Source organism: Tyto alba, unplaced genomic scaffold (assembly GCF_018691265.1).
Source record: "Tyto alba isolate M040663 unplaced genomic scaffold, T.alba_DEE_v4.0 Super-Scaffold_23, whole genome shotgun sequence".
In the NCBI taxonomy this organism is placed as follows: domain Eukaryota; kingdom Metazoa; phylum Chordata; class Aves; order Strigiformes; family Tytonidae; genus Tyto; species Tyto alba.
Genome location: NW_024881297.1, coordinates 29,673,673 through 29,725,962, shown reverse-complemented (window position 1 = coordinate 29,725,962; position 52,290 = coordinate 29,673,673). Strand labels below are relative to the sequence as shown.

General features: G+C 64.8%; 3 protein-coding genes across 10 annotated transcripts; 2 read left to right on the top strand and 1 right to left on the bottom strand.

Annotated features, from left to right (window-relative positions):
* Positions 1-753: 753 nt before the first annotated feature.
* PCBP2 (poly(rC) binding protein 2) lies at positions 754-18,052 on the top strand. 8 transcript variants are annotated; one of them, XM_042796769.1, is made up of 16 exons: positions 754-885; positions 3,672-3,807; positions 4,236-4,259; positions 4,360-4,392; positions 4,827-4,943; positions 6,397-6,528; positions 7,158-7,286; positions 7,818-7,892; positions 9,764-9,850; positions 10,024-10,089; positions 10,891-10,932; positions 12,212-12,284; positions 12,827-12,865; positions 14,051-14,103; positions 14,512-14,681; positions 17,638-18,052. In XM_042796769.1, the coding sequence occupies exons 2-16, from the start codon at positions 3,739-3,741 to the stop codon at positions 17,672-17,674; spliced, it is 1,146 nt and encodes a 381-aa protein (XP_042652703.1). In that variant the 5' UTR covers positions 754-885; positions 3,672-3,738; the 3' UTR covers positions 17,675-18,052. The 8 variants fall into 8 exon arrangements, with proteins under 8 accessions (XP_042652703.1, XP_042652697.1, XP_042652698.1 ...); XM_042796763.1 differs by lacking the exon at positions 12,827-12,865 and having other exon boundaries at positions 770-885; XM_042796764.1 differs by lacking the exon at positions 10,024-10,089 and having other exon boundaries at positions 770-885; positions 17,638-18,051.
* A 758-nt stretch (positions 18,053-18,810) lies between these two features.
* MAP3K12 (mitogen-activated protein kinase kinase kinase 12) lies at positions 18,811-38,983 on the bottom strand. The gene is given in 15 exon segments (XM_042797025.1): positions 18,811-18,933; positions 20,715-20,976; positions 22,236-22,306; positions 22,658-23,105; positions 23,827-23,964; positions 25,410-25,526; positions 26,038-26,147; positions 27,947-28,055; positions 29,063-29,221; positions 29,609-29,767; positions 31,272-31,463; positions 33,615-33,798; positions 35,166-35,262; positions 35,264-35,562; positions 38,852-38,983. Coding segments are annotated over 14 exon segments (2,388 nt in total). The 5' UTR covers positions 35,513-35,562; positions 38,852-38,983; the 3' UTR covers positions 18,811-18,840.
* Positions 38,984-42,001: 3,018 nt separating this feature from the next.
* TARBP2 (TARBP2 subunit of RISC loading complex) lies at positions 42,002-51,507 on the top strand. Its single transcript, XM_042797147.1, is given in 10 exon segments — positions 42,002-42,054; positions 43,721-43,902; positions 45,041-45,146; positions 45,851-45,899; positions 45,901-45,935; positions 46,128-46,200; positions 47,630-47,747; positions 47,847-47,974; positions 50,690-50,879; positions 51,042-51,507. Coding segments are annotated over 10 exon segments (1,092 nt in total). The 3' UTR covers positions 51,200-51,507.
* The last annotated feature ends 783 nt before the right edge of the window (positions 51,508-52,290 follow it).

The following is a 52,290-nucleotide window of genomic DNA, read 5'->3' as shown; positions in this document are numbered from 1 at the left end:
TCCATTGCCCCCAATTGCCCTATTGCCCCCCCTTATTACCCCCTTGCCCCCTCCCCTATTTCCCCTCATGCCCCCATTGCCCCCTACTCCCTCCCATTGCCCCCAATTGCCCTATTGCCCCCCCTTATTACCCCCCTGCCCCTCCCCTATTCCCTCATGCCCCCATTGCCCCCCTACTCCCCCCCATTGCCCCCAATTGCCCTATGGCCCCCCCATTACCCCCCTTGCCCCTCCCCTATTTCCCCTCATGCCCCCATTGCCCCTACTCCCTCCCATTGCCCCCAATTGCCCTATTGCCCCCCTTATTACCCCTTGCCCCCTCCCCTATTTCCCCTCATGCCCCATTGCCCCCCTACTCCCTCCCATTGCCCCCCCACTGCCCCCAACTGCCCCCTGGCCCCGCCCCTTATTTCCCCCCATTCCCCCCCCAAACACCCCCCCCGCCTCCCCTCCAAGTCCTCCGAGCCGCGGGGGGCGCTGCGCTGCCGCGTCACCGCTCTACCCTCCCCGCTCGCCTCCCCCTCCCGCATTGGGGCGGGGCGGGGCGCGGGGCGCGCGAGGAGGGAGGGGAGGGGAGGGGGGGGGGGGTGTGGGGGTGTGGGTGGCCGCTCTATCCCCGCCCCGCCGCGCCTCGCTGGTGCGCGCCGTCCGTTTCCGGGTCGGGGCGGGGTGTAAATCGGGCCGCTCCCGCCGCCCCCTCCCAGACCCGCCGCGGCCGCCGCAGCAGGAGCAGCCGCCGCCGCCGCCTCCCGCCGCCATCCCGCCCGCCCGCCCCGGCGCGCTCCCTCTCCCCCCCCCACCTCCCTCCCCTCCTCCCCGCCCTCCCTCCTTCCCGCTCCGCCCGGAGCGCCCCTTCTCCCGCCGCCGTTACCGGCGCCGCTTCAGGTAGGCCCAAATCCCCTCATCCCCCCCCCCCCCCCCCACACCCCCCTCCGCTTTTCAGCCACCACGCCGTTTCTCCGTTCCCTCCCCGCCGCCCACTTCCACCCCGGGCGCGGAGCCGCGGCCTCGCCCAGCGCCCCCCGCGCCGCCCCCCGCCGCCGGCCGCGCCCTCACGCCAGCCCGCGGCCTACGTGCGGCCTAGTCGCGGCCTAGGCCGCGGCCTGCGTGCGCGCCGCGCCGCCGCCGGGGCGGGCGGACGCGGGGAGGGGGGGGGGGGAGGGTGGAATGAGGGGGATGGGGGGCACCGCCGCCCCTCCCCCCGGTCCCCCCCAACCCCCCCCGCGGCAACGGGCACCGGGGGGGCCGGGGGGCTGCGTGCGTCACATGGCGCCGCCACCTTCACCCCCCCCCCCCCCCCCCCGCCCCGGTACCGAGCGATTGGGGGGGGAGGGGGAGGATTTTTTTTTTTTTTAAGCTTTTTTATTTCCCTCCCTCCTTTCTTATTTTTTTTTTTTCTCCTGTTTTTTGTGGGATTTTTTTTTTTTTGTTTGTTGTTCTGTTTTGTTTGGATTTCTTTTTTTCCTTCACGGCTGGACCCGGTTTTGCCGCCATCCCGACTTGTTTCCCCACCCCTCTGGCACCTCCGCCCGGGAAACTGCGGGGGGGAGGACACGGGACAACACAGACGGACCCCACTTGGAGCCGCTCCCCCCCCCCCCCCCAGGCCCGAAGAATCGGGGCTTTCCCCCTCCACCCCCCGGGACCTGCCCGCTTTGGAGCTGTGATCCCCGGCCGGGGCTCTGCCCGCCCCCCCCCCCCCGGGTGCTGGGGTGTTTTTAGAGCTCTGGAGCCGGTCCGTCCCCCCCGCCAGACCGGTTTGGGGTCCAGAGCTGCCCCCCGACTCCTTGATGCTGAGCCACGCTCCCAGGACTTTACTGGTTTTTCCCCCTCCGGGCTCCAGAGCCAGTTTAGAGCTGCCATCCTGGGACTGGGGGATACCCATTCACCCCCTTTTTGTGGATGGAGTCGGTCCGTGGCCCCCCCATTTCCATTTGGGCCAACAAGCCAGGTTGGGAGCTGGGATCTCCAGCCCCGGACTTGTTTTTCACCCCCCTGCCACAGATGAGTCAATTTTGGAGCCACGTCTCCCTCCGGCCTCAGGGACAGGCTGGTTTGGGAGCCCATTTCCTGCCTTGGCAACTAATTCCCCCTTAATAATGGTCCCAGTTTGGCGCTGGGATCTTGAGTGGGAAGCTCCCTGGGTGGGTGTTTGAACCCGGACCAGGCAGCGGGCAGGGACTGGGGCTTCCACAAGTGCAGTGAGGGCAGGCAGGGCTGCTGGATGGAGGTAAGGAGAAGTTTGGGGGGGGAAGTTTTCCTGTGGAAGAGCCACCCCGGGAGCCCGGATCGGAGTGCCGGCCGCCGCCTGCTCCGCGCAGCTTCGCTTCTCCCTTTGCGTAACCCCCCGGCAGGTTTGGTCGGCTCCTTTTGTCCCCGGCGGGCTGTGAGGTGGCCCCGTAAGCGACCCAAGCTCGTTTGACTGGCAAAACCGCTGCCAGGAGAGCAAATTAATGCTAACGAAGGCGAACTGGGACGCTGAACTGGTGGGAGGAGGAGTGGGTTCAGAGCCGGAGAGACGGCGGCGGGTGCCAGCGAGGCTCCTGCCACCTCCGGTGAACCGGGAAGCTCGTAAACAACCAACTCGTGGGCTCGGGTCTAGACTCTCCTCCCCGCTGCATCGCTGTCGGGCTCGGATCCTGAGCCTTTCTTTCCAAACTAGGCAAACAGGCGCCTTTTTGGATCTGATGGGATGTCAGGCTGAGTTTTATGGAAGCCGTAACTCCTCGCTACGGCAAAAAAAAAAAAAAAACCAAACCCAAAACCCTTCAGTGCCAGCAGCTTCCCCTTAAAAGAGCATTAACCCGGAGCGTGGCAGCGCTGCCCGCTTGGCACTGACCCCTGCCAGATTAATCCCCCTGCCCTCACCCCTGCTGCTTCTTTCCCTGGGCTTGGTTAAACTTTGATGGGGTGGTGACCAGCTGGGCTGATAAAAACAAGAGCTGAAATGGAGTTTATTTAATGTAGTTTTAAAGTTAAACGGCTGACTAGCTGAGCTGGTGGCCGGTCGCGGTGTTTTGCAACTGCTGTCGACTCAGGCCGCAGGTTGTTTGAAACCTGATCGTGCGCTCATGTGGCCTTATCTGGTTTGAGTAAATCAACTTGGAAACCGGTCTGAAAGGCCTCCCCACGCAGGCTCAGGGCGCAGATAACTTATTATATGTATATATATATTTTTTTTTTTTTTCCTTAACAGCTCAGCTCCCCAAGCGGGTTAAACCAAAGGCAAACGGGGCGGTTGCTCCGTTTGGCGCGCGTGTGTGCCTACACGCAGCTGCGGAGGAAAGTTTGTGATCTAGATTAAGGTGTGGGGCTCGCAAGTAAAGGCGAGTTCCCGGGAGCTGTAGGTGAAGGAGGCAGGGGCCGAGTGGGACCCTCGTGGCCTCGGCTGTTGCTTGCTGCAGGTGGGATCATGCCAGTTGAGCTCATCCGCCCTGGAAAACTCCTGGCAGGAGGAGCAGCCTGTTGGGGAGCTGAACCGATCTGGATTGGCTTTCCTCCTCATTGCTTGGAGGGGAACGTGGCCCTGAAACTGCCGGGGGGGGGATGTTCAAGCGGGAGAAGAAAGCACAGTGGGGCTTGAATCCCCACCCCGGGATGGGTCTGAAACCGGCCGGGGAGGGTCAGCAAAGCTTCTCAAACGCAACCCCCCCCCCCTCTCTTGTTTGCAGCTCCGCTCACCCAGCGACCAAAGATCTGAGCACTGACGCAGCCCGACTCAACCCAACGCAGCTCAAGATGGACACCGGTGTCATTGAAGGTGGTTTAAATGTCACACTCACCATCCGACTACTTATGCACGGAAAGGTACGCGGGGGCCGCGCCGAAGCCCCCTCGCCCGACGCTGGGGTGGCCCGGGGTGGAGGCCGGGCGCTTCCGTGGCGGCAGTAAATCGGGGTCGGTCGGCCCTCGTTAACTGCAGCCGTTAGGCAGCGGGGGTAGGAATGTGCTCCCTGGCACCCGGCCGGCTCCTGGATATCTCATGACGAGCGAGGCAGCGCTTTCAAAGCGCAGCGCATCCGTAAAAATAACAGTGCGGGAGGTGGGGGGCGGGGAGAAGTGACCTGATGGGGAGCTCAGCTGGGGGGGCAAGGTGTCGGTATATCTGGCAGGGGGCTAGCTGAGTTGGCAAGGAACTTTTTTTTTTTTTGGCTGTAAAAGGGAGTTGTTTAAGCTTGGGACTCCTGGAGTTTTTTAAGCACTGACTAATTGCCGCTTTTTTGTTTCCATCCCAGGAGGTGGGAAGCATCATTGGGAAGGTAAGTGAGCAACAAACCCCCTTGCCCTGCCTCCTTTTCCCACCCTTCACTGCTCAACCCAACCGCGCTAACGCCTCTCTCTCCTCTCCCCCTCCCGCAGAAAGGGGAGTCCGTGAAGAAGATGCGTGAGGAGGTGAGTCCCGGGGTGGGGTGGGGTGGGGGGGGGGGGGGGAGCTGCCTGGCGGGGGGCAGTGGGGGGGGGGAGCCCGAGGGGCTGCGGCGGCGTGGGCCTTCAGAGGAATTTGCAGGCAGAGCGGTGCCAGCGGCCCCGGCAGCAGATGGGAGCGGGCGGACGCAAGGCATGCTGGGAGGTGTAGGCAGGGCCGGGGCAGGAAGCCGAGGAGGCTAAGATGGCTGCCCAGAGCCGATCCGAGGGAGGGAGGGAGGATTCATCACTGGTGGGGGAATCCCCGGGGACCCCGGCTCCCCCCTGCACAACCCAGCCAGGCGCGCGGAACGATCTGCTGTTTTGTGTTTTGTTGTTTTTTGGTTTTTTTTTTTTTTTTTGTTCTCTCCTCGGGGGTGGGTTGCTGAGAGCCCTGACGCCTGCTCGTTTTCCTCCCGCAGAGCGGTGCTCGCATTAACATCTCAGAAGGGAACTGCCCCGAACGGATCATCACCCTCGCTGGACCCACTAATGCCATCTTCAAAGCTTTTGCGATGATCATTGACAAACTGGAAGAGGTGCGTCTGCGGCCTCGAGCCCCAGCCCTGCCAGAAGGCAGCTGCCCTGCCTGCAGTCATCCCTCGCCTCTCTCCCCGGATAAATTCACCTGGGGATCTGCCCCAGAGCGTGCAGGGAGGGCGGTCGGAGCATCCGGAGCACGAGGAAGAGCTCTTCCCTGGGGATGAGCAGTAGGATGGGTTTGTTCCGCATGGCCTGGCGGTGTTTTCCCCGTGGGGCCTGATCTTTGCCCACCTGCGAACAGGGTCAAGGTCCAGGTAGTGACACTTCCCCGTGTGCGCTCAGCCGTCCTTAAAGCCGAGTGCCAGAGCCCTTCAGGGGCTGAAGACACTCCGTGACCACCAATTACACACCAGAGCTTCAAAAGTCCCCTGGCTTTGCTCATCCCTCTGGGCAGTCGTGCTGCTGCCCCTTTGACAAGCCTCGGTGGGTAGTGGGGGCTCGCCCCCCACCCCGAGGAGGGGACCCCGGGGCTGCGGCTGCGCAGCGCTGACAGAGGAGCCGCCTCCTGCCCCTGCTCCCGTTGAATCGGTGACTTCCAGGCGGGATGTTGCTCCTGGATAACCCGGATCCTGGCCGCGGGCGTTAGAGCCTGCTGAGGGGCCGTGGTGTTGAGGCTCTTCCCATCCTGCTCCGCATCCTTCGGAAGGCGTGAGCGCGGCTCGCCCGCTGTGGGGCAGAGCTCCGTGGCTCTCGCATGGTCTGCGGGGGTAAAAAAATCCTGTCGCCCTTCGGAGCTGGGACCCTTCCCTGGGAGGAAACAGCCCAGTGCTGGTAAATCTGTCCCCGAGGCCCCTCTGCTCTCGCTGCTGCCTAAAAGGCTGCTGAGCCCAGAGCTGTTTCTGCTGTACCCCGAGAGCTGGAGTCCTCTGAGGGCTCCCCGTCCGAGCGTGGCTCCTGGCTGCCGGCACTCCGAGCGCTGGGCTTGGAGCTAAAGCTTTTATTTTAGTAGGTCAGTTGAGCCGTGGCCTTGTGCCTCCCTTCCCCCTGCCAGCACATGACCACTGTCATCACTGCCAGGCTTGTTTTCCCCGGAGCCGCTCCTGCCCCGCTCCCCCGTTACAATGGGAGGTTCCCAGCTGAACTGGGAGCTGTGGGGGCACTGAGCCCCCGACCCTTCGTCCCCTCCAGCATCACCAGTTCCCATTCAGCTGCGGTGCGACCCAGCCCAGTGCTTCAGCGCTGTGCTGGTGGGGGTTAAACCTCCTGTTTTCATTGAGACAACAGAGTTTGGCTTCTTCCTTCCCCAAAATGTAGCCGTGTCGTTTTGGGGCTGCTAACGAAGTCCTGGGAAATAGGACTGGGAGAGCCTTGGGGTCACCTTGGCCTGGCCTGCCCGTGCCAGTGTCATCCTCCCCGTCCCTTCGCCGGGCACGTCACCTTCCCTGCGTGCCGTTCCGGCGAGGGCGCTGCACCAGGCTGACCCCTCTGAGTAACTCCTCTTCCTCACAGGACATCAGCAGCTCCATGACCAACAGTACAGCTGCCAGCCGGCCCCCGGTCACCCTCCGGCTCGTGGTACCCGCCAGCCAGTGCGGTTCCCTCATTGGAAAAGGAGGCTGCAAGATTAAAGAGATACGAGAGGTGCGTGGCCGGCCCCAGGGGGGGTGTGCACGGGATCGGGGTGCCCCCGGGGTCAAATCCTTGCATCAGCCCCCCGCCCTGGGTGGGACCGCATAGTAGAGATGTGGCATCACTTGGCTTTTTTAGACCTTGTATTTTTAGTGCTTGTGAAACTGAGACTTGGGGCAGACCCTCCCCTTCCCAGCACTATCCTCCGCAGCAGGACGCCTGGGTTCTTGCTCCCCCCTTCCCTGGGCTCTTGATATTTCCCCTCCGGCCTTTTCCCAGTTGTTGGAGTGGGGGGGGGGGAAAACACACTGCAGGGCCTGTGTTGCCCTCAGTAATGCCAACCCCGGGCTGCCGATGGATTAACTCTGTCCAGCTCTGCTGGCTGTGGAGATGGACTTGACTTGGGTTACAGGGAAAGGCTGTGGCCCAGGTCCTCCAATCCTGCCCCGGGCTCCCGATGACTGAATTATTTCCAGCTAGGATTAAAGGACTTTATTTTGGAGAAAAGAAGGGGGGGGAGGGGGGGGGGGGGGGGAGCAGGGGGCAGTTTTGGCTATGTATAACCCTGCCACGGGGTTTGTCGCTGAGGTCACAGCCCGCCCTGGGGTCTGACCGCCTATTTTTAACCGTCAACTTTGCAGAGCACGGGGGCACAGGTCCAGGTGGCAGGAGACATGCTGCCCAACTCAACCGAGCGAGCCATCACCATTGCTGGGATCCCACAGTCCATCATCGAGTGCGTCAAACAGATCTGCGTCGTCATGCTTGAGGTAGGGCCTCCCCCCAGCCCCATGGGCAAGTTTGGTTTTTTTTTTTTTTTTTTTTTCCCTCTGGGGAAGCACATGCAGCACCGGGATCCCCGCTGCCCTTGGCCAGCCCCATCTCTCCTCGCGAGTGGAAACCGCTGAGGACAGACAAACGGCTGCTGAGGGATAAAGGGATAGCTGGGGATTACGGCCTCATCCAGGTGAGGCTTGGAGCTGCTTAAACCCGGGGTCAAGCCAGGCCTCTAGAGCTGCTCGCCGGCTAACGGCGTCGCCCGTGACTCCACGGTGACACTGAGCAGCAGCGTCCTTCTGTCCCAAGTCTCCCTCGCCTGCTGCTTTGCTCCTCGGGTGTCCTTCCTCGGCCTGGTGCCCAGAATGAGGGGGGTGGGGTGGGGAAAAGGTTGCTCTGCATCCTTCCAAAGTGGTGGATTTTAAACCCGAAGCAGAGCGTTGGTGCCTGGGGTGCAGGGAAGGGGGATCATCGGTGCCAGCCGCGCTCGGTGTCTAACCGCTCCTCTCCTGCCTGTCACCCAGTCTCCCCCGAAGGGCGTCACCATCCCGTACCGACCCAAGCCATCCAGCTCTCCCGTCATCTTTGCAGGCGGTCAGGTAAGGCCTTTCCTCTGCTCCTGGGGTGCGGGGTGGGGAGGGGAAGGGGGGGTGTCTTACCGAGCTGCCACGCTGCCAGCGCACATCAGCCGCTCTGCGTGCCTGTCACCCACTCACCCACGCCGCTTCCTCCGGCGGAGAGCGGCTCTGCTTGGCCTCGGCCTCCCAGAGCCTGCTCCGAGCCTTCCTCGCTGAGCTCACTGAGGGATGGAAGAGAGGGCAGAGGTGGGACGGAGGCGAGGGGGGGGGGGAAAAAAAAAAAAAAAAGGCCGATTTGGTGCTGGCAAACAGTCCTGGAGTTAACCAGCCCCCCACATAAAAATAAAAAATAAAAATAAAAAAATCCCAGTGTGGTGGGGGATTTGAATCAGGCCGAGACTCCAGCTGCCAAATCCAGGCTCAGCCCCTCTGCCTCGGGCTGGCTCTGAGGACTCGGTGCGACCTGTTGTGGGTGACCGGCCCAGAGGATTGGGGAGGGGGGGGGCGTGGGTGTGTGGGGGGGGGAAGGTTCTCTGCTCTCCGGGGCTGGCTCGTGGGGGTGCAAAGGCTTAGCCTGTGCCGTGGGTAGGGTCGGGGTGCGGAAAGGCTTCATCGCGCACGAGGGGAGGGTGGCAGATAGGAGTAGCCATCAGGTGATGGGGGATTTAGTCCTTCCTGCGCTGAGCTGATCCGGGGGAGTCGCTCGCTCCCTGCTGCCCAGCCAGGTTACAGGTGACAGGCCTCCCTTAGGGTCCTGTTCGCTGTAAAGCCCCGAGTGTGTGTCCCGTCCCGTCCCCCCCCACACACACACACCATCTCCAGCCCTCTTTGGGGTGTGGGGGGGTGCTGGCTGGGTGTCCTCACCCACGGGTCCCATCCAAGCCGCTGGGCAAGGCAGGGGAGGCTCAGACCCGGGGTGTGGGTCCCCCAGCTCCCCACCCCGTGGTTCCCGGGGCTGCCGTAACGCTTGGAGAAAACGCGGCGACTTGTGCAAACGCATCCGCTGCTTTTCCTGCTGTCAGGGAGACCCACCCCCCCACCACCACCCACCCCCCAAGTCCCAAAACAATCCCCCCCACACCCCGGGGTGGGCTCTGGCAGGGCCTGGAGCCCCTAGCCGGCCCGCGGACCAGCGCAGGCAGGGTCCAGCCTTGTCGACGGAGGCCTCTGTAGGCAGGGAGGGGGGTAGCTGCCGCTGGCCTCCCCGAGAGTCTGGCCTGACTCTGCTCTTCCCCCAAATCCCCTCCCAACCTCCCCCCTCCCTCGCCAGGCTGGCACGCCATGCTTGTTTTGGGGACGGACCCGTTGCCGTCCCCTTCCTCGCCTTGGCCCCCCCCGCCCCCCCCCCCCCCCGCCACCCTCTCACCGCCCCCCCACCCCTTTTGCCCTCCCTGCCTCTTCCTCCTCCCTTCCCCGAACCTGATCAGCCCCCCCCGCCTCTCCGACAGCTTCTCCTGCCCGCTCTGCGCCCCCGGGGGAAGCCCCTTGGCCGGTACCTCCTCGCCCTTCCGCTCCTCTTGCAAGCGGAGGACCGTACCGTGCGGCCCCCCCCCCCCCCCCCCCCCCCCGTGGTGTGGGAGCCGGCTGCCTTCCCCGTTAGAGCAGTGAGGAGCAGGCTTCCCACGGCCACGCATCTCTTCCCTCCCCTCCCCTTTCTTCTCCCCCCTTCCTTCTCTTCCACCCCTCTCCCCTGGCCCAGGGCCGCGGCCAGCCCGATGCAGCCGTCCGGGCCCCGCTCCCGGTGGTGTTGCGCTCTGTCTTTGCAGCCCAGAGTCGCGCGTAGAGCAGGGTTAGCCCTCGAAAAGCCGAGCTAATGTCGATGTGACTTTGGTGTTAGCGGAAGGTTTCGGATTGACAGCCCTGGAGACTGAAGTCCTCTAATTTATCCACAGGACAGGTACAGCAGCGGCAGTGCGAGCTACCCCCACACCGCCCCATCCATGTGCCTCAACTCTGACTTGGAGGGACCACCTCAGGAGGTGAGAGGGGAGTTCAGTCTCCACGGCCCGTTCAATCCTTGGCCTCTCTGAGACTGCCAACAAGGGTGGCATCCCCGTCCCCGTCCCCCAAAACCGTCAACGGTGGCTTTTGTGCTGTGGACTCCTGTCCACTGGGAACTGGACTCTGAGCCCACCAACCTCTCCTCACGCAGGCCACCCGGCAGCCACTGCATGGCAACGAACTTGGGCCAATTCCAGCCTGGGCTGCAGTTCTTCCGGTGACCTGGAAGTGAGGCTGTGTACCCCCCTCTCCCCTTCCTATCCCACCCACCCCCACCTGCCCGGCCCCCCCCAACCCCCCCAAACCTTAGCCAGCCAGGCCCCAGCCAGTGACTCGCCCTTTCTGGGTAGCTTCAGGAGGAATCTGAAGTCTGTGGCTGTCCCTTAACCTCAAGACATGGAATTGTGGCAGGTCAGGCACTCAGCCTTGTTACACCCCCCCCCCCCACCCCCCCCCCCCCCGAATGCCTCTCTTTTGCCTTGTCTAGCATCGGTAGCCAGCTCCAGCATTTACCTCTAGCTTGCCCGGCGACGTTTTCCTAGGCGTGCGGAAGTGAAGAGAGGACTCGGAACGGGGACTTTTTTTTTTGGGGAGGGGCTGCTGGGCCGGGGAAAGGAGGGGCCGGGAGCTAGCAGGGCTGGCGGGGGCGTTGGAGATCTTCCCCTGTCGGCGAGGCGGGGGGCGCAGGGCTAGAAGCATTGTCGGACTCCACCACACCATACATCTTCATCAAGATCCCAGCCGTTCTGTTTTTGTCTGCCACTTTTTTTTTTGGGGGGGACGGCGCCATACTGTCCACTCCCTCCCTGTAACCGCCACGTAAGGCCAATTCGAGTAACCGCCCGTCTAGAAACTGCTTGTTACAGCATTTATCCGTCCCCTGCCTCTCCTTGCCCCACTTCCCTCGCCCCGGAGAACTCTCCACCTTGGCTCTCTGACTTCCTGGCTAGTTGAAATCTGTCTGTCCCTGGGTGGCTGTCCGATGGTTGTTAATAGGACTGTTTTCCTCCTTTTGTAGGCCTATACCATTCAAGGACAGTATGCCATTCCACAGCCAGATGTAAGTTTTGTTTACAACTTCTTGTCTTGAAATCCACCCTCTTCCTCCCCCCTTCCAAAAAATTTTCTCCGTGCTTTCTCGACTCGAGCCGCTAGCCGTCAGCTTGGCCTGAATACTCGATCTGATCTGAACTCCCCCCCAAAAAACTCGCCTCCCTCCAATTCGCCCTCCTGCAGCCAGCTTCACCCGGTCTCAGATCTCTCCTTTTTCCTTCCCCCACCTTCTATCTGACACTTCCCTCCTCCTATATATATATATATATATATATTTTTTTTTTTTTTTTTTTCCCAACCCACCTCTCCCTGGCTTGGCATTTCACACCAGCTTCGGCTTTTCCCTTGGCCCCCCACCCCGGCACCCCCCCCCCCCCCCTCCTTTCCCCATTCCTTGAATTTGGCACGCAGCCCGTCAAGAGAAAACAAAAACAGCACATGATGGTTCCCTGTCATGGTGGTTCTCCTGGGGCAGGGGACAGCTGGCCCAGCGAGCGGTCGCAGGTGGCAGTTTGGGGGGGGGGGTGGGGAAAGGGGTGGGGGGGGGGGAGGAGGGCTGGATCTGGCCTGGCTCAGGCTGTTGCCAGCCTGTCGGGGACCGTTTGGGACAGGAGTGACAAATCCAGGCAGCGGGCGCTGTCCCGGTTTGCTGTCGGACACCACCATCCTCTGGCCATGCTCATCCCGTAGGCTCGGCGGGAAGGGGGGGGGGGGGGCTGATCTCCGTTCCTGGCACCCTTAGAGCAGCAGAGCGGGGGGGCAGGGAGGGTTGTGGGGGGGACTCCGATGCGCCAGGCCAGGGAAGAGAAGGGCTAGAAGGAAACTGGGCTGGAAGAGCTACTGTGGGGGCTGAACGGAACCGGGCTCCGTCCCCGTCTCCCCTCCCCGCCGCTCCCTGCATGGTGTGGCGTGAGCACCTTGCCGCCTCATCTCTCCTGCTCCTCCCTGCTTCTCTCCCTGAGCTCCTTTCATCCCTCGCTTCACCACGGGGTGGGTGCAGCCCCGCTCCCCCCCCTCACTCAGCCCACCTTGGCCTGGCGCCTTCCTCCTCTCCATGCAGAGAGGGCCGGGCTGTGTGCGGAGGGGCCGGGGCGGGGGGACCCGGTGCCACCGGCAGTGTCTGTGTTGATGATGTGCGTGCTGTGAGTCCAGGCCCCCCCCCCCCACCTTGGGCTTGGGAAATGGCTAACATCAGCCTTTTTTCTTTCTCTCTCTTTTTTTTTTTTTTTTTTTTTTTTGTTTTTTGTTTTTTGTTTTTTGTTTTTTTTTTTTCCCCCCTCCTCTAGCTGACCAAGCTGCACCAGTTGGCAATGCAACAGTCACACTTTCCAATGTCTCATGGCAACACTGGATTCAGTGGTATGGAAACTCCTTCTCTCTTCTGTACGCTAGCGTGGGCCGAAGGCCAGCCTGCGAGCCGCCGCTTGGCTCCTCTCTAACGGGGCCTCCGCTTGGGTCTCGTGCTCTCAAAAAAAAAAAAAAACCAAAAAACCAAACCAAAATCAACTGTTCCCCCAGAGCCGAGCCCGGCCAGGTAACGATTTTTGTCACGACGTCTCTGGGGGTGACTTTGGTACCGGCCTCTGCAAGTTGTGGGGGGCCGCAGAGGGTAGAGAAAAAAAAAAAAAAAAAAAGGCAAAAAAAAAGGCAAAGCACCGAGCAGGCAGGGCCTCCATGCTGCTTTCCTTCCTCTTCACCCCCATCCTCCACAGCTCTGCCAATGCACTGGGAGACCCCCCCGACCCGCAGCACCCTCTCTCTCCCCTCCGGCTACTCCAGTCCTGAGCAGGCAACTGTTGAGTTGTACCAAATTTGCTGTAGATTTGCTAAGATGGCTAAAATATCCATTTGGGGCTCTAAACTTGAGACAGCCAAACTCATTGTCACTTGTATCTTAACAGGCATTGAATCCAGCTCTCCAGAGGTGAAAGGCTATTGGGGTAATGATTAAAAAACAAAATCTGTAGTTATTCTATTGTGTATTAATACTGACCGGGGTCTCGTTCTCCCTGTTAAATGCTGCCCGCCTTTGTGCACGGATGGGAGGGGAAAGGGGGGGTCAAGGGGAGCCTTAGAAGGGCTGGAGGTACTGACTGCCTTGGTTGTACGTGCCCCAGAAGAAGTCAGCTGGACAGTGGAGAGCAGCAGGGCTTGTTGGAGGGCTCGCTTCATCCAGCGCCCGACGCTGTTAGCGAACCTTGGGCCCCCCTCACTTCACCTTCCCCACCCCCCCAAAAAAAAAAAACCCCACCCCGTGTGCCGGAGAGGGGGGGTGGGTGTGTGATTTGAATTTTTTTTTTTTTTTTTTTTTTTTTCTCCCCCCTGCCCGAGGTGTTGCTGGAGCAGCCGAGCCCGGTGGCAGAACTGCTGGCAATGGGGAGGGGGGGGCGGGACACAGCCATGCGCGTCCCCAAACTGCTTCGCCCTTGCCAAAGCCCTGGGGTGATGCCTTGATGCTCCCGCCGCTCCCTCTAGCAGGGAGCGAGCTGGGGGGGGTGGGTGGGGGTGGAAATCAAATTGTAAAAAAAAAAAAAAAAAAAAAACCAAAAAAAAAAAACCACTTAAAATCCACTTGGCACACTGAAATGTGAGTAGCCTCGCGGGGCCTGTGCCGGCCGGCGTAGCACTGCCCTGCCGGGGCCGTGGCAGCGAGGAGGAGGAGGAGGAGGAGGAGGAGGAAGGGGGATAGTGTAGCCCTTGGAAGCTGGTAATGGAGCAGGCAGCGGAGCCGAGCGCCCGAATTGGAGCCCCTGCAGCGAGAGTGCGCTGCTCTGGGACTGTCCTGACCGGAAGGAAGATCTTGCGGTGACATCGCGGGGAAGGGGAGAAAAATTGGGGTGACCGGGGAAGGGGGGGGGGGGGGGTGGGTCTGGTTGGGGGGGGGGGGGGGGGGGATGTCGGGGAAGGGGGGGGAGGAGGAGGCGGGGGAGGGTTGGCGTAACCTCACAGCTTGCTCTGCCCTTCCCCTCCTGCTTTAAACCGTCTTCAAGGTAGCCGTGAGGCTGGCAGCAAACGCCGGCTCGGCCTGCTGCGGTCTGGCTGTGCTGCGCCCTCCTCTCCCACTGCTCCTCCCTGAACTTGTCCCGTTTTTTTTTTTTTTTTTTTTCCCCTCTGTCTCCGAGCAGGTTTGGATGCCTCCGCTCAAACCACCTCTCACGAACTCACCATTCCAAATGATGTGAGTATTATCCGGGTGGGGGCCGACCTCTCCGGCCCGCGTCGGGGTGGAGGGGGGAGGGTTGGTGGGGTAGTGGGCAGGCAGCTGCCCCCTTTTCTCCCAGTGGGTCGCTGGGACCTGCCCCTCTTTCTCCTACCAAAATGGGGCCTGGGCTTGCCCGTTAGCACCTCGTGGCCGCCCCCCAACCCCCCCCCCCCCTCGGACCACTCCTGCTGGCACCACATCCCTTCTCCCCCTTTTAAGGCAGAACCCCCTTCCCATCCCCTTAAACCACCCCCCCCGGGAGGTGCCAGCGCGTCCCTGTGGAGGACAAACACAAACTAGGGGAGAAGGAGGAGGAGGAGGAGGATGGGTTAATACATTGGGGCTAACGAAGCCGTTTTATTTTCCTCCCCCCCCCCCCCCCAGTTGATTGGCTGCATCATCGGGCGTCAGGGCGCCAAAATCAATGAGATCCGCCAGATGTCTGGGGCGCAGATCAAAATTGCCAATCCAGTGGAAGGATCTACTGACAGGCAGGTTACCATAACTGGATCTGCAGCGAGCATTAGCTTGGCCCAGTATCTAATTAATGTCAGGTAAGTCTCCGGGCGACGAGGCTCTGCGGCTCGGGGTGGGGCGGGGGGGGCTAGCACTGCACGCCCGCGCCGTGGGGTCCGGCTCCCGGGGCTGGGACCCTCCTTGTGCCCCGACGCATGAGGGGAAGGGGTTTTCTCTCCCCTTTTTTTTTTTTTTTTTTTTTTTTTTTTGTGTGTTTTTTTTTTTTGTTTTTTTTTGTTTGTTTGTTTTTTAACCTCCGCCCCCCAACCTCCTTTTCCTTTCCTCTCCCTGCGCCTGCTGTCCCATCTCCCTGATGCGATCGCCTCCCAGTCTGGGGGAAGCTGTAGGATAACAAACCTGGCTGGAAAAGGCTCCGGCCGCGGCGCCGGTGGCTGCTGAAAGCCGTGCCTGGCCCCCCCCCCCCTCAGCCCCCCCCCCACCCAAGCAGTTAGGGCCGTGCTGTCTTGACCCGGCGCTTGACGAAGGCGTTTTCGTGGGGTGATAGCGAAGGGACTCCCCGGGGGCTTGCTCCTGGAGAATCCCCAGCATCTCCCGGGGGGGGGGGGGCGGGGGGCTCTGCTCTGCCCCCGCCGGGGTTCAGAGCCCCGGCTCGGATTCCTCCTGCTCAACCCCGCCGTTGTTCCCTGCCACGAGCCGCCAGCGACGGGCTCCCCGGGGCTCTGGGTGGAGGGGCCGAGCTGGGAGACCCCCGGGCCCTCGGTGCCGGGGTGACACGGCAGCTCCAGCCTGGTCCCCAGCAGGAGCAGAGGAGAAGCTGCCTGGGATTCCTCTTGGTTGGTTGGTTGGTTTTTGTTTGTGGTTTTTTTTTTTTTTTTTTTGGTTGGTTTGTTTTTTTTTTTTTTTCGTTTTTTTTTTTTTTTGGCTTATTCCATCAGTCCTGGCGAGGTGCCGGGCTCCGGGGGGTGCGTGGGGGGGGGGGGTCCCGGTGTGGCTCAGAGGTGAGGCCAGACCTCGCCGGGCCCGGCTGCAGCCTCGCAGCACCCCTCCTCCCTTTCCTCCCTCCCTCCCTCCCCGAGCTCGGCTCGTGCGACTTTACGCTGTTTGTCCTGTGCTTTTTCTTTTTTTTTTATTTCTTTTTTTTTTTTTTTTTTTGTGGTGTTCCCTTCCACCCACCCGTATATTTTTTTTTTTTTATTATTATTATTTTTTTTTTTTTTTTTTTTTGTTCCTTTTCTCCTCTGTTACAGTTTAGAAAGCGCTAAACCCTCCTCCCAGGCAGCCTCCGTCACGATCCCTGACCACCTCAGCATCAACCTCTCTCAACCCTCCACCCCTTCTTCTTCTTCCTCCTCCACCACCACCCCCTCGCTCGCCACAGCGGGGGCCTCCGAAGCACCCGCCAGCCTCCCCAACCCTCTTCCGACCGCCCCTTGTGTCTCCAGTCTGCTTGGCATGAAACCTGTCCCTCTCCTGGCTCTAAATGTTGTGTCTGCTGCTAAGGGCACCTCCGCTCCAGCTGTGCCATGTGTCACTAACAAACTGAAAGCGGAAAAGCAGAGATTTTCTCCTTACTGAGTCTGCTTGTGGCCTTAAGAGGACCAGCAGATCGGTGGCAGCATGGAGACCCCGTAGAGGAGACTTGGAAGAGCAATTTTTTTTTTTTTTTTTTCTTTTCCATATTTTTTTTTTTATTTTATTTTTAATTTTTTTTTTTTTTTTTTTTTTTCCACTCCAAAGCGAGCTTGCGATATTTCTTAGAACGGAGTTTTCTTGCCGGCTGAGACACGATTGTCCCCGTGTCCCAGCCCGGCCTGGAGTCTAGTGATCTGTTTGATTCCTTCTCGATCCTGCTAGCTTGTAGTTGTTGCTTTGTTGTTTTTTTTTTCTGTTGTTTTATTTTGGTTTGGTTTTTTTTTTTTTTTTTTTTTTTTTGTTTCGTTTTCCTCTCATCTTTTTTTTTTTTTTTTTTTTTTTTTTTTCCTTTCCCATTTTTTGGTAGCTCGGTCGCAATCGCGGTTGTTGGGGAGTTGGGGAGGGGGGGGGGGAGGCCAGGGTTGGGGTGGGGGGGGGCTGGAGGGAAGGGTTCCTTACAGAATAAACGAGTCGGGGAGGGGTGGGAGGGGGGGTGGGGTGTAAGGGGGGGGGGTGGGAGGGGGGATTTAATTGCATTCCTGGTGCCGTTGCCCACGGGCTCGCCTGTCTCTCTTTAATGTCTGTACCTGTAATAAAGTTGCCACGGTGAGAATCTGCTCTGCTAGATCTGTGCCGGTGCCCCCGGGGGGGCGGGGGGGGGGGGGGGGCTGAGCCCCAGGGATTGGGGCTTTGCGGGGTGCCCTCTTGCTGGGGAGGGGGCTCACTGCCACCCAGGTTGGGGTGCCCCCCCCCCCCCACATATATATATATTGCAGGGAGGGAGAAGCTTTGAGCCGCGGAGGTGGCAGCTCGTGGGGTTGGGGGGTGCTGGTGTCGTCCCTGCTTGCTCGGGGACCCCCCTGCATTGTGTGTGTGTGTGTGTGTGTCCCCCCTCCCCATGCTCCCCAAGGGGTCCCAGGTGGGGGTGCAGCCCCCCCCCCCCCTTCTTCCCCCCCCCCCCCCCCCCCACCTCCTTGCTCTCCGCCTTCCCTCCAGGAATTTGCCGCTTGATTCCCGCCCGCCCCCACCCAGGGCACCGCGGGGGGGGGCCCCCCCCCACCCCAAAAGCTTTACCCCCGCTGCCGCACTCAACCCGGATCCCTCCCTCCCCAGCAGAGCTGCCGGGGGGGGGGGAAGCCCTCTGCCTCCATTCCGAGGGGGGGGGACACAGAGGCACCAGGCTGCACCCCCCCCCCCCTCCTCCTTGCCGCATCTTCCCTTGCCCCGCTTGTGCATAAAGCCCCCCCCCCCCAAAAAACCTCTTCCCTTCCCTCCTTCAGGGGACTCTCCCCCCCCTCCAGCACCTTCCCCACGGGGAAGCCCTTCCTCCCTTGCCCCCCCCTTCCCTCCTCCTCCTCCCCCAAAGCGGGGGCCCCCTCTGACGCCCTTTTTTCGTTGCAGGCTCTCCTCGGAGACCGGGGGCATGGGAAGCAGCTAGGGCCCCGACGCGGACCCTCGGCCTCACCTCACCATCCATCTGTGTAGTCCCTTAGCAGCCAGCCCCAGGTTTTAACTAGTTTGTAAATTTTTCGGTTCCTCCATGCTCTCCGCGGCCACTCATGAGGTTTTTTTTTTTGTTTTTTTTTTTTTTTTTTGTTTTGTTTTTTTTTTTTTGTTTTGTTTGTTTAAATTTTTTTTTTTTTTCGTTCCGTTTTGAATTTACAGCATTTTAATTCCTTTTCTCTGTTCAGCTGTTAAAATGCTGAGCCCCAGATCTTAGTTTTATAAAGCTTCTCTCTCTCTCCTCCCTGGCCCCCCCCCCCCCCCCCACCTCACTTCCACCCCCCCCCCCACCCCCCCCTTTTTTCGGCTCATGAAGTTTCTGTTTTGTCATGAAATGTAAGAGTGGAAGAGAAACATTTCAGTTTAGTTCTGTAACGTCAGGAAATTTTTCAAAAAAAAAAATTAATAAAAAGATGGACTGGAGCTTTTCCTTGTGAATAGAAACTGGAGGATATTTTGGTTAATGGATCTGCCTGTCTCAGTCTTTATTTGAACCCCCCCACACACCCCCCCCGGTTCTGCCCAGTGTTCCCAGGATGGCCCAGCTCGGGTTTGTGTTTCCTTAGGGAGTGGAATTTATGTACGTTTGGGGGTTTTTTGTTTTTTCTATCCCCCCCCCCCCAGCAAACTGGTCTTCAAGAGGAACCAGTATCCCCCCTGGGTCTGTTCACTCCCCCTGCGCCCCCCCCCCCCTTTTCTCCCTGGGCTTCTAGCACTGAATCTGCCACCAGCCAGTGCTCCCCGTTCCACCAGTAAAGGGGGGGGGCGGGGGGGGGGGCGGCCTCAGCAACTTCTATACTCGTGTGTGTCCCCCAATTATCCCCCGGCCTGCCTGGGGGGAGGCAGGTGTCCCGTCCCCCCCCCCCCTCTCTGGAGTGGGGGCTATTACAGGATGGCCTACATAAACACAAAAGGGAGGCAGCCCCCCCCCCCCCTCAAAATAACCCCCTGTGCCCCCTCCCTGAGTCCTGTGTCCCCCCCCCCCCAGGCACAGAGACAGCACAGAGCTTTCTGTAGAGAGCGATAGATATTTATATAAATATTTGGGGCTGTACAAGTTGGGGGGGGGGGTGTGTGCAGGGGAGTTGGGGGGGGGACAGGTCACAGGCCGGGGGGGGCTGTGGGCCGGGGGGGCCCCTCGCCGCTGCCTGAGTGGTCCAGCTCCGCGCTGTCGCAGTCAGAGTCCTCAGAGACCTGGGGGGGGGGAACAACACATCAAGGGGGGGGGTTAAACATCCTCAGAACCTCCCCTTGGTCTTGGGGGGGGTTTGGGGAACACCCCCCCCCCCCGTTGTTAACTGGTCCTGGGGGGGCCCCTCCTCATGCCATCTGGGGTTTGGGGGATCCCCTCCCTGTGGTAGCCAACCCTGGGGGGGCCTTGAGGACCCTCTTCCCCCCAGGCTGCTAGATTCTGGGGGGGGCTTGTGGGACCCCCCCCCCTTGCCTAGTACCCAGTGCTGGGGGGACCCGCTCCCCGTGGTCCTTGAACTTGGGGTCTCATTCTTGGGGGGGGGGTGGTGGTGGTACCTGGTCCTGGGGACCCCCCTTTCCCCTATAGCATTTTGGGGACCCCTGCAGCCCCCTCCCCTGCCTCCTCATGGTTCTGGGGACCCCCCCCCCATGATAACCATCCCCAGGGGACTCGGGACCCTCTTGCCCATTTTGGGGAGCCCTGGGGACCCCACCCCGGCTGCGGTATCCAGCCCTGGAGGCCTCTGGGGTCTGTGTCCCCCCCCATCATGACAGTTGATTTCTGGGGACCCCATGTCCCTGGGGGACCCTGGCACCCCCTCCCCATGGTGTCCATCCCTGGGGGGGGGGCTCCAGGACCCTCCTAGAAGACCCGCTCCCCATGGTACTTGGTTTTGGGGTGTCTGGGCCCCCCCCATCTCTTTCCCTTGGTCCCTTGTCATAGGGGGGCTCACAAGACCCCATAGCACCTCATCCTGGGGGGCACTGGGGAGGCTGGCCCCCTCCCCAAAGAACCTGGGGGGGGGGGGGGGGGTACTTCATCTTGGGGGCGCTCTGGGGACCCCACTCCCCATTGTACCTGATCCTGGCATCCTCAGTGCCCCCTCACCATGGAGGAGGACTCCCCCCCCCCCCCCTTTCTCTTTCTTAACCACATTCTGGGGGGCTCAGGGGGGACCCCCACCCCACTGTGCCCCACCCTGGGGGGACCCTAAGGACCCCCCAAGCCCTGAGCAACCCTAAAGATGCCCTTCCCCTTGCTAATCCTGTCGGGGGGGGGGGGGCTCAGGACCCCTACTCTATAATACCCAGCCCAGAGGGACCCCAGGGACCCCCACCCCATGGCACCCACCCCTGGGGGACCCCCTTCACATTGTTTATCCCTTCCTGGGGGGGGTGGGGTGTGTCTTGGGGGACCCCTACCCCACTGTACCCCACTCCGGGGGACCCTCGGGATCCCTCAACCCACGGTATCCAGCCCTGAAGGTCCTGGGGACCCCCTTCCCTTTATTAATCAATTCTTGGGGGGCAGGGGGGGGTTCAGGACCCCTACTCAATAATACCCAGCCCAGGGGGACCCTAGGGACCCCCACCCAATGGCACACACCCCTGAGGGACCCCCCTTCCCTTTGCTAGCCCTGTCCTGGGGGGGGACCTGAAGGACGCCCACCCCATGCTACTCATCCCTTTACTACTCAATTTTTGGGGGGACAGAGGGGGGGCTCAAGATCCTCACCCGATAATTCCCAGCTCTGGGGGACCCTAGGGACCCCCACCCAATGGCACCCACCCCTGAGGGACCCCCCCCTTCCCTTTGCTAACCCTGTCCTGGGGGGACTTAAGGACCACCCCCCCCCATGCTACTCATCCCTGGGAGCCCCCCATCCCACGGTGTCACCCACCCCTTGGGGGCAAGAGGGGTGGGGGGGGTGCTGTGGGTGTTTCCCGCTCCCCCACTCCAGGGTGATTTGGAGGGGGGGGGGGGGGGGGGGCCCAGCCATCACCTTGGGGCTGAGCCCCCCGTGACGGCGGCCGGGACCCTCGGGGGGGGCGGCGTCCAGGGGGATCTCGGAGCCCTGGGAGAGCAGGTCCTCGGAGCGGTCGTCGGGCCGCTCGTCCGTGTTGGTGCTGCCCACGTCGGGGGTGGCGCTGTGCGAGGGCTCGCTCGTGTGCCCCTCGTCCCCGTCCCCGTCCCCGTCCCCGTCCGAGAAGTTCTCCGAGCTGAAGGTGGACAGCGACTGGCGCTTGCTCATGCCGGGGGGCCACCTGGGAGAAAGGGGGGGGGACGGGGACGGGGACACGGACACACGACGATGACACAGGGGTGCAGAGTGAGGACCCGGGTGGCCAGGCACCCACAGACACCCCCCCCACTGCACCCATCCCAGGTGTCTGGGCACCCACCCCCCCCCCACTGCACCCATCCCAGGTGTCTGGGCACCCACCCCCCCCCCACTACCTAGCACCCATCCTGGGCGTCTGGGCACCCACCCCCCCCCCACTGCACCCATCCCAGGTGTCTGGGCATCCACCCCCCCCCACTGCACCCATCCTAGGTGTCTGGGCATCCACCCCCCCACTGCACCCATCCCAGGTGTCTGGGCACCCCCCACACACACACTGCACCCATCCCAGGTGTCTGGGCACCCACCCCCCCCACGCCCCCCCACTGCACCCATCCCAGGTGTCTGGGCACCCACCCCCCCCCCCCCCCCACTGCACCCATCCCAGGTGTCTGGGCACCCACCCCCCACCACCACCCAGCACCCATCCTGGGCGTCTGGGCACCCACCCCCCCCACACTGCACCCATCCCAGGTGTCTGGGCACCCACCCCCCCCCCCCACTGCACCCATCCCAGGTGTCTGGGCACCCACTCCCCCACCACCACCCAGCACCCATCCTGGGCGTCTGGGCACCCCCCACCCCCCCAGCACCCATCCCGGGCACCCACCGATTCCCTGCACCCAGCCTGGGTGTCCAGCCACCCACAGATCACCCCCCTGCACCCATTCCAGGTGTCTGGGCACCCACCCACCACCACCACCACCCGGCACCCATCCTGGGCGTCTGAGCACCCACTGACACCCTGCACCCAGCCTGGGTGTCCAACCACCCATGGACCCCCCCATTGCACCCATCCTGGGCGTCTGGGCACCCACTGACACCCTGCACCCAGTCTGGGCGTCCGACCACCCACAGATCACCCCCCTTGCACCCATTCCAGGTGTCTGGGCACCCCCCCACACCCCCTCCAGCACCCATCCTGGGCATTTGGGCACCCACTGACTCCCTGCACCCAGCCTGGGTGTCCAACCACCCACGGACCCCCCCCCACTGCACCCATCCCAGGTCTCTGAGCACCCACTGGTCCCCTGCACCCGTCCTGGGTGTCTGAGCACCCATGGACACCCCCCCCCAGCCACACCCTGCACCCACCCTGGGTGTCTGAGCACCCATGGGCACCCGAACGGACCCAGGTATCCGATTGGGGGGGGGGGGGGGTTGGGGGGGGTCAGCACCCACCTCTGCCGCAGCGGCAGCTCCACCTCGCTGTCCACTTCACCCTCCTCCTCCTCTGACGAGACCCCCCGCTTCTGGGGGGCAGAGGTGGGGGGGGGGGAAACACACACAGACACATTGGGGTTCTCCTGCTGCTCCTCAGAAGGGACCCAGGGATCCTGAGACACCCCCCCACCCCCCCCCCCACCCCAGGAGAGACACAGGGGACCTGACACCCCACCCCCACCCCCCCCCCAAGATGCACCCAAGGGTCCTGAGCCCCCCCCTTCCTCAGGAGGGACCCCCAGTGTCTGAGCCCCCCAGATCCCTTCCCAGAAAGGATTCATCCCCCCCACCAAATGCTGGGATGGACCTGGGGGTCCTGTCCCGCCCCCCCCCCCCCCCCCCCCCCCAAAAAATGGGATGCGGGCATCCAGGGCTCTCACCTGCCCACGGGTGACGGCCGCCCGGTACAGCAGTGCCGCGGGGGTGAGGTGCTGCCCGGCCCCCCCTTTGCCCCCCCGGCCAGCCCCGCTCTCCCGCTCGGGCTCTCCAGGAGTGGGGGGCCGTGGGGGGGGGGACCCTTGGGTGCCCGTTGCCCCCCCAGGTCCCGCATCAGGGACCGCGGCCGGGGGGGCACCCGCAATCTCCAGTGTCCCCCCGAGGAGGTCGGGGCCGGCAGCGGTTGGGGGGGTTCCGGGGAGCCCCCGGGGGGGTCCGGCCTCGGGGCCTGGCTCCCCGCAGCCCCCCCGGGGTCCCGCTTTGCGATGGCGGCCCTTGGCCCGGCGGCTGCGCCCGGGTGAGGGGGGGCCCTTGGGACACCCCGGCAGGGCCACCTGCGCCATGGCCGCGTCCAGCTTGGGCAGCAGCACCTCCGGCTTCAGGATGTCGGGTCTGAGGGGGGGGGGGGTTTGGGGGGGCGGTACGGACAGACACACACACATACACACACGGGGAGGGGCTGCGGATGGGGACCCAGGTGTCTGGGAGCCCCCGAAATAGCCCCCACCCAGCCAGGAGGGACCCCCACAGCCAGACCCTCGAAAGACTCCACCCCTCCGAGGGACACCACCATCTGCACCCCCAGGCCCGCCCCAAAGGACTCCAGCCCCCAGACACCCCCCCCCAAAGGACCCCAGGCACCCAAGCCCCCAGACCCCCCACCCAAAGCACCCCAGGCACCCAACCCCTCCAGACCCCCCACCCAAAGCACCGAGGCACCCAAGCCCCCAGACCCCCCCACCCCAAAGGACCCCAGGCACCCAAGCCCCCAGACCCCCCACCCAAAGCACCCCAGGCACCCAACCCCTCCAGATCCCCCCACCCCAAAGCACTCAGGCACCCAAGCCCCCAGACCCCCCCACCCCAAAGGACCCCAGGCACCCAAGCCCCCAGACCCCCCACCCCAAAGGACCCAGGTGTCCAGGCTCCCAGCTCCCCAAGGACCCCCACACCCACGTCCTCCCACCCCTCTCCCAACCCTGAGGGACCCCCATATCCATGCCCCCCTCACCCCAAAGCACCCAGGCACCCAAACCCCCCAACGCCCCCCCCCCCAAAAAACCCAGAGCCCACCCCCTACGCCCCCCCGGGGGACCCAGGCGCCCGGGCGCACCGCTTGCCGTGGGGTGAGAGCTTCTGCGGGACGTTGCGTTTCTTGATGAGGGTCTCGACGGCGTTGCCGTGCAGGAGCCCCCGCGGCGCCCGCGGCTTGAAGAGCCCCGGGTAGCGCTTCTCCAGCGCCTGCTCCCGCCTGCCACGGGTCACGCGTGGGCACCCGCACCCGGTGACACGGCGCGGGGTGGCCGTGGCCGCGGGGTGGTGGCCACGGGGTGGGTAAGGGCTGGCCATGGCCTCAGGGTAGCCATGGGGTGGTCATGGCCATGGAACAGAGAGAGGGTTGACCATGGCCATGAGGTGGCCATAGGGTTGGCCATGGCCATGGGGTGGCCATAGGGTGCTATAGGATTGGCCATGGTCACGGGGTGGCTATAGGGTTGGCCATGGCCATGGGGTGGCCATAGGGTGCTATAGGATTGGCCATGGTCACGGGTGGCTATAGGGTTGGTCATGGCCATGGGGTGGCTATAGGGTGCTATAGGGTTGGTCATGGCCATGGGGTAGCCACGGGGTTGGCCATGGCCATGCGGTGGATATAGGGTGCTATAGGGTTGGCCATGGTCACAGTGTGGCTATAGAGTTGGCCATGGCCACAGGGTGGCCATAGGGTTGGCCATGCCCATGGGGTGGCTATAGGGTTGGCCATGGCCATGGGGTGGCTATAGGGTTGGTCACGGCCATGGGGTGGCCATAGGGTGCTATAGGATTGGCCATGGCCATGGGGTGGCCATGGGGTTGGCCATGGCCATGGGGTGGCTATAGGGTTGGCCATGGCCATGGGGTGGCCATGGGTTGGCTATAGGGTGCTATAGGGTTGGCCATGGCCATGGGGTGGCCATAGGGTGGCTATAGGGTTGGCCATGGCCATGGGGTGGCCATAGGGTGCTATAGGGTTGGCCATGGCCATGGGGTGGGTGTAGCATTGGCCATGGCCATGGGGTGGCCATGGGATGGGTATAGGGGGTGCTGCTGGGTACTGGGAGTCCTGGGGGGTGCCTTTGGGTGCTGGGGTGAGCTATTGGGTGCTGGGGGGTGCTGTTGGGTGCTGGGGTGTGCTGTTGGGTGCTGTTGGGTGCTGTTGGGTGCTGGGGGTGCTGTTGGGTGCTGGGGGTGCTGTTGGGTGTTGGGGGTGTTGTTAGGTGCTGTTGGGTATAGGGGGGTGCTGTTGGGTGTTGGGGGTTCTGGGGTGTGCTGTTGGGTGCTGTTGGGTGCTGTTGGGTGCTGGGGGTGCTGTTGGGTGCTGTTGGGTGCTGTTGGGTGTTGGGGGTGCTGTTGGGTGATGGGGGTGCTGTTGGGTGCTGGGGGTGCTGTTGGGTGCTGTTGGGTGCTGTTGGGTGCTGGGGGTGCTGTTGGGTGCTGTGGGTGCTGTTGGGTGCTGTTGGGTGCTGTTGGGTGCTGTTGGGTGTTGGGGGTGCTGTTGGGTGCTGGGGATGCTGTTGGGTGCTGTTGGGTGCTGTGGGTGCTGTTGGGTGCTGTTGGGTGTTGGGGGTGCTGTTGGGTGCTGTGGGTGCTGTTGGGTGCTGTTGGGTGTTGGGGGTGCTGTTGGGTGCTGTTGGGTGCTGTTGGGTGCCCGCTCACCTGAGCAGCTCCTTCTCCTTGAGCTCCAGCTGCAGCATGAGGGCGCTGAGCTCCATGTAGAGGTTGTTGGCGCGCTCCAGCTTACGCTCGTAGTGCTCCCGGATGTCCAGCGCGTGCCTGGCACCCGGGGCACGCGTGACATCAGCACGGCACCCCGCAGCACCCCATGGCATCCCACAGCACCCCCACAGCACCCAGCACCCACCACGCACAAGGACAGGCACCCAACAGCCCTCCCTGTCCCCTGGCACCCTCTGATGCCCACTGCCCCCCGTCCCCCCATCATGTCCCTGATGCCCCCGTGCTCCCAGTGTCCCCAGCACCCCGTGCTCCCAGTGTCCCCAGCACCCCGTGCTCCCAGTAACCCCAGCACCCTGTGCTCCGTGTCCCCAGCACCCCGTGCTCCCAGTGTCCCCAGCACCCCGTGCTCCGTGTCCCCAGCACCCCGTGCTCCCAGTGTCCCCAGCACCCCGTGCTCCCAGTGTCCCCAGCACCCCATGCTCCGTGTCCCCAGCACCCCATGTTCCGTGTCCCCAGCACCCCATGCTCTGTGTCCCCAGCACCCCGTGCTCCCAGTGTCCCCAGCACCCCATGCTCCGTGTCCCCGTGCCCCACGGCCGGGCCCCACCGGAGCTCCTCGCGCCGGCGGTTGATGAGCTCCTCCTCCAGCCGGTGCAGACACGTCCCCTCCGACTTGATCTTCTCGAAGTGCAGCTTCACCTCCTCCCGCCACTCCGCCTGCAGCACACAGGCACCGGCTACCACGGGCGCTGGCCACCAAGGGCACTGGCCACCAAAGGTACTGGCCACCAAGGGCACCCACCACCAGCTACCACGGGCGCTGGCCACCAAGGGTACTGGCCACCAAAGGCACTGGCCACTGGCCACCATGGGCATCAGCCACCAAGGGCACCAGCCACCAAAGGTACTGGCCACCAAGGGCACCAGCCACTGGCCACCAAAGGCACTGGCCACCATGGGCATCAGCCACTAAGGGCACCAGCCACCAAAGGTACTGGCCACCAAGGGCACGAGGCACTGGCCACCAAAGGTACTGGCCACCAAGGGCACCAGCCACTGGCCACCAAAGACACTGCCCACCATGGGCATCAGCCACCAAGGGCAACAGCCACCAAAGGTTCTGGCCACCAAGGGCACCAGCCACTGGCCACCAAGGGCACCCACCACCAGCTACCACAGGCACTGGCCACCAAGGGCACTGGCCACTGGCTACCACGGGCACCAGGCACCCTGGGCACCAGTTACCGCTGGCACCAGGCACCACGGGCATGAGATACCCCAGGCACTGGGATATACCGGGCGTGGCGCCCCTGAATTCTGGGCTATACTGGCCTGGGGTACCCTGGGCACCAGCTGCTGCTGGCACCAGTTGCCCCAGCACCAGCCCTCACAGTCACTGGGATCTGCAGCCAGCCTCCTGTGGGGTTTGGGGGTCCCGGGGTGCTGGGGGGGGGGGTCCCTGGGTGCTGGGAACCCCAGGGTGCTGGGTACATGGGATTGGAAGTAGGTGTCCTGCAGGATTTGGGGGTTCCAGGGTGCTGGGGGGTCTCTGGGTGCTGGGAACCCCAGGGTGCTGGGTACATGGGATTGGAAGTAGGTGTCCTGCAGGATTTGGGGGTTCCAGGGTGCTGGGGGGGTCTCTGGGTGCTGGGGGGTCCCAGGGGTCCTAGGGTGCTGGGGGTCATGGGGTACTGGGTATCCTGGGGGGTCCCTGGGTGCTGGGTGTCGTAGGATGCTGGGGACCCAGGGTGCTGGTTATCCGGGGTTGTCCCAGGGTGTTGGGGTGCTGGTTATCCCAAGGGTCCCCAGGGTGCTGGGGGTCCCAGGGTGCTGGGGGTCCCTGGGTGATGAGGTCCCTGGGTGCTGGGGGTCCCAGGGTGCTGGGTATCAGGGTGCTGGGGTCCTGGCATGCTGGGTACCCGGGTGCTGGGGTCTCAGGGTGCTGGGGGTCCCTGGTTGCTGGGCTCCCAGTGTGCTGGGTACCTGGGTGCTAGGGTCTTGGGGTCCCTGGGTGCTGGGTACTTGAGTTCTGGGGTCCTGGGGTGCTGGGGTCCCAGGGTGCTGGGTCCCTGGGTGCTGGGGTCCGGGGATGATGGGTATTGGGGTGCTGGGGATCCAGGGTGCTAGGGTCCTGCATGCTGTGCACCTGGGTGCTGGCATCCCAGGGTGCTAAATACCTGGGTGCTGGAGTCTCAGGGTGGTGGGTATCAGGGTGTTGGGGGTCCCCGGATGCTGGGGTCCTGGGCTGCTGGGTAGCAGGGTGCTGGGGTCCCTGGATGCTGGGGTCCCAGGGTGCTGGGGTCTTGGGGTCCCTGGATGCTGGGGTCCCAGGGTCCTGGGGTGCTGTGGGTCCCTGGGTGTTGGGGGTCCCTGGGTGCTGGGGTCTCGGGGTCCCTAGGTGCTTGGGTCCCAGGGTGCTGGGTCCTGGTGCTGGGTCCCGGGGTGCTGGGTAGCTGGGTGCTCGGGTCCCTGGGTGTTGGGGGTCCCTGGGTGCTGGGTCCCGGGGTGCTGGGTACCTGGGATTTGAAGTAGGTCTCCTGGGGGGTGGAGAGGACGTCGGCGGAGGCGATGTCGAGGTGCAGCAGGATCTGGCGGAAGGACGGGCGGTTCCGGGGTTTGCTGTTCCTGGGGGGAGCGGCACGGCGCTGGGTGCGGGGGGGGGGGGGGGGGGGGGGGCGGGCAGGGTTTGGGGGGGCTGCTGGGTGCTGGGGAGGGGGGCTGAGGCTTTTTGGGACCACAGGCAGAGAAGGGTGCACAGCACACACGGGGTGCCCAAGGGGCAGTGGTGCCCGGGGTGAGGCCGGACATGGGGTGCCCATGGGCACACCCCCCCCCCCCAAGGGTGGGGGCACCCCGAAGGTGGGGGGCCCTTTGCCTAGGGGTCCCCCACCCCTGCACTGCCCACCTTGGGGTGCCAATGGCGGCTTCCTCATGGTGGGCCTTACCCTGGGGTGCCCCATGGCATGACCCAGCCAAAGCACGGGTGCCCATGGGGTGGCCCCAGGTGGGGTGGCCCCACAGTGAGGTGACCCCACAGGATTGTCCCCAGGTGGGGTGTCCCCATGCTGGGGTGGCCCCACGATGGGGTGTCTCCATGGTGAGGTGGCCCCATGGCGGTGTGACCCCACGATTGGGTGTCTCCATGGTGGGATGTCCCCATGGCGGGGTGTCTTCATGTTGGGATGTCCCCAGGTGGGGTGCCCCCATGCTGGGGTGGCCCCACAGTGGGGTGTCTCCATGGTGGGGTGGCCCCATGCCAGTGTGACCCCCTGACTGGGTGTCTCCATGGTGGGATGTCCCCACGGCAGGGTGTCCCCATACTGGGGTGTCCCCACAGTGGGGTGTCTTCATGTTGGGGTGCCCCCCGGTGGGATGTCCCCATGCTGGGGTGTCCCCACAGTGGGGTGTCTTCATGTTGGGGTGTCCCCATGCTGGGGTGGCCCCACAGTGGGGTGGCCTCCATGGCAGTGTGACCCCACGGTGGGGTGTTTCCATGGTGGGATGTCCCCATGGCGGGGTGTCCTCATGCTGGGGTGTCCCCAGGCGGGGCTGTCCCCACGCGGGGTGTCCCCAGGGGGGCTGTCCCCACGCGGGGTGTCCCCAGGGGGGGCTGTCCCCGTGGGTGCACTCACCAGCACTGGCGCAGCAGCACCTTGAAGCCGTCGGGGCAGCTGGAGGGGACGGGCAGGTGGAGGCTGTTGCTGCCCACCCCCCAGATGATGGCCGACGAGTCCACGTCCTTGTAGGGGATCTCGCCCGTCAGCAGCTCCCACAGCACCACCCCAAAGGACCTGGTGGCACCCGGCACCCGTGACACCCGGCACCCACGGCTGGGCACCCCCACTGTCCCCTGGTGCCCCTTTCCCCGTGTCCCCCCCCCCACTCCTGCCCATGCTGGTGTCCCCAGTTGCTTCTGTGGTCCCTGACATCCCAGTCCTTGCAGTGTCCCTCCCAGTATCCCCGATGTCCCCATCTCTTGTCCCCCACAGTGTCCCTGAGGGCTCACATGTCCCTGGTGTCCCCCCCAGTGTCCCCTGTTCCTACTCTCCCCAACCCCCCCTGCGCCCCCATTGCCTCCCAAAGCCCCCCGTGTTCCTGTGTCCCCAGTGCCACCACAGCTCCCTGGTGTCCCTAAGTTCCCCCTGTCCCCGATGTCCCCAAGGTGCCTGTGTCCTCACCAGATGTCAACCTTCTCAGAGACAGGCTCGTTGCGGATGACCTCGGGTGCCATCCAGGCCACGGTGCCGGCGAAGGACATCTTGGTGCTCTTGTCAATGAGCTCCTTGGAGGTGCCAAAGTCCGAGATCTTCACCACGTCGTCGTAGGTGATGAGCATGCTGGGGGGCACCCGCTCAGCGCCACGCCAACGACACGCCAATGACACGGGCACGACACCGCCATGGGCATGCAAGTGCTACGAGCGTCATTGGGTCATGGGCATGCCACCAGCACGGGTACAACACCGTCACGGACGGGGCACCACCGTGGGCACGGCATTGTCACGGGCATGCGGCTGCCACGAGCGTGGTCCTGTTGTGGGCACCATGAGCACGGCACCGCCACGGTCATGCAATTGCTCTGGGCGTGGGACCACGGGTACGGTGCTGCCATGGACATACAACTGCCACGGACACGCAACCGCCAGGGTCATTGCACTGCCACGGGCACAGCGTTGTCACGGGCATGTCACCACCATGGACATGTCAATGCCATGGACACGCAGCCACCACAGACGTGGCACTGCGATGGACGCGCAACTGCCACGGGCATTGCATCACCATGGGCATGGCACCACCAAGGACATGTCACCGCTAGGAACATGGCACTGTCACGGGCATGACACCACCGTGGACATGTCACTGTCATGGACATGGCACTGCCACAAGCATGGCATCACCACGGACATGTCACCACCATGGACATGTCAATGCCATGGACACGCAGCCACCACAGACGTGGCACTGCGATGGACGCGCAACTGCCACGGGCATTGCATCACCATGGGCATGGCACCACCAAGGACATGTCACCGCTAGGAACATGGCACTGTCACGGGCATGACACCACCGTGGACATGTCACTGTCATGGACATGGCACTGCCACAAGCATGGCATCACCACGGACATGTCACCACCATGGGCATGTCATTGCCATGGACATGGGACCACCATGGTCACTGTTCTGCTGTGGCACCATCATGGGCATGGCACCACCATGGACATGTCACTGCTATGGGCATAGCACTGTCATGGGCATGGCACCACCATGAACATGTCACCACCATGGGCATGTCATTGCCATGGCCGTAGGACCACCATGGTCCCTGTTCTGCCGTGGTCACGGCACCACCACGGACATGTCACCATCAAGGACATGTCACCGCTATGGACATGGCACTGTCATGGCCACGGCACCACCAAGGACATGTCACCACCATGGACATGTCACCACCATGGACATGTCACTGCTATGGACATGGCACCACCACGGACATGGCACCACCAAGGACATGTCATTGCCATGGCTGTAGGACCACCACGGTCACTGTTCTGACACGGGCATGGCACCACCAAGGACACGTCACCATCAAGGACATGTCACCGCCATGGACATGGCACTGTCATGGCCACGGCACCACCAAGGCCACAGCACCACCATGGACATGCAACTGTCACCAGCATGCAGCCATCGAGCACAACCACGGCCACGGCACTGCCACAATCATGCAACCGCCACACGCATGTCCCCGCCACGGGCATGGCACCATTGCGGGCACGCCATCACCCGGGGCACCCACCCCAGCACCCCTGGGTGCCCCCTGAGCCCCCATCCCCGCTCACTTGGGCGACTTGAGGTCGCGGTGGATGATCTTGTGGAGGTGCAGGTAGTTCATGCCGCCGGCGATGCCCATGGACCAGTCGACGAGGAGGGAGGGGGTGACCTTGCGCCCGGCGCGCAGCACCTCGTACAGCTGGCCCTGGGCGCAGAACTCCATGATGATGCAGTAGCAGGGTGCCTGGGTGCACACACCCCTGCGGGCACAGCAGCACCCTCAGCACCCACTGCCTGGCCAACTGGGGCACCCAACTCCTACAGGGCACCCAACTTCTCTGCGACACCCAACTTCTCCAGGGCACCCAACTTCTTCAGGGCACCCAACTTCTCCAGGACACCCAACTTCTCTGCGACACCCAATTTCTCCAGAGAACCCAACTCCTACAGGGCACCCAACTTCTCTGCAACACCCAAATTCTCCAGGGCACCCAACTTCTCTGCGACACCCAACTCCTACATGGCACCCAACTTCTCCAGGACATCCAACTTCTCTGCGACACCCAACTTCTTCAGGGCACCCAACTTCAACTTCTCCAGGGCACCCAAGTTCTTCAGGGCACCCAACTTCTCCAGGGCACCCAACTTCTCCAGGACACCCAACTTCTCCAGAGAACCCAACTCCTACAGGGCACCCAACTTCTCTGCAACACCCAAATGCTCCAGGGCACCCAACTTCTCTGTGACACCCAACTTTTCCAGAGAACCTAACTCCTACAGGGCTCCCAATTTCTCTGCAACACCCAACTTCTCCAGGGCACCCAACTTCCCCAGGACACCCAACTTCTCCAGAGAACCCAACTCCTACAGGGCACCCAACTTCTCTGCAACACCCAACTTCTCCAGGGCACCCAACTTCTTGAGGACACCCAACTTCAACTTCTCCAGGGCACCCAACTCCTACAGGGCACCCAACTTCAACTTCTCCAGGGCACCCAACTTCTCCAGGGCACCCAACTTCTTCAGGGCACCCAACTTCTCCAGGGCACCCAACTCCTCCAGGGCACCCACCTACACTCCAGTAGCTCTCAGCACCCAGCAGTGCCAGGGCACCCGTCTGCACCCAAGCCCCACAGTTAGCACCCATCTGCACCATGGGCACCCCCGTGTACCCAGCCACCCCCGCAGCACTGGGACAGACCTGTCCCCCGTGCCACATGTGGGACATGCCCGTGTGTCCCGTGTCCATGCCGTGTCCTGCCCACTCAGGTCCGTGCCATGCTGGTGGTCCCCATGCACATGCCGTGTTGGTGCCCCATGCCCGTGTCGTGTCCATGACCTCTGCCTGTGCCCATGGCATGTCCATGCTGTGTCCGTGTCCATGCCGTGTTCATGCTAGTGTCCGTTCCCTGTGCCATGGGTTCCCCCTGCCCCATGCTCATGCCTCACGCTGTGTTCATGCCCATGCCATGTCTGTGCCCACGGTGTCCTCCATGCCCATGGCATGTCCACACCCCATACTATGTTCATGCCTGTGCCCATGTCGTGTCCATGCCTCCATCCCTCATGCCCATGTCTGTGCATAGCATGTCCATGCTGCAATCCATGTCCGTGCCCATGCCGTGTCCGTGCCCTGTGCCCATGCCGTGTCCGTGCCCTGTGCCCATGGTGTCCTCCATGCCTCGTGCCTATGATCTTCTCCGTGCCCCATGCCCATGGCTTGCCCATGCCATGTCCATGTTTCATGCCCATACCATGTCCATGACCCATACCACGCCCATGCTCCATGCCATGCCTGTGCTCCATGCCATGTCCATGACCCATACCGTGTCCATGCTCCATGCCATGCCCATGCTTATACCATGTCCATGCCTATACCGTGTCCATGCTTCATGCCATGTCCATGCTCCATGACATGTCCATGACCCATACCGTGTCCATGCTCCATGACATGTCCATGACTCATACCATGTCCATGCTCCATGACATGTCCATGACCCATACCCTGTCCATGCTCCATGACATGTCCATGACTCATACCATGTCCATGCTCCATGACATGTCCATGACCCATACCATGTCCATGCTCCATGACATGTCCATGACCCATACCGTGTCCATGCTCTATACCATGCCCATGCTCCATGCCATGTCCGTGACCCATGCCATGTCCATGCTCCATGCCATGTCCATTCTCATACCGTGTCCATGCTCCATGCCATGTCCATGTTCCGTGCCATGCCCATGGTGTTCCCCATGACCACAGCTTGTCCACGCCGCACCCACCCTCCGTGCCCCATGCCATGCCCACGCCCCATGCCACCTCCACGCCCACGCTGTCCCCACGCCCCCCTGCCGTGCCCACACCCACAGCCCGCGCCCCCGGCGGTGCCAGCAGCACCCACGCTCACTTGAAGGTGATGATGTTGGGGTGCTTGAGCTTGCGCAGGTGCTTGATGTCGGTCTCCTTGAGGTCCCGCACCTTCTTCACCGCCACCTCCTCGCCGTGGAAGCGGCCCAGGAAGACGGCACCCTGCGCCCCGCTGCCCACCCACTGCAGGTCCAGGATCTCCTCGAAGGGCACCTCCCAGGGGTCTGCGGGCACCCACACCCCAGCACCCTGGTGCACCCACACCCTGACACCAACACCATGGCACCCCTGGTGCACCCACACCCTGACACCCACACGCCAGCACCCTGGTGCACCCACACCCATAGCACCCACACCCCAGCACCCCTGGTGCACCCACACCCATAGCACCCACACTCCAGCACCCTGGTGCACCCACACCCTGACACCCACACCCCAGCACCCTGGTGCACCCACACCCATGGCACCCACACCCCAGCACCCCTCATGCACCCACACCCATAGCACCCACACCCCAGCACCCCTCATGCACCCACACCCTGACACCCACACGCCAGCACCCTGGTGCACCCACACCCATAGCACCCACACTCCAGCACCCTGGTGCACCCACACCCTGACACCCACACCCCAGCACCCTGGTGCACCCACACCCTGACACCCACACCCCAGCACTCCTCATGCACCCACACCCATAGCACCCACACCCCAGCACCCTGGTGCACCCACACCCATGGCACCCACACCCCAGCACCCCTGGTGCACCCACACCCATAGCACCCACACCCCAGCACCCTGGTGCACTCACACCCTGACATCCACACCCCAGCACCCTGGTGCACCCACACCCTGACACCCACACCCCAGCACCCTGGTGCACCCACACACTGGCACAGCCAGGGTGCCCCCCCCCTTGGCACCTTCACCCCAGCCCCACCGCTCCCACCCCCCCCACTGCCCGCTCTGCACCCCAGCACCCCCCTCCCTGCCCTGCAGCACCCTGCTTTGCCCCACTGCACCCCCCCAACCCCTTGCACCCTCCTGGCCCCACAGCACCCTCCTTTGCCTCCTTTTACCCTTCTTTACCTCCTTGCACCCTCCTTTGCTCCCTTGCACCCCACTTTGCTCCCTCGCACCCTCCTGGCCCCGCAGCACCCTTCTTTGCCCCCTTGCACCCCCCCTTTGTCCCCCTGCAACCTCCTTTGCCCCCTGCTTTCCTCCTTGCACCCCTCCTTTGCCCCCTTGCACCCTACTTTGCCTCCTTGCACCCTGCTTTCCTCCCTTGCACCCTCCTTTGCACCCCCGCACCCTCCTCTACTTCCTTGCACCCCCCTTTGCTCCCTTGCACCCTCCCTTTGTCCCCTTGCACCCCCTCAGCCCCATAGCGCCCGCCTGACCCCGCAGCACCCTCCTTTGCCCCCCTTTCACCCCACTTTGCTCCCTCACGCCCTCCCTGCCCCCCGGCACCCTCCTTTGCCCCTTTGCACCCTCCCTGCCCCCCGGCACCCTCCTTTGCCCCTTTGTACCCTCCCAGCCCCCCAGCACCCACGTTGCCCCCCCTCCCCGCCCCCCCCGCTCCCCCCCCCCTCACCTTCCTGGGGGTGCTTGTGCTCGGCGGCGTAAGCTTTCCCGATCATGGTCCAGACGGGTTTGAGGCACCCGAACAGCCCCTCCAGGAACCCCCCCCCCCGCCTGACACCGCAGGTGGGCGGCCTCGGCGGCCAGGGGTCCCCCTCCCTCAGACCCCAAATCGGGGTGCCGGGGGGCCCCTCGGCGGGGCCAGGCTTCGGGGGGGGCGGCGGGGGGGGCGGCGGGGGTGGCGGGGGGCAGGACGTCGCGCAGGACGCACTGGGTGGGGGTCAGCTCCTGCTCGGGGGTCCCGTCCGAGGCCAGCGCCAGCGAGGGCGAGGGCGTCCGCGTCTCGTGCAGGCAGGCCATGGCGGGGGGCCCCCCGCGCGCCCCCCCCCCCCCCGCCAGCACCCCCCGGCCTGCGGGAGGGTGGCAGTGGGAGAAGGGAAGTGTGCAGGACCCCCCCCTCCCCTCTGCCCCCAGCTTGCACCCATGGGCACCCCCGGGCACGGCGCTGCAGCCCTGGCAGCTCTGTGTGCAGCTGGGCCCAAGCACTACCCCCCCCCCCCCCCCCATCCCACCCCCCCCAACATGGGTGGGCACCCCCTTGCACCCACGTCTGCCGCCTCACATGCATGGGCACCCTCCTGCGTGGGTGAGCACCCTTTTGCACCCACGTGTGCAGCCCCACGAGTGTGTGCACCCCCGCTGCGTGCATGGGCACCCTCCTTGTACCCACAGCTGCAGCCCCACACGCACGGGCACCCCTTTGCATGTGTGGGCACCCCCTCGTGTGCATGGGCACCCCCCCCATCCGCACACACGGGCACCCTCCTGCATGGGTGAGCACCCTTTTGCACCCACGTGTGCAGCCCCACGAGTGTGTGCACCCCGCTGCGTGCATGGGCGCCCCTTTGCAAGGGCGGGCACTCCCCTCCGTGGGTGGGCGCCCCCCTTGCACCCACAGCTGCAGCCCCACCCGCGTGGGCACCCCTCTGCATGTGTGTGCACCCCCTCGTGTGCATGGGCACCCCCCCTGCACACGTGGGCACCCTCTTGCACCCATGTCTGCAGCCCCACATGCATGCACACCCCCTTGCATGCTTGGGCACCCCCTTGCACCCATGTCTGCAGCCCCAGGAGTGAGTGCAACCCCCTGCATGGGTGGGCACCCCCCCTTGCGTGCATGGGCACCCTCCTTGCACCCACAGCTGCAGCCTCACATGCATGGGCTCCCTCCTTGCACCCACAGCTGCAGCCTCACATGCATGGGCACCCTCCTGCATGGGTGAGCACCCTTTTGCACCCACGTGTGCAGCCCCACAAGTGTGTGCACCCCGTTGCACGCATGAGCGTCCCTTTGCAAGGGTGGGCACCCCCCTGAATGGGTGGGCACCCTCTTGCACCCATGTCTGCAGCCCCACATGCATGCACACCCCCTTGCATGCTTGGGCACCCCCTTGCACGGGTGGGCACCCCCTTGCACCCACGTCTGCAGCCCCACGAGTGTGTGCAACCCCGTGCGTGCATGGGCGCCCCTTTTCACCCATGTGTGCAGCCCCACGTGTGCATGCACACCCCTACATGCATGGGCACCCCCTTGCACACATGGGCACCCTCTTGCACCCACATCTGCGGCCCCACATGCATGCACACCCCTTTGCCTGCATGGGCACCCCTTTACACGCATGTGCAACCACTTGCACCTGTGTCTGCAGCCCCACACGTGTTTGCACGCCCTTGCACCCACGTGTGCAGCCCCATGAGTGCGTGCACACGTCCCACCCCCACCCCCCCACCCCACGTGCATGGGCACCCCCCCTGCACCCACATCTGCAGCCCCACGTGTGCATGCACCCCCCTGCATGCCTGGGCACCCCTTTACGTGCACGTGGACCCCCCCTGCACACGTGCGTGCAGCCCCACGCGTGTGTGCATCCCTCGCAGCTCTGGGCACCCCCTTGCACCTGGGTGCACCCTTACACACACGTGCACCCCCCTTGCACACACGTGCACCCCCCTTGCACCCCCACTGTGCAGCCCTGCACCTCCGGGCACCCCTCGCAGGCACGTGCAGCCTCTCGCACGCGCGTGTGCACCCCTACACATGCATGCACCCCCTCTCCTGTGTGTGTACCCCCAGTTTAGGCGTGTGCGCCCCCTTGCACCCCCACAGCCCGCCTCACACCCGCGTGTGCACCCCACTAGGCTGGGGGGGGGGTGTGGGGGGCTGGATGGGGGCACACGATCGTGCAAGAGCATGCACAAGCGTGCAAGAGGAGGGTGCGAGGCCACCCACGGCGTGCAAACGTGCCAGGGGAAACTGAGGCAAGGCTGGGGGGGCAGGGATCCACGCGTGAGGGGGGCCCCCCAGGGGCTGAGGGGTCCCGGGGGGGGTGTCAGTCCTGATCCCCTGAAAATTGGGGGGGGGGGAGTTGCCATGGCAACAGCGGAGCCAGCGGATGAGGTCATCACTAAAATTAGGTGGGGGGGGGGGGGTGAGTCACCGCGGGGGGGCGTGGGCGGGGCTTAGCGTCACCCCGAGGGACCCACGGGGGGGGGGTGTGTGGAGGGGTTGGGGACGACCCGCCCCTCCAGGTGTCGTGTCCCCCCCGTGGTGACATCACGTCACGCGGTGACGTCATCCCGGTAAGGGATGGAGCCTCCCCCCCCGCCCCTTTCCCCCCCTTCCCACCCCCCCCCCCCACTCGCGCGCTTGGCTCCGCACGGGGAAACTGAGGAAGAAGCGGGGAAACCGCGACCCGCGGGTGGGTGGGCGGGTGGGTGGGGGTGTTTGTCACGACATGCGACAGCACCGGCGCGGTGTCGCGAGAGAGCGGGGTTGGAGGAGGGGCACCCACGTGTGCAAGCGGCCGCACGGGCCCGTGAGGGGGTGCACAGCCGTGTCGGGGTGCACACGCGTGTGCACAAGGCTGCGCGCGCACGCGTGGGTGCAGGCGCGCGTGCAAAGGGGGGGCGCGCGCCCGTGCGTGCGAGGAGGGGGGGGGGCACACGCGCGTGCAAAGGGGGGGGGTCACGCGCACCCGTGGGTGCGAGGGGGGTGCCCACCCACGCGGGGGGATAGGAGGGGGCACACGCGGGGGCACCTTGGCGTGCAGGGGTTGCACCCGCGCGCGTGCAAGGTGATGCCCGCGCGTGCCAGGGGCGCCCACACACACACACGGGGGGGGGAGGGGGGAGGGTTGCACCCACGGCATGCGTGCCCGCACCTGCAGGTGTTACCCACGCAGGTGCAAGGGGAGCACACGCGTGGGGGGTGCTAGCACGTCTGCAAGGAGGGGGGGGTGTAGGGGGGGTGTTTCACACGTGTGCACGGAGCTGCCCACGCGTGTGCAAGAGCAGCTCACACATGGGGGGGGGGGCATACGCGTGTGCAAGAGGCCGCTCGCATGTCGTGTCCGTGTGTCTCTCCCTCCCCCCCCCCCCCCCCCCTCCCAGGCCCCACCGGAGCCCCGGGGGGACGCGGCCGTCCGGTAAGGGCGGAGGGTGCGGCCCCCCCCGGGCCCGGTGTGGCGGGGGGGGAGGGGGGGGGGCCCCGGTGCCCACGGGTGGGGGAGGGGGCCACGTGCCCCCCCCCCCCATCCCCCCTTCCCCTCCCCCCCCCCCCTCCATCCCGGCCTCATCCCCGGTCCTACCCCCCCCCCCCCCCCGCCCCGGGCCTCCCCGCCGCGGCCCCGGTGCCGGTACCTGGGGGGGCCGGTGATGCCGGTGGTGCCGGGGGTGGTGCCGGGGCCGGGGCTGGGCCCGGCGGGGCCGGGGCGCGGGCGGGGCCGGTACCGGGGGCCGGTGCCGCGGTCAGGGCGAACAGAGCGAAACGGCCCCGCCCGGCGCTCGGCGCGGCCCCGCCCCGCCCGCCCCGCCCCGGCCCCGCCGGCACCGGCCCCGTAACGGCACCGGGAGCCCTGGGACACCGGCACCGGCACCCCCCCACCGGCACCGGGACCCCAGCACCGGCACCCCCACACCGGCACAGGGACCCCCACAGCGGGGGACCCCCATACCGGCACCGGCACCCCCCCACCGGCACCGGGACACCGGCACCGGGACCCCAGCACCGGCACCCCCACACCGGCACAGGGACCCCCACAGCGGGGGACGCCCATACCGGAACCGGCACCCCCCACCTGCACCGGGACACCGGCACCGGGGGACCCCCACACCGGGACCGGCACCCCTACACCGGCACCGGGACCCCAGCACCGGCACCCCCACACCAGCACGGGGACCCCCACAGCAGGGGACCCCCACACCGGGCTCGGCACCCCCCATACCGGCACCGGGACACCGGCACAGGGACACCCCCACACCGGGACCGGGACTCCCATACTGGCACCGGGACCCCAGCACCGGCACCCCTACACCGGCACAGGGACCCCCACAGCGGGGGACCCCCATACCGGCACCGGGACTCCTACACCGGCACCGGGACCCCAGCACCGCCACCCCCACACTGGCACGGGGACCCCCACAGCGGGGGACCCCCACACTGGCACCGGCACCCCCATACCGGCACCGGGACCCCCATACCGGCACAGGCACCCCGGCACTGGGACCAGCACCCCCATACCGGCCCTGGGACCCCTATACCTGGCACCGGCACCCCCACACCGGCACTGGGACCCCCATATCAGGACTGGCACCCCCACACTGGCACTGGGACCCCCATAACGGCACTGGGACCCCTATACGGGTACTGGGGGCCCAGCACTGGCACCAGCACTGGGACACCCCCCCCCCCCCCCCCCCCCCCCCCAATACTGGGACCACCCGGGACCAGGACTGGGACCCTCCCAGTATGACCCCCCCGGCCCCAGCACCACGGGGGGGTCCAGTGCAAACCCAGTGCTCCCAGTCTGACCCCAGTGACCCCCGTGACCCCAGTGCCCCCAGTCCGGGTGTCCCCCTGTCCCCAGTGCCCCCAGTCCGGGTGTCCCTCTGTCCCCCTGCTCCCAGTCCGGGTGTCCCCCTGTCCCCAGTGCCCCCAGTCCGGGTGTCCCCCTGTCCCCCTGCCCCCAGTCCAGGTGTCCCTCTGTCCCCAGTGCCCCCAGTCCGGGTGTCCCTCTGTCCCCCTGCCCCCAGTCCGGGTGTCCCCCCGTCCCCCTGCCCCCAGTCCGGGTGTCCCTCTGTCCCCAGTGCCCCCAGTCCGGGTGTCCCCCCGTCCCCCTGCCCCCAGTCCGGGTGTCCCTCTGTCCCCAGTGCCCCCAGTCCGGGTGTCCCTCTGTCCCCCTGCCCCCAGTCCGGGTGTCCCCCCGTCCCCCTGCCCCCAGTCCGGGTGTCCCTCTGTCCCCCTGCCCCCAGTCCGGGTGTCCCCCCTCTGTCCCCAGTGTCCCCAGTCCGGGTGTCCCTCTGTCCCCCTGCCCCCAGTCCGGGTGTCCCCCCATCCCCCTGCCCCCAGTCTGGGTGTCCCTCTGTCCCCCTGCTCCCAGTCCAGGTGTCCCTCTGTCCCCCTGCTCCCAGTCCGGGTGTCCCCCCCGTCCCCCTGCCCCCAGTCCGGGTGTCCCCCTGTCCCCCTGCCCCCAGTCCGGGTGTCCCTCTGTCCCCAGTGCCCCCAGTCCGGGTGTCCCTCTGTCCCCAGTGCCCCCAGTCCGGGTGTCCCCCCGTCCCCCTGCCCCCAGTCCGGGTGTCCCCCTGTCCCCCTGCTCCCAGTCCGGGTGTCCCCCCCGTCCCCCTGCCCCCAGTCCGGGTGTCCCCCTGTCCCCCTGCCCCCAGTCCGGGTGTCCCCCCCGTCCCCCTGCCCCCAGTCCGGGTGTCCCTCTGTCCCCCTGCCCCCAGTCCGGGTGTCCCCCTGTCCCCAGTGCCCCCAGTCCGGGTGTCCCCCTGTCCCCCTGCCCCCAGTCCGGGTGTCCCCCCCGTCCCCCTGCCCCCAGTCCGGGTGTCCCTCTGTCCCCCTGCCCCCAGTCCGGGTGTCCCCCTGTCCCCAGTGCCCCCAGTCCGGGTGTCCCCCTGTCCCCCTGCCCCCAGTCCGGGTGTCCCTCTGTCCCCCTGCCCCCAGTCCAGCCATCCATTTGTCCCCACAGCTCCCCTGTCCCTGTCCCACCCCGACCACCCCAGCCGGTCCCAGTTTGACCGCTGTCACCGCTGGCCTGTCCCCACTGTCCCTGTCCCACCCCGTCTGTTCCCATCTGCCTGTCCCTGTTTCCATCCATCTGTCCCCCCCCCCGTCACTGTCCGTCTGTCCCGCCCTGCCTGTCCCCGCTGTCCCCATCCACAGACCCCTGTCCATCCCGTCCCTCCCCATCACCCCCCTGTCCTTGTCCCACGCTGTCTGTCCGTCCTTATCCCAACACATCTGTCCCATGTCCCCTGTCCCACTGTCTGTCCATCCCTGTCCCACTGTCTGTCCATCCCTGTCCCACTGTCTGTCCATCCCTGTCCCGTGCTGTCACTGTCCCACCCCATCTGTCCCCACTGTCCCCATCCACCAACCCTTGCTGATCCTTGCCCACCCCTGACCCGTTGTCCGTCTGTCCCTCTCCCATCCTGTCTGTCCCACTGTCCCCTGTCCACCCCTGTCCCACTCAGTCTGTCCCTGTCCGTCTGTCCATGTCCCGTCTGTCCTCGTCCATCTGTCCCTGTCCCACCCGTCCTGTCCCCATCCACTGACCCCTGCCCACCCCTGTCCCACTCTGTCCGTCTGTCCCACTCCCCCCGCCCCGAGAGGGAAACCGAGGCAGGACACCCCCCCCCCCCCCCCCGTGGCCCCGCCCCCCGCGCCCTCCACCTTCCCAGCATTCCCCGCGGCCTCCCCCCCCCCTTCCCCGTTTCCCGCCGTGCCCCGCGGCGCGGCGCGGCGGGCGCCCCCTGGCGGCGCGGGCGGCGGGACGGAGCGCGGCGGGGATGAGCGAGGAGGGGGCGGGCGGCGGGGCCAGGCGGAGCGGCGGCTTCCCCAGGTACCGGCACCCCCCCCCGGCCCCGGGAACATCCCCCCCCGCGGCGGTTGCACCCCCGCACAGCCCCCCCGCCACCCCCCGCCACCCCCCCGGCCCGCCCCAGCCCGCGCCGCTCCCCCTCCGGAGGGAGACGGGGAGGTTGAGGCCTACGCCAGGCCGCGCCCCCCCCCCCCCCCCCCCCCCCCCCGCCTCCACGGGGCTGCCCCTGGGTCACCGGGCCTGGGTGAGGGGGCTTCGAGGTTCAGGGCTGTGTCCGTGTCCCCACGCTGCGTGGGGGGAGGTGGGAGGAGGGCTCAGGGCTGTGTCCGTGTCCCCACGCTGCGTGGGGGGAGGTGGGAGGGGGATTCGGGGCTGTGCCCGTGTCCCCACGCCGTGTGGCAATGCCCGCACACTGTCTGGTGGTGCCACTCGCGTGTCCCCACCCCCTGTGGTGATGCCACCCCTGTCCCTGTGTCCCCACGCTGCGTGGCAGTGCCACCCTCGTCCCTGTGCCCCCACACTATATGGCAGTGCTACCCCTGTCCCCATGCTGTGTGGTGGTGCCACCCCTGTGCCTGTATCCTAATGCCTTGTGACAGTGCCACCCCATCCCCGTTCCCCAACATTACATGGCAGTGCCACCCCTGTCCCTGTGTCACTGCATGGCAGTGCTACTCCTGTCCCCATGCTGCGTGTTGATGCCACCCCTGTCCCTGTGTCCCCATGCTGTGTGGCAATGCTGCCTCTCTCCCTGTGTCCCCGTGCCCTGTGGCAGTGTCACCCCTGTCCCTCTGTCCCCACACTACCTGGCAGTACTCCCCTGTCCCCATGCCCTGTGGTGATGCCACCTCTGTCCCTATGCCCTGTGGCAGTGCCGTCCCATGTCGCCATGCTGTGTTGTGATGCCACCCCTGTCCCTGTGTCCCCATGCTGCGTGGCAATGCTGCCTCTGTCCCTGTGTCCCTATGCCCTGTGGCAGTGCCACCCCCTGTCCCCATGCCCTGTGGCGATGCCACCCCTGTCCCTCTGTCCCCACACTACCTGGCAGTGCCACCCCATGTCCCCATGCCTTGTGGTGATGCCACCCCTGTCTGTCCCTGTGTCCCCAAACTACCTGGCAGTGCCATTCCATGTCCCCATGCCCTGTGGCAATGCCACCCCTGTCCCTCTGTCCCCACACTACCTGGCAGCGCCACCCCATGTCCCCATGCCCTGTGGCGATGCCACCCCTGTCCCTCTGTCCCCACACTACCTGGCAGTACCCCCCTGTCCCCATGCCCTGTGGCGATGCCACCCCTGTCCCTCTGTCCCCACACTACCTGGCAGCGCCACCCCATGTCCCCATGCCATGTGGTGATGCCACCCCTGTCCCTCTGTCCCCACACTACCTGGCAATACCCCCCTGTCCTCATGCCCTGTGGCGATGCCACCCCTGTCCCTCTGTCCCCACACTACCTGGCAATACCCCCCTGTCCCCATGCCCTGTGGCGATGCCATCCCTGTCCCTCTGTCCCCACACTACCTGGCAGTACCCCCCTGTCCCCGTGCTGCGTGGCGATGCCCCCCCCTACCCCCACATCCCCACGCCTCTCCCGCCACCCTCCTCTTCCCACCCCCCCCCCCCCCCCCCCCCCCCAATTCTATCCCCCGGCTGGTCCCCTCTGACCCCTGCGTGGGCTGGTGACAGCCCTGTCCCCAGCCTGGAGCAGATGCTGGCCGCCAACCCCGGGAAGACGCCCATCAGCCTGCTGCAGGAATATGGCACTCGCATAGGCAAGACCCCCGGCTACGACCTCCTGAAGGCCGAGGGACAAGCCCACCAGCCCAACTTCACCTTCCGTGTCACCGTTGGGGACATCAGCTGCACCGGTGGGTCCCCTGTCACCTTCCAAGCTGTGTGTGTGTGTGTGTGTCCCCCATCTCATCGCCCCCCCCTGCCTGGAAAGGGGGAACCTGGGGTGGATCTGGCTTGTTGGGGATGTGGGAGGGGACAGGTGAGGACACGGGGATCGTCCCCAGGGTGACAGGGATGTGCTGGGGGATCCCTAAAAGTGGGTTCTGGGGGAGGGATCCACTGGGACCCCCAAAAAGTAGTGCCTGGAGGAGAGGATTGCCCAGGACCCTGTTGCTTGGGACACTCGGGGATCTCTTGGGACCCCGAAAATTGGGTCCTGGGGGAGGAATTGCCTGGGACTCCAAGGCCTGGGACACAGAGGGGGCTCCTGAGACCCCCAGAAATGAGTCCTAGTCAGGGATTGCCCAGGACCCTGATGCCTGGGACATGCAGGGGTCTCCTTGGACTCCCCCCCCCCCCCCCCAAATTGGGTCCTGGTGGGGGATCACTCGGGTCCCTGGGATGCCCAGGGATCCCCTGAAACCCCCAAAAGCGGGTTGTGGTGGGGGATCCCTTGGGATTCCTAAAAAAGCAGGACCTGGTGAGGGATTGCCCGGGATCTCGGTGCCTGGGACACTCAGGGAGCCCTTGAGACCCCAAAAAGTGGGTTGTGGTGGGGGATCACCTGGGATGCCAACGCCTGGGATGATTGGGGATCCCCAGGAACCCCAAAAAGCAGGTCCTGGTGGGGGATCATCTGGGACTCTGATGCCTGGGACACTCAGAGATCCCTTGGGACACCCAGAAAGTGGGTTCTGATGGGAGATTGCCTGGGACCCCAGTGTCTGGGACATGCAGGGGGTCTCCTGAGACCCCAAAAGCAGGTTTGGGAGGGGGGTTTTCCCCTGAGATCCCTAAAAAATCAGGGCCTGGTGGGGGATCACCCGAAACCCCAATGCCTGGGACACTCAGGGAACACTTGGAGCCCCAAAAAAGTGGGTCCTGACAGGGGATCGCCCCAGATCCTGCTGTCTGGGATGGCTGGGGATCCCCCGGGACCCCAAAAAGTGGGGCTATGGCAGAGGGACCCTCAACCTGTGGTCTGCGGGGGATCTGGGGGGGGCCCCAGATGTACCCCCCCCCCGATCTCTGCTCAGCCAGTGTCTCCCCCAGGGCAGGGGCCCAGCAAGAAGGCGGCGAAGCACAAAGCAGCAGAGGTGGCCCTGAAGCTGCTCAAAGGGGGGGACATGCTGGAGCCCACCACCCCCGAGGAGCCCAGGTGAGGGGGTACAGGGGTCCCCAGGGTGTGTGGGGGGGCAGGGTGCAGCGCAGGATGGGGGTGGAGGGAGCCTGGGGGGTGCTGGGTGCGTAAGAGAAGGCGTTGAGTGTGTCCAGGAGGTGCTGGGGGGCATTTGGGGTGCTGGGTTGGGGGGTGCTCAGGTGGTCTGGGGGGTACCCTGGGGGTTGGGAGTACCCTATGGGTGCTGGGCACCCGGGCTTGGTGGGTTTGGGGGGGGTCTGCAGGGGGGTTGAGGGCATCCAGGGAAGTTTGGGGGTACCCAGGGTGATTGGGGGGAGCTTGGGCATCCCAAGGGATTTGGGGGGGGGGGCTTGGGGGGTGCCCAGGGAGAGGTTGAGGGTACCCAAGCAGGTCTGGGGGGTACCCAGGGTGATTGGGGGGAGCTTGGGCATCCCAAGGGATTTGGAGGGGAGAGGGGGCTTGGGGGTACCCAAGCAGTTCTGGGGGTGTCCAAGGTATGGGGGTGGGGGGGGCTAGGGGTGTCATAGGGGAGCCAAAAGAACTGGGGAAGCCTGGCGGGGGGGGGGCGGGGGGGCAGGCTGGGAATGCCGGGGGGGGCTGGGGGTCCCAGGGGCATTTGGGGGTGCCTGGCAGGATTTGGGGCACCTGGGGGGGTGGCCGGGAAGGAGGTTTTGGGGGGGGTGGCCGGCTCGGGCGTTAACGTCTCACCTTTTATCCCCAAGCTCTCCTTTCCCCCCAGAGCCCCCGGTTGAGCTGGGCCCCGCAGCCGCCCCCCCCAGCACCCGCTGTGCCCCCCCCCTCGCCCAGGTAACAGGGTGGGGGGCACCCAGGTGCTGGAGCTGGGCTGGGAGGGGCTCCATCCCGTCCCCCCCACCCCAAACCCCCCAGCTCCCGTTACACCCCGCTATACCTCCTTGCCTCCCCCAAACTGGGGGTCATGGTTTGGGGGGGGGGGGAAGGTCAGAGCTGGCCCCCCCTCATAGCATCTGCCCCACGCAGGGGCACCCCCCTGGAGATGAAGACGCCCGTGTCCCCCCCCCAGTCGGAGTGTAACCCCGTGGGGGCTCTGCAGGTGGGTGACACCGTGGGTTGGGACAAACGGGGACACCCCCCACCCCCCCCCAAGTAGGTGGCCATCCCTGTTTTGGGGGTGACAAACCTGTTTTGGGGGTGGCCATCCTTATCGGGGGGGGGGGGGGGGGGGCAGTGAGCTGTGGGGGTGGCCTCTCCCCAGCCTGGGAGGGGAGGCTCTTGCTGCTTCCATTTTGGGGACGTTTATTCCCGTTTTGGGGACGTTTATCCCCGTTTTGGGGATGATTATCCCCGTTTTGGGGACATTTATCCCCGTTTTGGGGACATTTATCCCTGTTTTGGGGATGGTTATCCCCATTTTGGGGATGTTTATCCCTGTTTTGGGGATGGTTGTCCCTGTTTTGGGGACAGTTATCCCCTTTTTGGGGATGGTTATTCCCATTTTGGGGACAGCTTTCTCCATTTTGGGGATGTTTATCCCCATTTTGGGGACAGTTTATCTCTGTGTTGGGGACAATGGACCTATTTTGGGGACAGTTCTGCCTGTTTTGGGGACAGTTATCCCTGTTTCAGGGACAGTTGCCCACATTTTGGGGACGGTTATCCCTGTTTTGGGGACAGTTATGCCCTGTTTGGAGATGTTTATGCCTATTTTGGGAACATCCGCATTTTGGGGACAGTTATGCCCCTTTTGGAGATGGTTATGCCCATTTTGGGGACAGTTACTTGCATTTTGGGGACAGTTATCCCCCTTCTGGAGACAGTTATCACTGTTTTGCCAACAACGCACCCATTTCAGTGATGGTTATCCCCATTTTGGGGACAGTTATCTCTGTTTCGGGGAAAGTTATCCACATTTTGGGGACAGTTATCCCTGTTTTGGGGACAGTTATCCCCCTTTTGGAGACGTTTATGCCCATTTTGGGGTGGATTATCTGCATTTTGGGGACAGTTATCCCCCTTTTGGAGATGTTTATGCCCATTTTGGGGTGGATTATCTGCATTTTGGGGACAGTTATCCCCCTTTTGGAGACGTTTATGCCCATTTTGGGGTGGATTATCTGCATTTTGGGGACAGTTATCCCCCTTCTGGAGACTTTTATGCCCGTTTTGGGGACAGTTATCCCCCTTTTGGAGACATTTATGCCCGTTTTGGGACAGTTATCCGCATGTTGGGGACAGTTAACCCTGTTTTGGAGACGGTGGACCCATTTTGGGTACAATTATCCTCATTTTGGGGACAGTTATCCCCATTTTGGAGACGGTTATCCCCATTTTGGAGACGGTTATCCCCATTTTGAGGGCAGCAGACCCATTTTGGGGCTGGCCCTGCCCGTTTAGGGGGCTGGCAGTGCCCGTTTTGGGGACGGCAGCTCCTTTCTGGGAGAAGCTCTCCCCGTTTCGGGGGGGGTGTCCATGGCCCTGCCCTCCCCAGCCCCCCACATTTATGTCCCCCCCCCCCTCCCCAGGAGCTGGTGGTGCAGAAGGGCTGGCGCCTGCCCGAGTACACGGTGACGCAGGAATCGGGGCCGGCGCATCGCAAGGAGTTCACCATGACCTGCCGCGTGGAGCGCTTCGTGGAGATCGGTATGGGGCCGGGACACCCCCCGGGTGTGTGTGTGGGGGGACACACGACAGGACAGGGCGCCAGGCTTCACCTCGGTGTCCCTTGTCCCCTCCCCGCAGGCAGCGGCACCTCCAAGAAGCTGGCGAAGCGCAACGCGGCCGCCAAGATGCTGGTGCGGATCCACAACGTCCCCATGGAGCCGCGGGAGGGCAGCGAGGCCGAGGTGGAAGAGGACCAGTTCTCCATGGTACCGGCCAGCGAGGGGTTAACGGGGGGGGGTACACGGGCACCCTGAGGGGTTAACGGGGGGACACGGGCACCCTGAGGTCACCCTGAGGGGTTAACGGGGGGACATGGGCACCCTGAGGGGTTAACGGGGGGACATGGGCACCCTGAGGGGTTAATGGGGGACACAGGCACCCTGAGGGGTTAATGGGGGGACACGGGCACCCTGAGGGGTTAATGGGGGACACAGGCACCCTGAGGGGTTAATGGGGGACACGGGCACCCTGAGGTCACCCTGAGGGGTTAACGGGGGACACGGGCACCCTGAGGGGTTAACAGGGGGACATGGGCACCCTGAGGGGTTAATGGGGGACACGGGCACCCTGAGGGGTTAACAGGGGGACATGGGCACCCTGAGGGGTTAATGGGGGACACGGGCACCCTGAGGGGTTAACAGGGGGACACGGGCACCCTGAGGTCACCCTGAGGGGTTAACGGGGGACACGGGCACCCTGAGGGGTTAATGGGGGGACATGGGCCCCCTGAGGGGTTAATGGGGGGACACGGGCACCCTGAGGGGTTAATGGGGGGACATGGGCCCCCTGAGGGGTTAATGGGGGGACACGGGCACCCTGAGGGGTTAACGGGGGGACACGGGCACCCTGAGGTCACCCTGAGGGGTTAACGGGGGACACGGGCACCCTGAGGGGTTAATGGGGGGACACAGGCACCCTGAGGGGTTAATGGGGGGACATGGGCCCCCTGAGGGGTTAATGGGGGGACACGGGCACCCTGAGGGGTTAACAGGGGGACACGGGCACCCTGAGGGGTTAATGGGGGGACACGGGCACCCTGAGGGGTTAACAGGGGGGGACACGGGCACCCTGAGGGGTTAATGGGGGGACACGGGCACCCTGAGGGGTTAACGGGGGGACACGGGCACCCTGAGGTCACCCTGAGGGGTTAACGGGGGACACGGGCACCCTGAGGGGTTAATGGGGGGACACAGGCACCCTGAGGGGTTAATGGGGGGACATGGGCCCCCTGAGGGGTTAATGGGGGGACACGGGCACCCTGAGGGGTTAACAGGGGGGGACACAGGCACCCTGAGGGGTTAACAGGGGGACATGGGCACCCTGAGGGGTTAACAGGGGGACACGGGCACCCTGAGGGGTTAACGGGGGACACGGGCACCCTGAGGGGTTAATGGGGGGACATGGGCCCCCTGAGGGGTTAATGGGGGGACACGGGCACCCTGAGGGGTTAATGGGGGGACATGGGCCCCCTGAGGGGTTAATGGGGGGACACGGGCACCCTGAGGGGTTAACGGGGGGACACGGGCACCCTGAGGTCACCCTGAGGGGTTAACGGGGGACACGGGCACCCTGAGGGGTTAATGGGGGGACACAGGCACCCTGAGGGGTTAATGGGGGGACATGGGCCCCCTGAGGGGTTAATGGGGGGACACGGGCACCCTGAGGGGTTAACAGGGGGACACGGGCACCCTGAGGGGTTAATGGGGGGACACGGGCACCCTGAGGGGTTAACAGGGGGGGACACGGGCACCCTGAGGGGTTAATGGGGGGACACGGGCACCCTGAGGGGTTAACGGGGGGACACGGGCACCCTGAGGTCACCCTGAGGGGTTAACGGGGGACACGGGCACCCTGAGGGGTTAACGGGGGGACACGGGCACCCTGAGGTCACCCTGAGGGGTTAACGGGGGACACGGGCACCCTGAGGGGTTAATGGGGGGACACGGGCACCCTGAGGGGTTAACGGGGGGACACGGGCACCCTGAGGTCACCCTGAGGGGTTAACGGGGGACACGGGCACCCTGAGGGGTTAATGGGGGGACACAGGCACCCTGAGGGGTTAATGGGGGGACATGGGCCCCCTGAGGGGTTAATGGGGGGACACGGGCACCCTGAGGGGTTAACAGGGGGGGACACAGGCACCCTGAGGGGTTAATGGGGGGACATGGGCACCCTGAGGGGTTAACAGGGGGACACGGGCACCCTGAGGGGTTAATGGGGGACATGGGCACCCTGAGGGGTTAATGGGGGACATGGGCACCCTAAGGTCACCTTGGGAGATTAGAGGGGGACATGGGCACCCCAAGGTCACCCCAGGGGGGGTTAATGGGGGACACAGGCACCCCAAAGCCACCCCGAGGGGTTAACAGGAGGACATGGGTACCCTGAGGTCACCCTGAGGGGTTAATGGGGGGCACGGGCACCCTGAGGGGTTAACAGGGGGACACGGGCACCCTGAGGTCACCCCGGGGTGTTAATGGGGGACACGGGCACCCTGAGGTCACCCCAGGGGGTTAATGGGGGGACACAGGCACCTCTGTACCCCCAGTTTCAGGGCCTATAGACCCCCAGAGGTTAAAGCTGGAGGGCAATGGGACACCCAAGGGTGGCCGGGGGGGCACGACACACACCCCCTCTGGATTTGAGGTCCCTGGGTGGGTGGGTGGGGGTGCTCCCCATGGAGAGTCCCTGACTTGAGGGGGGTGGGGGTGGGGGGGGAGTGTCCCCTATGTTTGGGGGGTTCCTGTGTTCCCACACAGGGTCCCCCTGGCCCTCTACCTCTGGGATGTCCCGGTCCTCAAGCTCCACACCCCCCCCCCCCCGTCCCCCCCATGTCCCTTGGGTGTCCCTGCGGGGGGACTCCGGGTGAGCCCCGATGACGTCCCCCCCCCTCAAATCCCGTGTGTGTGTCCCCCCCCCAGGCGGGCCCCAGGCTGGAGGGGCTGCGGGGCCGAGCGCCCGGCTGCACCTGGGACTCCCTGCGCAACTCGGCGGGCGAAAAAATCCTGCAGCTGCGGAGTCACCCGCTGGCACCCATGGGTGCGGGGGCCTGCGCCCTCCTGCAGGAGCTCTCCGAGGAGCAGAGCTTCGCCATCAGCTACCTCGACATCGGTGAGCGTCCCCCCCCACGGCACCCATGGGTGCCCCAACCCAGGCTTGGGGGGGGGGGGGGGGTTTTAGGGTGACGGTGGCGTGTCCCCTCTGTGTTTTTGTGGGGGTGTGTGCGTCCCCCCACCCCATATGTGCGTGTGTGTGTGTGTGTCCCCCCCCCAGATGCGTTGAGCCTCAGCGGGCTGCACCAGTGCTTGGTGGAGCTGTCGACGCAGCCGGCCACGGTTTGCCACGGCGCGGCCCCCTCCCGCGACGGCGCCCGCTCCCAGGCCGCCCGCAACGCCCTCCAGTACCTCCGCATCATGGCGGGGGGCAAGTGAGCCCCCTGCCCCCCAAACCCCCCCCCCTCCAACACCCGCCCGGACCCACAGACACTCCCGACGGGACCCACTCGCCGACCCAAACCCACCCACGGATGCCCACCCAGCTCCACTGACGCACCCTGGGGGGCACCCGGACCTGCTGACAGACAGACGGACAGACACGTGGCGCCTCCCCCCGCCCCCCGCACAGACAGACCTCAGGGCCTGGGGGCACCCTCCATCCTGGGCCCCCCCCCCCCAGGGTGAGGAGGGTCCCCTGGAACCAACTGGCCCCCCCAGGAATAAAGCTGGGGGGGGTTTGTAAACTCCCCGCGTTGGTGTCTTTTTGGGGGGGCTGGAGGGGGGGGGGTGTTGGGGGGCAGAAAAAGGGGATGTGTCCTGTGCCCCCCCGCACCCCCCCCCCCAATTCCCCCCCCCCCAGGGGCAAAACCAGAGCGAGCGTTCAGGGGTGAGCGGTGCCGGTTTATTGGGTGACGGAGGGACCCCCGGACGGACGGACTCGGGGACGGACTCACGGACGGACTCACGGACAGGCTCAGGGACGGCTTTCCAGGCAGACCGCTCCGGGGCCGGGACAGAAGGCCGGACGGCAGGATGGCCGGACAGACAGACGGATGCTCAGCGGCGGCGGCCGAAACGCTGCGGAGTCGCCATGGTCCAGAACGGGGCGGCCGGAGGGTCCCAGCTGCGGGGGCTGAGCCGGGTGTGGGGCCCCCCCTGCAGGCCCCGCCCGAACCTGCCGCGGGGACACCCACTGCTGGTACCCCCGGCCCAGACAGACGGACGGACAGGGCCAGACGGGGACGGACGGACACGGATGCTCCGGCAGGGATGGGTGGGGACGGACGGGCACAGAGGGACAAAAGGGGATTGGGGGGGGGGGCGGGTTTTCAGAGGGACAGAAGGGGATGGACAGACGGACTGGGACAGGCACCCTGGGGACAGACAGACAGGAGGGACCCGGCTTGGTGCCAGGGAGGGCTGGCTGGGGACGGTGGGACAGACAGACGGGGACGGACTGAGGGACACGGACGGAGCGGGGGACGACAGACATACACGCGACGTTTGCAGACAGACGGACGCTGGCG

What these genes read in the sequence shown, in the direction of transcription:
- PCBP2 (XM_042796769.1), top strand. Translation starts at nt 3,739, where the DNA reads ATGGACACCGGTGTCATTGAAGGTGGTTTAAATGTCACACTCACCATC. An exon ending in TGAAGAAGATGCGTGAGGAG is followed by an intron (nt 4,393 to 4,826) that starts GTGAGTCCCGGG and finishes TTCCTCCCGCAG; the next exon opens with AGCGGTGCTCGCATTAACAT. An exon ending in TCATTGACAAACTGGAAGAG is followed by an intron (nt 4,944 to 6,396) that starts GTGCGTCTGCGG and finishes TCTTCCTCACAG; the next exon opens with GACATCAGCAGCTCCATGAC.